This window comes from Tachysurus fulvidraco, chromosome 4, assembly GCF_022655615.1.
Source record: "Tachysurus fulvidraco isolate hzauxx_2018 chromosome 4, HZAU_PFXX_2.0, whole genome shotgun sequence".
NCBI classification, from domain to species: Eukaryota; Metazoa; Chordata; class Actinopteri; order Siluriformes; family Bagridae; genus Tachysurus; species Tachysurus fulvidraco.
Genome location: NC_062521.1, coordinates 26,382,946 through 26,455,034, shown reverse-complemented (window position 1 = coordinate 26,455,034; position 72,089 = coordinate 26,382,946). Strand labels below are relative to the sequence as shown.

The 72,089-nt window shown below is 37.6% G+C and overlaps 1 protein-coding gene, 1 long non-coding RNA gene and 1 pseudogene across 4 annotated transcripts; 1 reads left to right on the top strand and 2 right to left on the bottom strand.

The window, feature by feature from the left end:
- Positions 1-9,542: 9,542 nt before the first annotated feature.
- Positions 9,543-13,190, bottom strand: LOC125141052 (annotated as a pseudogene).
- Positions 13,191-34,925: 21,735 nt separating this feature from the next.
- Positions 34,926-35,822, top strand: LOC125141028 (the record flags this gene model as incomplete). The annotated part of the gene is made up of 1 exon (XM_047812254.1): positions 34,926-35,822. A coding segment is annotated over one exon (897 nt), but the record flags the coding sequence as incomplete, so codon positions are not given.
- Positions 35,823-49,949: 14,127 nt separating this feature from the next.
- On the bottom strand, positions 49,950-53,868 carry LOC125141079. Of its 3 annotated transcripts, none has more exons than XR_007140442.1 (4): positions 53,513-53,868; positions 51,652-52,482; positions 50,542-50,595; positions 49,950-50,194 (listed from the first exon to the last, which is right to left on the bottom strand). It is a non-coding gene; the product is annotated as an uncharacterized LOC125141079 (long non-coding RNA). The 3 variants fall into 3 exon arrangements; XR_007140443.1 differs by having other exon boundaries at positions 52,333-52,482; XR_007140441.1 differs by lacking the exon at positions 49,950-50,194 and having other exon boundaries at positions 50,353-50,595; positions 52,333-52,482.
- Positions 53,869-72,089: the final 18,221 nt, after the last annotated feature.

Genomic DNA, 72,089 nt, shown 5'->3' with positions numbered 1-72,089 from the left:
TAAACATATATTCAATCTGGAAAAACCTTTGAAAGATGGCTTTTGAAATCTATAGGATGTCTGAATCTCGGCCAGAAATGAAGTGATCTTTGAAGGTGCTATAAGTCATATAATGTGAACCTGTCATTATGGAATCGGATACAACTGAACCAGCCAAAGACATCATGTAAACATAAACCTGACTTTATATCAGTTATATCAATGTCATTCACACACAAACCTGATGTTATGATGTCATTCACACAGAAAACTGATGTTATGATGTCATTCACACAGAAAACTGATGTTATTCACACAGAAAACTGATGTTATGAAGTCATTCACACACAAACCTGATGTTATGATGTCATTCACACAGAAAACTGATGTTATGATGTCATTCACACAGAAAACTGATGTTATTCACACAGAAAACTGATGTTATGATGTCATTCACACACAAACCTGATGTTATGATGTCATTCACACACAAACCTGATGTTATGATGTCATTCACACAGAAAACTGATGTTATGATGTCATTCACACAGAAAACTGATGTTATTCACACAGAAAACTGATGTTATGAAGTCATTCACACACAAACCTGATGTTATGATGTCATTCACACACAAACCTGATGTTATGATGTCATTCACACAGAAAACTGATGTTATGATGTCATTCACACAGAAAACTGATGTTATTCACACAGAAAACTGATGTTATGATGTCATTCACACACAAACCTGATGTTATGATGTCATTCACACACAAAACTGATGTTATGATGTCATAAACACACAAACCTGACATTATGAAGTCATTCACACACAAACCTGGCATTATGATGTCATAAACACAGAAAACTGATGTTATTCACACAGAAAACTGATGTTATGATGTCATAAACACACAAACCTGGCATTATGATGTCATTCACACACAAAGCTGATGTTATGATGTCATAAACACACAAACCTGGCATTATGATGTCATTCACACACAAAGCTGATGTTATGATGTCATTCACACACAAATCTGACATCAGAGGTGGGTAGTAACGAGTTACATTTACTTCGTTACATTTACTTGAGTAAGTTTTTGAAAAAATTATACTTTTAGGAGCAGTTTTAAATCAGTATACTTTTTACTTTTACTTGAGTAGATTTGTGAAGAAGAAACTGTACTCTTACTCCGCTGCATTAGGCTACAATGAGCTCGTTACTTTTATTTTTTTCTCTTTGGTATTCTACGCATCAATTTTAATGTTTTTTTTTTTTTTTTGACAGAGAGAGAAACGTCCGCAAAGGCTCTACCACATGACTGTGTTTCACCAATCAAACGTAGCTGTGCAGTCTCGTCACTTTACCATACACACTCTCAGCGGCGGGACGGGGTAGTTAGCAACACGAACCGTCGGCAATGCAGACGGTGAAGTTTAATAGTGACGTCACTGAGTGATTTTTTTGGTGAAATAGTTTGTTTCTGCATGTTTTCACACAGGCACACACACGTTTTACGTTGACCGGTGTGCAGTTTTCTGTTCAGCATGCCTGGTATGAAATGTGTGTGTGTTTCCTTCTGTTGTTCTGTCACTGGAGACACACACACAGTTTATAAGAATTTATGGGCTGCCTTGTTCTAGTTCTGCCTGGTAAAAAAGTATAAAGGTTTGGAAATTTGTGCTACTTGTGCGTATTTATTTTTTATTTATTATTATTTTATTTATTTTATTTATTAAGTACTTGAATTTACCTGAATTATTTTAAACTATTTAAGCTATTTTGTAATTAATTTTAATTTATTTTATTGATCGGATGAGCATAATTTGCCTAAAGATTATTTTGTATTTTTGTCTGCCTGATTGTTGTCTTGTGTTAAAAAATAAATCAGACGTTATTCAACAGTTACTCAGCACTTGAGTAGTTTTTTCACCAAGTACTTTTTTTACTCTTATTCAAGTAATTATTTGGATGTTTACTTTTTTACTTTTACTTGAGTCATATTATTCTGAAGTAACAGTACTTTTACTTGAGTACAATTTTTGGCTACCCTACCCACCTCTGCCTGACATTATGATGTCATACAACATGAACCTGATATTATGAACTATTTTTTACTATATATATATATATATATATATATATATATATATATATATATATATATATATATAGTAAAAAATAGTTCATAATATCAATAGTTCAATATATTATAATATATATATATATATATAGTCTTTCTAGTATTAAAAATAAATATTGTAGCTTCATAAATTTACAATAATCATTATTTTTGTGTTTCATTGTTGTCACATGATTCACAGAATAAATGAGGAATAAATCAGAACTTGAAATTCTCTAATCTGAAAATAATATACGAGCACCCTAAACTTGATTATTTGCCTATGAGAGCAAGACTCATTCCTTTTACAGTACAACAAAGTCCCAAATCGTGTAGTTTAGAGACTCATAGTAGAACCATGTTACATAATATGTATCAAATTCTCCATTGCATAAGTACAGTATATAAACATACCATATGTATATAAACATACCAATATATGTACTTATATAGTACTTATAAAGTACTTCATTCCAAGCTAACCCAGTAACGAGTGTCAATGAATATCAGAAATCAGTTCTTTTTTTAGTTATAAGTTATAAAATATCTGAGTTTGATTTATTATCATATGCAGAATTTAAAAATATTTAAGGTTATGTGTTTTGTATCTGTAGTTAAGTACTGTTTTGTTTTGTTACTGGTGATAAAATCCTTATATATATATATATATATATATATATATATATATATATATATATATATATATATATATATATATATATATATATTTAAAAATTTTTTCTCTTTAGAAAACATTTTTTATTTTTTTTTTATTTTTTATGTTGACCTTGTACAAATCAAAAAGTATTATTTCCACGCATTATTTCATAAGTTCACCATCAAATTAAATTTAAGTGTGAATTAGCTAATTACATTAGCTTGCTGGTTAAGTGTTAAGTTCCTAAACTAACTAGCTAGTTTGGTTTGTGAATTAGCTTGTTAAATTGACTCAATAGATTTGTTTTCATTCCTAAATTATAAAGTTATCAAGCATTAGAGAAGTAGCTAACTGACTTACAGGCTTGTCTGAATTGGAGAATATTTTCAGTAAGTCTGTTTGCTTAGTGGACTAGCTAGCCGTGTAGGTCAGGTATGATGAACTTGTGGTCAGCTCTTCTTACTAATTTTCTTTTTTCCTCTTGAATCTTTGACTATGTTTAAATATATGCAAATCAAGTAGATTCTTGCCACAATGCTTCATATACTTAATTTAATATTATAAGCTTGAGTGTTTATATTGCTTCACTCTTAAAGAGTATCACTTTACGACTATATATTGACTTCATGATCTATTCAAACTGGATAATGAAACCATCCGAATGTCTATTTTATATAAGAGACTATGAAATCTTCTGTGATCATATACACAGGGCCGCTGTGTACCTGTCACTGATGTTTATATCTACAGTGTGTAAGGCAGGTTGCTAGGCAACAATAATGATAGTGACCTTTGGAAATATCACGGGGGTCGGATCGACCCGACGTGAAGCCTATGAGCCCGAGGTGCTCAGGTAAATGAATCTGTGTGGCAGCAGTTGTTGACAGCAATGGGATATTGCACAGAAAAAAAAATGTCTAAAACAAATCTCATAGAGAAGAAAACTTTATAAGGAATTATTTGATGTAAGTGCGGTATAAACATGCAATTTTATATATTTTTATATAATCAAACTGCTGCTGTGCAGTGCAAACAAGAGCTCACTGTGGAAATGTTCTAGAGAAGTTTGCAAATGAAATTCTTCAAGATGAAATAGATTTTAGATAAACAGTGATAGCATTAGCTTAGGATGAACCATGACCTGGGGATTTTACATGGTTTTCACATGTTTGCAATGGCTTCTTTGCTTTCTTGGCTTCAGGATCTTGGTTTTTGGACCCTTTTAATTAATATAATAATTTTCAAAAGCAGGTGTCTCCACAGAGCAGAATCAGACTTAAATGCAGGGATAACATGAAAAAGGGGGTTTATTAAGGAAAAACAACAAAACATTCGGGAAGACTAAGCAACTAAAATAACAAAACAGAAACCAGGAGACACAACAAGGATTATACTGTATACAGGTTCAGGTATATATATAGGGAGGACAATCACTGAGACACAAGGAACAGGTATGCTGAGGTGGAAATGAATTGAGGATCAAATGCGTGAACACAAAACAAAAACAAAGACACATGTTACATGACAAAAACAAAGTCTGTCAGAACATCCCTTTGGTGTTCAGGCAGGGTATAGTCTAAGCAATCCATGACAGTAGTCCCCCTCAAGGTGTGGCTTCAATGCAACCCATGCAAGTGACATCCACAGGGAATCATTTACATTTACATCATTTGGCAGACGCCCTTATCCAGAGCGACGTACATAAGTGCTTAAATCTCTAACATTGAATACATTAATGCTGGTTCACTAGGTTACATACTTAAGATATCATGAGTTTAAAACATTTGTTCAAAGTTACAATGAAAAAGTGTCAAAGGTTTTTTTTTAATGCAAAAGATAAGGAAAGAAGTGCTAGTTGAAGTGTTTCCTGAATAAGTAGGTCTTCAACCGGTGCTTGAAAATAGCCAGTGACTCAGCTGTCCGGACCTCTAGGGGAAGTTCATTCCACCACCTTGGTGCCAGAACAGAGAAGAGTCTTGTAGTATACTTGCCTCTTACCCTGAGAGATGGTGGAACCAGTCGAGCAGTGCTGGTAGATCGGAGGGTGCGGGGTGCAGTGCGAGGAATGATGAGGGCTTTGAGGTAAGAGGGAGCTGGTCCATTTTTGGCTTTGTAGGCCAGCATCAGTGTTTTGAATCGGATGCGTGCAGCTACCGGAAGCCAGTGGAGGGATCGCAGCAGCGGGGTGGTATGCGAGAACTTTGGCAGGTTGAAAACAAGCCGGGCAGCTGCATTTTGGATCATGTGCAGAGGACGGATTGCGTTCATAGGTAGACCTGCCAGCAGTGCATTGCAGTAATCCAGTCTAGAAATGACAAGAGACTGAACAAGTACCTGAGCAGTCTGTGTGGCCAAAAATGGCCGAATCCTTCTAATGTTGTAGAGAAGAAACCGACATGAGCGAGTCACGTTAGCAACATGAGAGGAAAAGGACAGTTGATTGTCCATGGTTACCCCAAAGTTGCGAGCTGTGGCTGAAGGGGAGATCAGATCGTTGTGCAAGGATATAGCAAGATCATGACCTGGAGATCATAAGGGCCAAGCGACATCCACAGCCAAGCAGAAGGTCTGAGCATCATCCACAGCTGAGCAGACGAGCCTAGCAACGTCCACAGCTGATCAGAAATCTGCGTGATGACCCCAGGCAAGCCATGGCCAGATCTACAACCAGAAAGGGAGGCAGGGACAGAGGGAAGGCAAAATAAGCTGGTACCAAGCCACCTCCCCCACAGAAGCATGAAAATGTCCACAAAAAAAGGAAAGGAAAGCAAAGGACAGACACATCCCTGTAACAAGAAGTGAGGCGAAATAAAAAAAAAAAGCAGATCGGGCTGGTGACATCCTCCACAAACACGAAGTGAAGAAGCGTCATTCACTGGAGATGATGCAAAGTGATGTCCACAGAGGAAAAAGAAAACCAAAAGCCCAGAAATGTCCCAAAAGTCCAGAAATATAATCCAGAAGGTGCCAGGCTTGAGGGTAACCCACTGGGTCTGTGAATGGCTGTGTCCTCCTGTCAAGGAATAGGTGACTCCATGGGAACAAAATCCATAAGCAAATCTAGAGATAACATAAGAACATTATTTATTAAGAAAAACAACAAAACAAGTATCAGGAAAAAAATGAACCTTCTCTTCAGTGGGTTCTGCTGGAAACCTTTTTGGAACGGGAAAACACAACTTATTTAATTTATACGTTATTATTGGGTATATAAAAGTGCACTCTTATTGCCACACTCTCCGAAAAAAAAAGAGAAGTTTCTGTATTAACTAAACGTTCTTCTCTTTCTGTCACGTTGTGTATCGTCACTGGCTCCGTTTCGGCATGGCCAACAAACATGGCCTCCACAGATTCCACTCCAAGTAACCACCAGCACGTTTCCAGTCACCAGTCTTTTATTTATGTTCCCATTATGTAGGTTTATTTCTTACCCTTTGTATACCCCTTGATTTCAGTTTCTCATTGCGTCAGAACTTTGCTTGTTTTCCTGACCTCTTAGACCTCATCTACAGTAGATCTGATATTCATTTGAGATTATATGCTTTGCCTGTTTAGCCTGTCCAATTACTTTTGCCTATTCTTATTTTTGTGACATGTTTTGTTATTAACACCCAGCATTTGCATCCAACCCTTCTGTCTCATGACACTTCCAGAAACACCTGGAAAATAAAAGGAAACCCATATCCAAGAAGCCGCTCAGCTTTCTTTTCTATATTCAAACAGCTGCTTATAAAGCGGGAATGTCTCTTTAGTGAGACCATGTAAAAAGATCAGGCAATAAGTAGTGCAGAATGAAAGTGTTCCCTTGGCTCAGGTGAAGGAGGAAGTTAACCTCTCCAGCGCCTTCCTGCCGATTAGGATTCCATCACAGTGACAGCTCTTATTGTTATTCACCATGAACAGGTATATCAGACGCCATATCAGCTCTGATTGTAAACACCTGCACGACTGAGCGCAAACGTCTCTAGAGGGCAAACACACGGAACTTTTGAATGAGAGAGCATTATTACACAAGGTATTACTCTGCTGCACATACCCAAGCATTAAAGAAGTCTAGGACACACTAACATCACTTACTGTATTAGTCACTAGTAACAAATCCCAATGAACAGCATTTCGTGGATAATAAAGAAAGAAATTCACACCAGGAAGTGTAGGGTGACAATAGAAAAGTCTATAGAAAAGACTTTGGAGACTCAGAACAGACAAAAGAAAACCAACACTATTATTTTTATTTATTTATTTATTTATTTATTTATTTATTTATTTATTTATTTATTTATTTATTTATTTATTTTTAAGCATTTCCATCATTCTGTACCTGTGAATTAGTTGTTACTATAGAAACAATAATGCATTAGTGCAATTATAGGTGCAATGCTGGCTAAAGTGATCAATGCTCTGGGTTGTTGATCAGAGGATCAGGGTTCAGGCTGCTACTGTTGGGCCCTTGTGCAAGGCCCCTAACCCTCTCTTCTCCAGTGACCCTGTGCTCTGAACCTAATTTCCAAAGCTTGGATATGTGAAAAAAGGAATTCCACTGTGCTGTAATGTATATGTGACAAAATTAATGTGTTATTTTAATCTATGTTCTATAATTAATACTGTATAAACCTGTGATCTGACTCACAGATGTAAGACATGTAAAGTGAATACTTAATAAAATAAGATTCAAGCATTATTGACATGCATACAGGAAACAATCGTGACACAATACTGGGAAATTCTTATTAAATATCCATAGTTAAATATCATATTAAATATCCATAGAAAAGTTTATAAAGGTTTTAAATGTTGATATCCAACCCATTTCTGGGTCCTAAAAGTTGTTGTTATTTTCAACCACTAAATTTTTAAAATGTAATATTATTCAACAGAAGGAAGAACAAAAGTTGATTTAATTAATATAATAATCTATTTGACATTAATCTATCTGTTACCACTGGACATTTCTGTATCTGTACAGTCTGTTGCACCGTAACATATACAGTGTGTGTATATATATATATATATATATATATATATATATATATATATATATATATATATATATATATATACGTATATATATATATACGTATATATATATACGTATATATATACGTATATATATATATATATATATATATATATATATATATATATATATATATATATATATATATATATAATGTGTAGTGCATTGTAAATATGTCTAATAGTCCAACACTCCAAAGAATTTCACTCACCAAGGCACATGTGATGTGGTGATGTGACAATAAAAGTGACTTGACTTGACAAGTCCCACACTGAAAGCAAACATAATCCTGACTTAGTATAAATAAGACACTCACAGACAAAAATTAATTCATTTGTTTATACTGATAAAAAAAAAAAAAAAGAGTTCCATTCAGCTGGTGGTAAAGAACACCGGTGTATTGGTAAAAAGAGTTAAACATTGTGTTGAGTTAAATGTACATAAAAGTGAACTTTAATGTAAAGTCATACCTTGTTGTTGGTGTAATAGCATATAGCATTATTATTAGCAGTTATCTCAAATCATCTTTACCGCAAATTATTCCAATTAGCAAGCAAGCAGTTTGAGGAATGCTTAATAAATTCATTGAAAGAGCACAAAAAAAAGGGAAAATAATGCTTTCCTATTGGAAAACACCGAATCCATGCAGTGACTCAGAACCCCTGGTCGGTTTCTGTATATCTCTATTCATAATTGATGGTCTGAGCTGGAACTGACACTACAGCATGCTAACACATGTACTATGGATTCTCTCCGTGTTTCAGATCCTGCTCTGTGTCTCAACCACAACAACACTCATCTGTCTGACTGGCTGCAGAAGCGTCTGACTCGCCAGCTGTCTGTTTGCCGTCATGTAAATGCCATAGTGGGAGAAGGTAGTCCATTTTGAGAGACAATCTCTTAATAGATCCTTGTAAATGCGCTTTTTTAACTTGCTCTGCTCTTAGCGGATTATTCGTCATGATGTACTTACAACGATGCTCAGAATGACCCACACTCTACCTCTATTGGTTGGGGGATTAATTAAAGCACTACACATTATGTTCAGATAGCAAGCACTCTAAAGTTATTTCTATTATTATTTTCATATAAGTGCATCCTGAAGTGTTTTATTCTTTAAAGAATATTACAATTAAAGAATAGCTTTTTATCGGTTTCTTGTAACAGCTAATGTTCATAATGTTCAGACAACATGAAATAAGTCCCTGTTATTATTTACGTTACAGCAACACTAAACAGTCGGTCCATCTTCACTTCTTTTTATTTCTTTTTTTTTCTCCAATAAATAAATAAATAAATAAATAAATAAATAAATAAATCAATCACAGCTTGTCCTGTTAGTGAGAAAGTGTAAAAATCTCAAATCCCCAAAAATGGTGTTGAATCTGGCTCTACCAAAAAGTTCTCCTTTTCCATAACATTAATTATACATATGGCAAAAGAGAGAGGAAAAAAGAAAACAAAAAAGAAATTATATATATATACAGTGGTGTAACGTGTTGGCCCCTTCCTGATTTTTTATTTTCTTGCACGTTTGTAACACTTGTTTCAGATCATCAAATAAATTTAAATATTATCAATCAATCAATCAAAATTTATTTGTATAGCACTTTCAACATCATAACAATGGACCAAAGTGCTTTACATGGTAAAAAATCATTATATAAGTCATAAAAAGTATAATCATTAAACACATCAAACTAACAATAAAATAAAAGGTACAAAAATAACCATACACAGTATCACAGGAAAACATACCATTCATAAAGCAAAAGCCTTAGAAAAAAAGAAAGTCTTTAATTGTCCTTTAAAACTAACCAAAGTGGGAGCCAATTTCAAAGACAGCGGTAGCCCATTCCATATCACAGGAGCTGCCACGGAGAATACACGATCTCCACTCCTCCTCGACCGTGTTCGCGGGACAGTCACCAACATTTGCTCATCTGCTCTCAAAGAGCGAGAAGTTTTGGATGGGCTCAACATAGCGTTGATGTAGTCAGGAGCCTGTCGATGTAAGGCCTTATACACAGTGATCAGGACCTTATATTCTATCCTATATAACACCCGAAGCCAATGTAAAGAAATTAACACAGGTGTTATGTGATCCCTCTTCTTACTGCCAGTTAAAAGCCTAGCAGCAGCATTTTGAACATACTGAAGGCGAGCTATAAGAGATGTATTCAAACCCAGGTAATAGGGCATTACAATAGTCCAACCTCGTAGAAATAAAAGCATGAACAACAGATTCCAAATCTTTTCTGGAAAGAATAGATTTCAGCTTGGACAACTTCCTTAACTGATAAAAGGATGATTTCACAACAGCATTTACTTTTCGGTCAAAACAAAGTTCTGTGTCAAAAATGACATCCAGGTTCCTAACAAATTTTTCATTTAATTGCAGAAAATTGCTCGCAAGCCATACCTTCACTTCATTTAAACATATGTTGAAACTTTCCCATTCAGCACGCTTGTCCAAAGAAAAATAGAATTGCAAATCATCTGCATAGATGTGGTAATTAATATTGTGGCATCTGAAAATAGACCCCAGAGGCAACAAATACAGAGAAAAAAGTTTGGTCCAAGAATAGATCCCTGAGGGACCCCACACAAAACATCCACAGTGTCAGAAAGACAATTTCCGATCTTAACTGAACATTTTCTGTCCCTGAGGTAGGAACCAAACCACTTCAAGGCCACATCATTAATACCAACATCATCTCTAAGACGTGCTAATAAAATGCCGTGGCCAACGGTATCAAAAGCTGTGCTCAAATCCAGCATCATCAAAGCTACACATTTCCCAGAATCTCTTCCCATTAAAATGTCCTTCACGACTCTTATCAATACTGTTTCAGTACTATGGTTTCTCCTCCATTATTCAAAGATAACACAAGTAAATGCAACATTCAGTTTTTAGGTAAAGGTTTTTATTATTAAGGGAAAACAAAATCCAAACCCACATGGTTTGGATTTTGTTTTTCCTTAATAATAATAAAAAAAGGACACTTTTTCACACCTTATTACTTCACTTGCACTACTGAAGTAGTAGGTATGTAGAGTATTATTGCACCTAGTTGGGGTAGAGGGGCTAGGAAGGGGGTTATTGCACAAATCTTGACAGGACATGCGATGCATTTAAGCATTCGACTGCCTGGGGGAAGAAGCAATTTTTCAGTCTGTCTGTTTTAGATCTTATTACTCCGTATCTCTGTATGTAGTCTACATATCCAAAGCATTGATTAGCTTTTGATTAAGCATGTTGCAGGTAGGCTGGATGTGATGCATTCCCACATACAATTGAGAAGTAGTTACTGCTGATTGGCTGTCACTGGATGTCACTCAATGATACAACCACAAATGAACCTTGCTCACATTTTTAATTCTGAACGTCTTTTATACATAAGACTGGGAATTAACTGCTAAATACTATACAAATTATATCAGTATTAATGTACTAGATGAAGCATTTTGATACAAACCTGTGATGCTATATAACATGAATCAGCAACTTCTGACCAATCGGAATCAAGAATCGAACATTATGGTAGAACAATCTATGATTGTTTTTAATTACTGTTAAATAAAAGTGCTCATTAAATGTACTTGTGAGAATTATAATATTTAGGTAAACTAGTCTGTTTGTCTAGTTTGGACTGTTTCAGGTTTAGTAATAAACTTTTAACTTTTAATAATAATTAAGTAATTAATAGTTTACTACATAAAAATAAATGTTAGGCTTTTGTTAATATATTAAATATTCAAGCAATTCAAAGCAAATCAAAAACTGCTTTATTTAATTTTTTTATTTATTTCATTAGTAATTAAATAAACATTTTAGATTTTAACCGGATATCTAAATATTTTAAAGTTATTTAAACTCATAGAAAGTCATGACATCAAAATCGTGCAATTTTGGCAATTTAAGTAGTTAAAAAAAGTATCTGTATTTATTACTGCATGCATTAGGAGTATCTGTATTTATTAATGTTATTAAGTACTTATTCTGATTCTGATTAGTTATAATGATCCTCCATTTGTTTTACTTTTCTCTGAATTAGTTTATTAGGGTTATATTTTGGTTTTATATTTTCTACTCAGTTTCAGACACAGTTTAAAGATTTTGGACTTGACTTGAGTACATTTTTGTCTATTTTATTTTTATTATACTTAGATATTTATTCTATATATTTATGATTTTTTTTTACTAATAGATATCCACTAAAGCATTTTCAATCCGCAATAAAAGAGACATCCAGGAGTTCCTCAAGCATTTCCATTTTGCTTTAAGTTATAAAATAGATTTAGCCTTCATGTTATGAACATTAAATAACGTCTAAATACATCGTACTTGCTCTTTTAACTTTATACACATCAGGTTTATAAATCCAGAGCAAGGATCATCAGCTGAAGGACCAAGGCCCATATACAGAAATCACTTCATATATTTAATCAACTCTAGTGTTTGTTTTTTTATTTCTTTTTAAACGTGAACCTTTTTTATTTTATTTTGAAAAATTTATTTTATCTATCTATCTATCTATCTATCTGTATATCAGTATATCTGTCTGTCTGTCTATCTAATGGGTTCTGTTTCAGATCCTCTTCTATGGACAAATATACAAATTTATGGAAATTATGCATTAGACCAATATTCAAATTCTCATCCTTTTATTTATTTATTTATTTATTTATTTATTTATTTATTTATTTATTTATTTTGCTATAAATGAATCACACTAATAGTTAAGTGTTAAAAGGTAACTTTTTGTTAATCCGTCATTTTTCTGGGATTTTTATGTACCTGGGTATTTTATAAAGCTGAACCTTTGGAAATTCATAAAAAAGCTAGAATGAATGAAAAGAATGAAAGCATAATGAATGAATACTAGTGAGAGAGATTGAGAGGTTGCAAGATAAGTGCTATAACAGCGGTTCTAACATTTAAAGAATTTTCCCTAAACCAAACCAAAGGTATTGTGCACACGTTTATTGTGTAGAGCGTATGAGAGAAGGCTACAATACTGTAAGTCCCCCGTGTCCTCGGTTACCGTGGCAACATGCGCTTCGTCAAGCTCAGCTGATCGAATGTCACCGTCCTCCTTTGATGCCATAATGGGTTTGACCTCTGACCTTTGCCTTTCACTGCTGTGAAGAAGTGACACTTTGCTCATGTGTGAAAACACAGGCTTAGCCTAACGCTCCGTCCTCTCCGACACTGACAGCAGTGAGGGTTAAACAGCACAGCGGTTACACAACCCACTCCAACTGACATGATCTGTAAATACAGGAACAAACAAATGCGTTACTAAAACAAATATCCATTTTATTACTTATGAGTGAGGACACAAGCATCCTGCTAACCTGTCCTGTGAGACCAGGTTTTTCAGTCTTCTTCCCACTTTCACTCATCTTACTGATTACATTCCAGATGTTATGCTGAGACTTGAGAAGATGTGAGAGACCTTACATTCATCAGTGCAGCAATGAAGAAAATACGGTTAAAAAAAAAAAAAAAAAAACATGAAAATGTCGCTTTTTTTTCTTTTTGTATATGAAACTTATTTCATTCTTGTTCTTATTCTTATTCTTATTATGCCATGGTTAACATTTAGACTGAATTAGTAATAAAAAAGCATCTTTTCAGAAACAAAAGAAAAGTGGGAGATCTAAGTTTCTGTATCTGCCACACAAATAAAAACACACACATTCAGGTGCACACACTAATACACAAATACACATGCACACACACGCACACAAACATGCTCACACACACGCACACAAACATGCACACATACACACACACAAACATGCATGCATACACAAACACACACGCACACATTCATGCTCACACACACACACACACAAACATGCACACACACAAACATGCATGCATACACAAACACACACGCACACATTCATGCTCACACACACACACACACAAACATGCACACACACAAACATGCACACACACACACACACACACACACACACAAACATGCACACACACACAAACATGCATGCATACACAAACACACGCAAACATTCATGCTCACACACACACGCACACAAACATGCACACACACACACACACACACACAAACATGCACACACACGCACACAAACATGCTCACACACACGCACACAAACATGCACACATACACACACACAAACATGCATGCATACACAAACACACACGCACACATTCATGCTCACACACACACACACACACAAACATGCACACACACAAACATGCACACACACACACACACACACACACAAACATGCACACACACACAAACATGCATGCATACACAAACACACGCAAACATTCATGCTCACACACACACGCACACAAACATGCACACACACACACACACACACAAACATGCACACACACAAACATGCATGCATACACAAACACACATGCACACATTCATGCTCACACACACACACACATAAACATTCGCACACACACACACACACACACAAACATGCATGCATACACAAACACACACATACACATTCATGCACACACACACACACAGAAACATGCACACACACACACACACACACAAACATGCATGCATACACAAACACACACATACACATTCATGCACACACACACACACAGAAACATGCACACACACACACACACACACACACACACACACACACACACACACACAGAAACATGCACACACATCCATGCACACACACACACATACATGCATGCACACACACGCACACACACACGCATGTACACACGTAAACACACACACACCTTCATGCACACATATGCACATGCTCACACACACAGACACAGACTAAATGCTACTTAAAGATAAAATTAGTTTCATTATTTTTATGTTAAATCTATAAATCAGCGTAAAATATTAATAATGGCTTTCATATTTTTTGAGAGTCCAAGCACATGCAATATAATCCATTATAATGCGTTTTCACCGAGACGTCCGTTTCCATCTTCCAGTACAGGAAGTTTGTGAGTTCAGATAGATCCGTATTTACATCAGCTTCAGAAGTGACAACAAACTCAGAAATGTGTCTGTGGTTTAAAGCCCTCGAGTGTAAAATATCCACACGTATGAAATTACATTTAAAATATATAGTGTTTTACTTCATGTGGTGTTTTTTTCACATGATCACACATTTTAGAGCGTGTTTTCATTTTTATGACAGGATTTAATCGTTCTTTTTTCTTTTTACAATATGAAGGAACTATATAGTGAAATGTAGCGTAATACTGTGTGTTTATCTCCTGATCACATTGTATTACTCACATGGAACATTTAACCTGATCGTTTTCCACGTTTTGTCTCGAACTGCCTGTTTTTATTGAGACTGTTCTGCTGTTGTAACTCACCTCCATCCTCCTGTGTATACAGTATACGGAGATGCTTTTCTGCTCAGCACGGCTGCAACGAGCGTTAACTTGAGCGACGTACAGTAGCTTTCCTTTCAGCTTGAACCAGTCTGATCTTTCACTTCTCAATGAGACGTTTCTGAAATGATGCTCGATGGATGTTTTTAGTCCCTCACACCATTTGTGTGAATCGAAAAGACTGTTGTGTGTTAAAATTTCTGAAATACTCAATTCAACTCCAACATTCAGGGTCAAAAGTCAATAAGCTCATGTTTTCTTCACCTTCTGATGGTTGTGTATATATAGGTGTGTGTGTGTGTGTGTGTGTGTGTGTGTGTGTGTGTCTGTGTGGAGATATAAGTATGTTCACACTAATAGACATAAAATAAGACTTTCCACTCTTCATGTAGTGTGTGTGTTCACCTTAGAGGCAAAGCAAGCAGATCGATCTCATATCGCTTCCTTCAAACCCAGCCGCTGTTGTTCACAATCTCTCTCTCTCTCTCTCTCTCTCTCTCTCTCTCTCTCTCTCTCTCTCTCTCTCTCTCTCTCTCGATTCCCCAGATGATCTATGTTACTACAAACCTAGTTGTTTTTAAGCGTACCAGTCAAATGTTTGTGTACTCTTACTCATAGGTATTAATTTTTCTCTACTATTTACTTATATTATTATTATTATTATTATTATTATTATTATTATTATTATTATTATTATTATTATTATTATTATGCAAATAGTTTCTATTTTAAGTGAATAAAATCACTATTCCCTCGAGAAGCTTCCCAAGCTCTCAGCATCTTCTCCAGCTTCACGAAGAGCCTTTTCTCAAATTTGACACACACACACTAAATGACCGACAGTGTGTTGATGGACATCTGACCTTTACACCTATAATGTGCTTCTTCCCTTAAATTGTTACCACAAAATTTAAAGAACACAATTGCATAGAATGTCTTTGTGCGTTTTGTTTGCTGTTGAATTATCTTTTTCTTTCACTGGAACTAAGAGGTTTAAACACCGTACCCGACGTGATAACGACCCTGTGCACAAAAGCCCAAGCTCCATGCAGACACAGTTAGAGTGAAAGGTTGAAGTGGAAGAACTCGAGTGTCCTGAACAGATCCCTGACTCTGATTCGGCCTCAACCCCACTGAACACTTCTGGGATAAACTGGAACCTTCTCACCATCCCAACATCAGTGCCTGATCTCACTAATTCTTTGTGTATAAACTGATGATCACAAATCCCCACAATCACAGTGAAGCGCATTATAACAGCAGAAGGTGGAATACATCTGGGACAGGATGTTCAACAAGAACATGTAGTTGTGATGGTCACGAGTCCACAAACTTTCAGACTTATAGCTTTTCAGTGCTTCTCATAAACTCTAAATGAAATTTAAGTGTAAATGAATTGTTTGAAAGTAAAATATATATTTTGGTAGAAAATGTTTACTTACAAGTTAACTGTTTCATTTATTGAAATGTGTGTGTGTGTGCGTGTGTGTGTGTGTGTGTGTGTGTGTGTGTGTGTGTGTGTGTGTGTGTGTGTGTGTGTGTGTGTGTGTGTGTGTGTGTGTGTGTGTGAGTTATAATAAAGTGACAGTGAATAGGTAATTTGGCAGTTGTGTAAAAAAAAAAAAATAATATTAATAATAATAATAATAATAATAATAATAATAATAATAATAATAATAATACATTGTTGCCAAACACAAACCTGGAAAAGAAGCATGAGACATTTGACTTAATACGGACTTTCACTTTTCCAGGATTCTCTCTTTCTTTAAGAAATGAAATGATGAGAAGTGATGTATGTATCATCATGGATAGGTTGAGTGGGACTTTTGAGCCCTTTTGGGGAAGGAATTGAAGGATTACAGCGCCATCTGCAGGCCATAAATTGTGTGTATCGTTATCATTGAGGACTATTTTTATATTTAAATTAACATTTTTAGAATAAAATCAGGATCCAGAAAATTTAGACAAGAACAAGCTTCCTAAAAAATAAAATAAATAGGTTAGAACCGAATCGCCAATCAAATATTTTAGCTTTTTAATATATCTTTTTTTTTTATTGCTGAAAATAATAAGTCTGTGATACTGGTCCTAATGTATCTTATCCTAACACACACACATATATATATATATATATATATATATATATATATATATATATATATATATATATCCTGATATATATCCTGATATATATCCTGATATATATATATATATATATATATATATATATATATATATATATATATATATATATATATATATATATATATATATATATATATATACACACACACATATACTCTATATATATACATAGAAAGGTAGATAGAAAGGTATATATATATACACCTTTCTTATAGAAACTCATAAAATAACTTCAAAAAACTTTCTGTTAAACATTTTGTTATATAGGTTGTACAGTTATATAATATATATATATATATATATATATATATATATATATATATATATATATATATATATATATATATATAGATTTATTATTGATTATATGGATTATTTTTGTAAAATAATTATTATTTTACATTTTTAATTGTATTATTTTAAAAGATTTATCAAAAATGTGATTAGTTAATAGATAAGTAGAAGCAAATCTTTTAGACTGAACTTTGTTTTTAATTATTTACAGTGTTATTATTACTATACGTTTTATTAAACATGTATTTATTTTGTTTATTTCACTTTTGAGTCTTTATTCTTAAATTTGTTACAAGATCTTTAAAAATAAATTATTTGATAATGATTTAAATATAAATAATATCTGATTTGGATTTTAACTTCATATTAGGATTTTTCCTTCTTTGTTAAATCCGGACAAGTGAAAAGTAAAGCGTGTGGAAAAGAGACAGGAAGGTGGTGCTTATAAATGAACCATGGACTCTCTGCACACACATCTCCTTGTCTAATCAAGGCACGTGGGAAAGGCACACGTAACGGCATGTGGCACGTGCTTTGATATGATCTGTCGTGCCACTCGTTAGAATGTTAAGTACAACTGATATGCTGGAATACATGGATATACAGGATGTCATGATGAACCACTTCTTGTCTTTTCTATAGTTTTTTTGCAGATTCTTAAACACACACACACACACACACACACACACACACACACACACACACACACACACACATGCGCGGCTTGAATTCCAGAGATCAAAGTATAATCCATCACTGTACACTTGCACTAAAGAGGATAAGTAATAATTAAATAATTAAATAATTAAACAAACAAACAAACAAACAAATAAATAAATAAATAAAGATTTGTCTGGTGAAAAATACAAATCCCTTACAGGCACTTTAAAGAATATTTCATATACAGATTGACTTAACAACACTATGAACAAATAATAACAATGAAAAACAATAAACAATAGCTTTATTATTTATTATGAGCTGTTATGGTATAAATAACGATATATATAATAATGTGTAGGAGTGAATAGATAGATAGATAGATAGATAGATAGATAGATAGATAGATAGATAGATAGATAGATAGATAGATAGATAGATAGATAGATAGATAGATATATTCGCCCAATGCTTCTCGACCCAAATCTGTGAAAAATCGGATGTAATTTTAATCAACTCAAACTTCAAAATATCACAGAATTTGCTCGAATTTAAGATTCATTTCTGTGATGTGAAAATCAGGAAATCCTGAAGGGACTGAACACTGTGATTTATATCTAAGTCAGAGTTATTAAAGAAAATGAATTCATTAAAGTATTAAACACAAAAGCAACCACATGGACATAAAGGTCTCAAGACTCAACTTCATAATTACAGAGATATGATTTATATCAATACGATTATTAAAGCTTATTATTATTATAAACAATTATTATATCATTATAGTCAAGTCATAATGATAATTGATGATCTCTCTCTCTCTCTCTCTCTCTCTCTCTCTCTCTTTTTTTCTCTCTCCATCTCTCTCTCTCTCTCTCTCTCTCGCTCTCTCTCCTTTTAATGGACTTCATAAAAACCTTTTTTTTTTAAAAATTTGACATAAGCCTTACCTCCATACTGTTTTCTAAAATATTAATAAAGTGTTAATGAAGGTGTTACGAAGGACAAGACAATGTTGTAGGCATCCCTTTCCTTTACGCGGAGCGAGTCGTTAAACTGACGAGCTGTTCCTTTCCTCATTGTCGTAAATATAGACCAGGTTTCCTCCTAGTATTGTGCACCTTTATGAAAACAATTTGATATTACACACACATACCCACACTCACACTCACACACACACACACACACACACACACACACACACACACACACACACACAAATGCAAGTTTGGATTATATAAGATTATATATAGTGTCTAAATGTCATTAAAAGCAGTTAAACAAGGTCAATTACTTTGTACTAATTATCTGATAAATAGATTTGCAGACAGCTTTAATTTCTACATCATGATTAAAACATTTACGTAGCATTTTTCTCTTTCTTGAACTTTAATGCTGTGCATCATTCTTAAGAGATTTCCTGTTCTCATTCACTGTACTGTATGTTATAATAGCTCTAAACTGTCATAACCTCACCAAGACTCTACTTGTTTCCTGTCCTGATGATTTTTTCCATCAATACTAAGATTCAGGTCTTTAATAATATAGCATGTATAAATAAATAAATTTCATGTTTCATACGTAAAAGATTTGTGTTAATGCAGACAAAATTGTGAAAATGTAAAAAAAAAAAAAAAAAAAATTCGTAAGATTTAATATATATATATAAATAACCTTTTCATTTAGATTTTTGGGAATGTTTTTTAAGGTTTGTCACAATTTATATACAGTATATGACTTGTACTATACATTTATGGAACTATGTTACAGTAAAAGGATCCTAAAGGATCAAAAAGCTGGACATGGCCTTGTTAAAAATGAACATTGTCGCAAAGCAGCTTTACAGGGACCTAAAATTCTGAATGAAGATTATAAAGTGAAACATTTCTATTTATCCATTTATATCCCTTTTATTTAGCATTATGCATGCAAATCTATAATATCTACTACAACTGCTTATAATTATCTATAGTTTGCTATAATGATTCATTAAGTATTGTTTATAATACATTATATCAACAGTATAAGAAAAAGCTCACCCTTTTATAAGGCATCACAAGACCTGCCTTTTTTTTTTCTTTAACAAATTAATCCTATACATAACGCATAATAATGGGTCGTGTAAAGCATTTTTCCCACGTATTATAACTACTGTATGTAAAGAGATATGCACTTTCTTATGAATTGTTTATGAATGCATTATACTATGTTATGAATGTATGAACTTCATCGAAAGTGTTACTATGAGAGCTTTTTGAGATTTTTTTTTTTAAATAACACAAAACTTTCATCCCATCTTCTGATAAATACATTTTCAGCTTTGCAAGTTTATTTTTACTACATCCGTGAAAGCATTTTGAAGCCAAAATGATACACGTCAGACATGTGTGAATGCATGAGTGAAGAATAGAGAGAAATAGACGGAGAGTGCAATTATGTTCGCTTAGACTCTGAGGTGCAAATGTATGAAAAAAGCCAGAGATCAGCAGTCAGAAGTCATGATTGTTGTGGCAGCTCGGGAAAGCTACGTCACCTGAATGCACCGGCAAACGTTTCTGTGATGCACAAGCGCCGTGATCCTGCTCCGTCTGCACCCTGTGACCTACATAAAAACCTCAAATGTTGCTTTGCTCCGTTTAGGACACGGGACAGAAATAAAACGACACTGAAAGGAAGTATTTCACTAAATATGTCCAAATTGAAGACATTGATAAATGAAGACATTTCCAGTTTATCTTTATCACTGTATTCTAATGTTCTATGGAAAATCTGCCTCTGTGGATGTATGTAATATACACACCAATCATCTATAAAATTTAATTCACCTGCCTGATATTGTGTAGGTCCTCCTAGTGCCACTAAAACACCTCTGACTCATTGAGGCATGGACTCCACAAGGCCTCCGAAGAAGCGTTTTGGAGCGTCTGACACCAAGACGTTAGCAGCAAGTCCTGTAAGTTGTAAGGAGGAAACTTTATGGATTAGAATTGTTTGTCCAGCACATGACACCTGAGATAGATACAGGCTCCCTGTGACCCGAGAAGTTCGGATAAGAGGTAGAAAATGAATGAATGAATGTCCAGCACATCCCACAGATACTCCATCAGATCTGGAGGCCAAGTCAACACCTTGAATTCTTCCTCAAAACATTCTGGAAACATGTTGCCGAACGCCAGGGTGTAAAGGCTGTTAAGAAACAACCGTTGGCACGAAGGACTGTATTTGGCCTTCAACAATGTTTTTGGTGTTTAGGTTTGGATAGTTCCCTGACAGAACATTAGGGGAGATTCGTCAGTGTGTCTTGTGCTACACGTGTTTGCCCTGCCTGATCCATATCCCCTCCCTGCCTCTGCACACCTGTTCCTTATGTTCCTTTAATTACCTCCCCAATTTATTCCTGTTGTCTTGCATGTCCTTGCAAGTCCTTACAGTTGTGTGCCTCTTTTGTTCCCAGTATCCTGTTTTTGTATTGCTTCATTTCTTCCTAGTGTTTTCCTGTGTATGTTTTTTGTTTCGGGTTTAAGGTTTGATTTCTTGTTTTTAAGTTATCCATGCCGCTATCCATGCATTCGAGTCTGATTTTGTTCCAGAGGAGGCTCTCCGTCACCGACAACATGTCAAAGTTACATCCTTCCGAAAGCTACGACCCAAGGTTTCCCACCAGAACATTGCTCGGATCATCACACCAGTTTGGTTTGCCTTCTTCTGAGAGTGCATCCTATTTTTTTTTTTTTTTTCAAAAGCCATCATTATTTTCAAGCACGAGACTAATCTCCAAACTCTTCTGTGTTAAATACACAGTTTAGGGCATGAGGGCCTACTATAACTCTGAAATTAAGAAGAATCAAAAGTCAAATCAGCGTTTTTATCACACAAAGGCAAAAAAACAACCCATTAAAGCAAATCATCTCCATTTCAACTCCATTTACTTTTCCTATTTCACCTTCCACTTATACCAATGCTAAAGTACAAACTCTGTATGTTTGTTCATGTGTATAAATGAATATTAAAGCAATTCTCTCAGAGCTAAATGTACTCTCTCTTTCTCTCTTTCTTTCTCTCTCTCTCTTTCTTCTTCTTTGATTTTTTTCCCCGTCTACCTTCTGCAGTCTCACCGAAGGCTAAATACAATGCTTTTACATATATTACCTTTTGATTAATGGAGCTGGATTCATTATTCTGGCCTTGTGCTAATTAGAAAAAAAACCCAGACGCTAATGATATACAGTCAGAATAATTCCTGCCCAACAGGCATGAGAGCGTATCGGCTTCCTGCTGATGCACCCGTGTTACCCACCTGAAAACCAGCCCAGAACCGAAAGAACAACAAAGGAAGAGGAAAGGATTGTTGGATATACAGTATAGCCTGTATAAAGATTTATATCAGCAATGTTGCTTTTAAAATTCACGTTATTAAAAAGTCTGAAATGTCAAAAACATATAATAAAAAGCAGTAAACAGTGAACTATTAAACCGAATCAAGCCTTCTATAATTGTACAAAGGTGCATTTTACAAGGAACTCAGCTGGAATGTTGTTCCAGTGTCTTGTTAAATCATCATCATCATCATCATCATCATGGTTCTCCTTCAGACCTGTATGTATGTTCTCTTACAGACCTTCATAAATTCATTCAAGAAATCCAATCACTTGGTTCGAAAAGGCTCCTCAGACCATTCAGATGTTGCACGTGGTCTGACTTTTCTTCAGTTCCTCACCCATAACTTTAGTTCCTACCTACAGTTTGTTCCCATGGAAGAAAATCTCCTTGGATAACCATGGTTGGTTTCATCTCACACTGACATACATAACCTCTATTAAGTGTGTTTCTGAAGATATTTTTTTAGTAAGTGGGAAAGAGTTTGTGGAAAAATTGTGGATGGTGGGAAGGAGCCAGCGGGAAGTCGGGAAAAAGTCTGTGGGAAGTGGGAAAGAGTCCTAAGTATCTGAAAAAAAAGGCCAGTGGAGTTTGAGTTTGTGGGAAGGTGGGAAGGAGCCAGTGGGAAGTGGGAAAAGAAAGTAAGAAGTGGATCGAGTTTGTGGGAGGAGAGCAGGGGCAGTTCTAGGCTTTTTTTTTAGGGTGGCTCCAGAACCCATGTCTGTGATCTCAGCCACCCTAAAACTAAAAAGGATAATTTTTACTTTTAAATAAACAGGGGCACGGTGGCTTAGTGGGTAGCACGTTCGCCTCACACCTCCAGGGTCGGGGTTCGATTCCAACCTCCGCCTTGTGTGTGCGGAGTTTGCATGTTCTCCCCGTGCCTCGGGGGTTTCCTACTGGTACTCCGGTTTCTTCCCCCAGTCCAAAGACATGCATGGTAGGTTAATTGGCATCTCTGGAAAAATTGTCCGTAGTATGTGATTGCGTGAGTGAATGAGAGTGTGTGTGTATGTGTGCGTGTGCCCTGTGATGGGTTGGCACTCCGTCCAGGGTGTATCCTGCCTTGATGCCCGATGACGCCTGAGATAGGCACAGGCTCCCTGTGACCCGAGGTAGTTCGGATAAAAGCGGTAGAAAATGAGTGAGCGTGAGTGAGTGAGAGAGTAAATAAACAATAAAAATGACGTTAAAAAGCAGGACGTGTCGTCGATGTGAAAGAAAATTATTTATCAGTTTGATCCAAGAGCGATTTTTTTTTACTTTGCTTTTACGCACGTGAGTTGTAGTCTTTCAAAATTTTAGTCTCTTTATTTGAACGAAGAAGCACAGCGTGCACATCAGTCAGAGCTGGAGGCTTTTATCTATAACGTTAATCGGTGGAAAGCCGCAAAGACGGCAACCAAAAACAGTGAAATGTCACTATTCTTATTACCAGAGTTGTAGCACAAACAAAATATTAATGCAAACAATCCATTCAATACTAAATAAAAATAACATTTATTGATTTGGTCTTTGTCTTGTGAATATTAGTTCATTAATGACTGCATTCACTGGACACACTGTTTGTAGAGAATGCACACATACATGAACTGATCTGATTCAAGACTGGCATCATTACATCATGCATAACATTTTGGTGTCCACTTTTGCCATTTAATAATACCATAACTTTTGGCTTACTATGTAGTCATATAATATATAATATAAAACTCTTCTTGTTTTAAATTCTCACTGAGGGCTAAAAAACATAAAGATGAAACCCTAGAACCGTCCCTGGAAGAGTGGAAAGTGAAAAAGAGATTCTGGGATCATTAGATTCAGAAGAGCGTGAGAAAGTGAACAAGAGTTTATGGAAGGTAGGAAGGAGACAGTGAGAAGAGACAGAAGAATGTAAGAAATGGCCTTTAAATCTGGGGAAGAGTAAAGTAAATGTGACGTGGGAATGTTTCAGAGGGAAAAAGACTGAAGGAAGTAAGAGAGGAAGATGAAGGAAGTGCCTGAGCCGAGTAGTTCATATGTTTCTGTGAAATTCGGTAACAATGGACATCCAGGAGCTAAAATTAGGCAGGTTGGGAGCACATGGCTTTCTAAAAGGTAATTTCACCAAAAGATGCAGGTCTTACCTTTAAAAAAAAAGTTCCCCAACTTTCCAGCTGTAAAAAATTAAGATTAATTTCAACCTTCTTCCTGTGAAACTCTTTAGCCTTTGAATGTGCTTGTGTTAGAATCCTGCCTTACAGCATCACAAGTTCTCGCTCCAAGTGTCTCACTCCTGTTCCCTTTGCATCCACACTCCCTCTTTTAAGAGCTGAAGCTCACTTTCAAGGTGAAAGTAAAAGAATTTGCACAAAGCCAAGGGACGGAGCACAAGCACACAATTACACAGTTATGAGCTGGGCCACATTTCTGCTCCCAAAACTGGAGAAATGCTCTCCTTTGAACAATCCTCTCACGCCTTACAAGATTACTCAGAGACTTCTGTCACAGGAAGGAGGACATGAACTTTTTTTTTTCCCCTTTTTCATGTCACTGCCTCAAGCATTGCTGTTCCTTTGGTGATGGTTTCTGCTTAACACTGGGCTTTGGCAACGTGACAGAGAGAAGAAACTGTGAGAACCACCGCTGACATATTCCCAGTCCCTTTATTCACTTGTCAAACTCTCTTTTCTGGACACCTGCTTGATTATGACAGCCGTATATTGCAAATAGTTCATATGAAAGTTGATTTGCCAATGAAATGTTAATGAATTAGACTTCCCCCTCTGCTTTTTTTTTTTTTTTTTTATTCTGGGACACCAGTTTTGAACATTTTTCAAAGTAACCCCATAATTCCACTGTTTGCGATGAATTAATAATGGCCGCCTTGTCACTGAAGTATCACTTTTGCTCTCTAATCAGCATGCCCGTATCAGAAGTTTCTTGAAAGGTATTCTGGTTTTTTTTTTTTTTTTTTTTTTTTTTTTTTGCAAGCATCAGAACAATTAGAAACTTTTAGAAGCGAGCAATAATATTCATGCAAGTTTATACTGTACAGTATGTGACCCTTAAAGCTTTATGGCCTTTTTTTTTCCTATGATCAAGTATAAGCTTTGTAAAGAACTCAAGACATAGAAATAAAGATCACAACAAGATTTTATTTCATCTCTTCCAAGCACAGAGCTGTTTAAGGGGCTGTAATACAAATATAAATCTCTACCAGAAGACCAGAAACTAAAGGGGTGAAGAAAAAAAATTGTGTAAGCAGTTGTATTGACTTAGGATATGTCAAAGATATGTCGACATTTATTTAAGGAAAGTTCGGGATGTACACACTCAAGTTAGGTGTCTGCTTGGGTTAATATTCTGGGCTTCTCATTAAGATTATTAAAATGTTGCTACTGTAGATCTTTTTTGACTGGAATCATTTAAGACTTTGTTTTTAATCTCAGCTTTTATTTATCACATTTACACAGCGGAGGGCACGGTGGCTTAGTGGTTAGCACGTTAGCCTCACACCTCCAGCTTTGGGGGTTCGATTCCCACCTCCGCCGTGTGTGTGTGTGTGTGTGTGTGTGTGTGTGTGTGTGTGTGTGTGTGTGTGTGTGTGTGTGTGTGTGTGTGTGTGTGGAGTTTGCATGTTCTCCCCGTGCCTCGGGGGTTTCCTCCGGGTACTCCGGTTTCCTCCCCCGAGCCAAAGACATGCATGGTAGGTTGATTTGCATCTCTGGAAAATTGTCCGTAGTGTGTGAGTGAATGAGAGTGTGTGTGTGCCCTGCGATGGGTTGGCACTCTGTCCAGGGTGTATCCTGTCTCAATGCCCGATGACACAGGCTAGCGTGACCCGAGAAGAATGAATGAATGAATGAATGAATGAATGAATGAATGAATGAATGAATGAACATTTACACACCTGAGCAGGCCTTCGTGGCAGTGGTAGCTTAGCCGTTACAGTGTCGACCTACTGGTGGTAAGGTTGTGAGTTTGAATCCCAAAACCAGCAAGCTGCCCCTGCTGGGCTCTTGAGCACGGCCTTTAACCCTTAACTGCTTAGTGGTATAAATGAAACAAATGTAAGGTGTTCTGGATAAAAGGTAGAAATGTGCAGCTAAATGTAGGCCTTGCACAATGGTCCGATTCAGGCAGCTTTGCAATCATAGCATTTGAGCAAATTATCCTCCAATTAATAGTATAACTTTGTCTTACTGGCTTCAAAATTTGCCACTTCCTAACAAAGCAATTTCCAGCACTGCTGCTAACATCTGCTAACTTGGTTGTGCCACTATACCGTGCCAAAGCCCGGACCATTCTCTAGACAGAATATGCTTCAGGTTGGCATCTGGGAGTTTACACAGGTAGCAAAATCCATCCTTCTCAAAGCACGTATTGACTAGCGAGAATATCTTAAAAGGCACAGATTGGATTGTCGGCATGTCAGTTGCCTGTCTACTGCTCCATGTCAGTTTAGTAAAACCCCTTGTTGTGTCTTAGAAATACTGTTTCCATCTGTTTCACTTCACCCACTTACCATCCTCACCCGTTTCAGGCATGTCTTCCCACACGTCTACAGTATGACTACCTTTCCAAATCAGGTCTTTTCTTCTGTTCTGCCCTGTCCTTGCTCTGATCCCCCTAGAGACTACACACTTGGAATTTCCTTCTCCTGGCTTAGTTGGTTGGTTTACTAGCTTTACAGAGGTCATAGACCTGCTCTAGCTTGTACACTTCTGAAAGTGTACGATATGCAGTACAAAAAATGGACGGATCCTAAGAAGGTTCCTTGGCTCGCCCAGCCGCTTCCACACCACGGCAATGACATTTCTCTCGCTACTTTAATTGATCTTCTAAAAGGAATGGTCTTAAATCTTCTGAATGTATGCAATTTTATGCAAGTTTAATTAGATAGTTTGACTTTTCCAAATTATTTGGAATTAGCATCAATAATGCGCAACATATTCATTTAAGAGAGAAGCCATCCAGCACCGTAAAGAAATCTTAGGACACAATGACAACCTTGATTAGAGTATGATATGAATGACTCTATATTATGAACTAGAAGTAAATAAATTAAGATGAAACATAAGAAATGAATGCTTGTCCTTTACATGGTCATTCATGGCATTATTTGGAATTATTATAATTAATGCCATAAATGACCATGTAATCTTGCATGTAATTTTGTTTTAAGCAACTTTTCAAGCAGCACATATTTATGTTTGAGGTAAGTCTATGCGCTGTCTATTAGCATAAGCAAACACTGATCACTTGTACTGTGGAATTGAATATAGACGCCTGCTTTTAATTTTGGCACGACGTTCTATATCGGAAGAAGTTTATCCGAAATGGTTGCTCTCTCTCCCTCGTTCTCTCTCTGGAGTAAAACCAAAAAAATTCTCCACATAAAGTTGAATACTGAATAGAACATCTCCAATAATTTAGCACAGAGCCACCTGAAGCCCCCCACAGGTAAAGGGCTGGTCTAATTAGTTCCCATCAAATATGTAATTCTTCTTCTCTTTCTGTTGGAATAACGCCGCAAGGGAGGTCAAAAAGCTAAAGCCAAAAGCTAAGCTATCTGAAAAATAATGTATGAAAATAGACACTATCACCCGAAGCCATGGTACATTTATATGCCTGACGTGGCACTGACATCAATGTTGAGTTGAATTCTAATTGAATTTTGGGGGCGAGGAGACGTATGTGTAATGTTACCATTAATATGAATGCCGTCAGCCTAAATATTTCACCAGCCCTCATGGATAGTGGACTCATCATCCTCGACCTCTCAAAAAAAAAAAAAAAAGCTAATTAATTGATTTGGGGGGTAATTGAATACTAAACATGTTCAAGTAAAAAAAAAAAAAGGATCTGGTAGACTGGGTTTTAGCTAAAGGAGATGTGGCTAGTTTTTGGTGTTGCTTTTCATGTGTTTTAAAGTAAATAAATTAATTCAGGCGCTTCATCCTTCAGACGGAGTGTCTCTTTAATTTGGAAGCTGTTGTTCATGTTTTGTCACAGCCTCCCATCTTTCCATTTCCTCCTCCTCTTTTAAAAGCTCACGAGTACCACTTGTCTCCGGCTGAACAGAAAAGCGAGGAGATATGGGCCGCCTGAATTATTTACGCACCCACAACACATACACTTTTGCTTTTCAAGCATGAGTTATAATTTCATTAGAAACTTTGGGCCGCGTCGCCGGCTAGTTAAATATTAAAATCTTCCGCTGATCACTTTCGATTAGCCATGCCTGTGAAATTCCCTGAGATGTCAGAACTGGTGTTTCCTCCCTCACTCTTACTCTCTATTGCACTCACTTTCTTTTTCTCGCTCCTTGTTTGTTCACACAAAAAAAAGAGATACTCCAGTAATTGCACGCCTCCGTTTAGAATCAACAGAGGAGCCGAGGCTCCTGGGAAGTTTAATGGGGCCACGGCTGCAGCGTCAGGATGAGTGGCCTCGTTAGGAGATGACTAAAGGGTGGAGTTGAGCATGTTAGCTCATTATAGAACACCAACAGCCAAGGATTAGACCTTCCAACCGAGATAGCTATGGAAGGTTGAAGGAAGATATTGTGGGATAAAATACTGTATTTGTGGAACAGTACTGTTGAATTCTCTACTAGAATAGTTCTCCCAGTCCTGGGTTTATAAAATAGGGTTTAAATCAAGTCCACCATTGTTGTTATTCCATCATTTATAAAGTTATTTCTCAAGGAAAAATAGATGAATTGTATGTGAGTCAATATCAGGTGTTAAATTCCTACAGCAGTTGCACAGATGGCATGAAACTAGGACATTTCAATATATTGCGTCAACTTTAAAATAATATATGATTCACTTTTCAATATTATATTTTTAGAATCAAATTCATAAATAGGGGGCACGATGGCTTAGTGGTTAGCACGTTCGCCTCACACCTCCAGGGTTGGGGGTTCGATTCCCGCCTCCGCCTTGTGTGTGTGTAGTTTGCATGTTCTCCCCGTGCCTCGGGGGTTTCCTCTGGGTACTCCGGTTTCCTCCCCCGGTCCAAAGACATGCATGGTAGGTTGATTGGCATCTCTGGAAAATTGTCCGTAGTGTGTGAGTGTGTGAGTGAATGAGAGTGTGTGTGTGCCCTGTGATGGGTTGGCACTCTGTCCAGGGTGTATCCTGCCTTGATGCCCGATGACGCCTGAGATAGGCACAGGCTCCCCGTAACCCGAGAAGTTCGGATAAGCGGTAGAAAATGAATGAATGAATGAATGAATGAATGAATGAATGAATGAATTTCATAATTAAATAATTATAACCAACTGGCATAAATTCTAAAAAATGAAACATACCCACAAGCCATGATTATTAGGGTCCAAGCATGAAATTAAGTCTGTAAAATGTTTTTAATGCATATCAGGGAATTTGCAATCTAAGGGACAACTAGATATGGGATAAAGGTTTGCTTTGTACCTCCTGGGGTGGGGAGTCTGGTTCCTTACTCTGCCTTGTTTGTGGACTCTCCCGGGGTGGGGAGTCTGGTTCCTTACTCTGCCTTGTTTGTGGACTCTCTCTCTTCCTCTGAGTACTCAGTTTTCCTCCACAGTCCAAAGACATGCTTATGGGCAAATTGGCATCTCTACCTATACTGCAATGTGTGAATTTGTGTGAGTTTGGGATTGTGCTATGTGATAGTTTGGCATCTCGTCAAGGGTGTCCCATGCCTTGTGCCTCAAGTCTCCTGGGATAGACTCCAGGCTCCTTGCTATGGATGGAAGAATGGATGAATGCATGGATGGGTGGAAAGAAAGATCAATGGCAGGATGGAAGGAAAGATGGATGGATGGATGGATGGATGGATGATGATAAGTAGCCAGGCGAAGGCAATGTCTACTACTGTAGCAGTGATGTGAAATGTCTTTAGTATGTATTACAGCTTTATTTATTATGGATCCCCATCATCCATGTTCATTATCCCTGAAGCATTAATGAAACATGGTGGTGGTAGTATCATCTCGTTAGATACCCTTTACCTCTTGGTTGTTTCTTTCATGATCCCCTGCTTTTCCTAGTCACCAATATAACAATGTTATATCTCTAGACCAAAAACCCAGGTTGATTCTTTAACATTTGTATATTTGAAATAATACATTTAATGGATGTTTCATGGGATGTTTATAATTTTTTTCTCAAGCATTTGAGATAGTTCCTCGTTTTCATGAAACCGCTTGTAATGAGCCCTACTTGAATATTATGGACTATTTTGTGTTGATTTACAATACAGTACAATAACATCCTTTTTTGCAATCACTCAGAACCAAAAAGTCTGTAGACTGGTCGGTGCTATTTAATATACAGTAATCCCTCGCCACTTCGCGGTTCAAGTTTCGCGGCCTCAATGCATCGCTGATTTTTAAAGTATATTCATCAAAAAATAAAAATAAAAACGGTTTCCCAGGATGCCAGACAAAGAGAGAAACTCTCTCAGAGGCTTTGTACATACCCACGGGCACTCAAACAAGGCACATGATTGGTTCCCGGCGTGAGATCTGAGCTGATTGGCTGCGCATCATCGCATCCTCTCCCAGATTCTTCCCTTGTTGTATCTCGTCACTCTCGTTCATGCCATGCACTGTGTCTCGCGTATTGTGTTCGAAATTAACTTTTCGTTAAGCCCTTACGATGCCTCCTAAGCGCCGTGCCCCTGCGAAAGATTCCTCTAGTGAGCCCAAGAGGAAGAGGAAGATGACCATCAGTGAAAAGGTCAAACTTAGGGCCAATCCTACTTTGCGGATTTTCACCTATCGCGAGGGGTTCCGGTCCCCATTAACCGCGATAAACGAGGGCTCACTGTATCTGTCTTTTAGTGTCTTGAATAGGTTAATTTTACTTTTTAACTCTTAGCTCTGTGTGTTTATATAGCACCAAAGTCCTGGAAGATCATTGTTTCCTTTCACTATGTACTGTACACCACCAGCAATATATTTATGTTCGAAATAACAATAAAAGACTCTTGACTTGGCTTAATTTATGACATCATGACATCAAGTCCAAATCCAGGTTGTAACACTTGTGTAATTATTCAAGTGTGTGAATACTTATGCTAGTCATGTTTTGCCTGACTAAAGCAAAAGAACAGGCATAATTCATTTCATTGCAGCAACAAACACAGTCTTATCTCAACTGATGTTTAAAAAATCCTAGAGTGTGCAGATGCTTCCCACAAGCTCAGAGAAAATAGCATCGTTACAGAAAAAAAAGCTGCTGAGTTGCTAGTCTTTCTCCCGATGTGGTGAACCACCGCAGCCTGCTTTTTCCCGCTCCATGATATCCCTCTAATTGAATTTGTGTATTATCTTTAATATTTTATCAGTGTTTTCAGGTATTGCCGTGTGACCCTGTTAGGAATGTGCCCTCTTAAACGCTGCTCCATTTCTTTTGCTCTCTGATGAGCATGGCTGGAAATTGCTAAGCAGCTGAAGCCAAAAAGAAGGCATTCTGTTAAAGATGACACTCTATACAGCACACACACCATGTTATACACACCAGGGTTCATTTTTAAATTTCTCACAGTGGTCTATGACTCGATTTTCTTCTTTAATGTGGGATAATTCTGGGTCTGGACCTGTTAAGAGTCAGCCTGCTTTTAAACATTTACACCAGAGGCTTTATGCTTTCTTCGCCGTGCCAGCCGTCGGCCCATATTAAACTCTAAAGCCCTACTGTCTCAAGTGTAGTCCATAAAATTGGACATGTCCCTCAAAGCTGCAACACAAATAGCTTGCAACTCTTGGTGGGATTTGTGTTTGATGGTCAATATGAGCTAATTTGGTGTCCTCTTTGCGAAAGCTTCACTGAAGCGTGTAGAAGGTTAAAGTAGATTATAAATATATTAAATCGTGCTTTTATGGCATACATTATGCAAAGAAGACAAGCACAAGAGAGGAAAATGAATCCTTAGCACTGCTTAGATTAGCATTTTTAAGTGTTTTTTTCTGTACAATAAAGACTATCTATATTCATCTATAAGGTAGAGCAGGAAAGTTTTTGGGTCATTATGTGTTGTTTTTTTTTTTTTTTTTCTTTTTCACTGCATTTTAAAGAAAATTTTAAATCCCGACAACAAAACATTTCACAAAGCTGGCGACATTCTAGCCATAAAATAATGAAAATACTGATCATTTCGGTGTCACGTCTACTTAATAATTAGCGGCTCAGACAGATATTACAGGTTAAAGATATTACAGTCTCACCCACTTTGTCGCTATTGGCTCACAAGTACGAGGCTTGTGAATTTAAAAGTTAAAGTTCACCTTTAGCTCTGTGTGAAGAGAAAGTAAATCTGGGAGAAAATGAACGTTTTACATCCTGCATCGTTTCCCCTTCTGTGTATTGACTTTTCTGCTATTGGTATTATATAAAATGTAGTTTTCAAAATTCATTCATTCATTTTCTACCGCTTATCCGAACTTTTCGGGTCACGGGGAGCCTGTGCCTATCTCAGACATTCGTCATCGGGGCATCAAGGCAGGATACACCCTGGACGGAGTGCCAACCCATCGCAGGGCACACACACACACACACACACACACACACACACACACACACACACACACACACACACTCTCATTCACTCACACACTACGGACATTTTTCCAGAGATGCCAATCAACCTACCATGCATGTCTTTGGACCAGGGGAGGAAACCGGAGTACCCGGAGGAAACCCCCGAGGCACGGGGAGAACATGCAAACTCCACACACACAAGGCGGAGGCGAGAATCGAACCCCCAACCCTGGAGGGGTGAGGCGAACGTGCTAACCTCTAAGCCACCGTGCCCCCCTGGTATTATATAAAATGTAGTTTTCAAAATTATTCTGATTCAATATTCCAAGTTAACAGCAGGACTAAGTGAACAATAACGTATAAAGTGAACAATAACGTGAATATAAAGTGAACAATAACGTTTTGTCCTCTTTCGTGTTTTTGTTAGTTTGTTTTCGTTTAGCTGTCCTGTGTTTGGGTCCGTTTTTATCCCGCGTAACTGACAAATCCACACAAAATTGTGTGAACCTGATGTCTGAGTACTTTTCCTTTCATTTCATGGCTCTTTCCTGTTAATTTCCTGTTTTGGCTCCACCATTTCCCTTTCTGTTGTGTGAATGAGAGATCTAGGTTTAATTTGTGCTCTTAATAATCCTATTTCATATTTAAATTACTTATATAATTATTTATTTTGCTTTCATTGAAAATTATGTATTTAATGTTATTTTAAATGCTCTGATATTTATGACATTTTACTTCTTTAGTTATGTTTTTAAGTCATTAAGGTATGTTCGTTGTGGTAATAACGTGTGAGATTGACTGGATTATAGACGCTGTTTATCTCTGTGTTTGTCAGCTATGTTTTCCTGTTTATATAACAGTAATATACACTTGTAATTAAGGTTTAATAAAGGCAGATTATTTACTCTATCATTGTTTCTCTTTTCCACCTGTCCCGAGGCATCCAGAGATTGTACCAGTTCCAGTTATGTTCCATGTAATGAAGATTATGGACGTACAGTGAGAAGAGACCAACCCTGTGAGGATCTTGAGGCATCCAGAGTACCATCCAGAGTACCAGCTCCAGATAGGTTCCGCATCATAAGGATTTCAGACATTCAGTGGAGAGATGCCAATTACACATGACAACAACCTCCTAATCAATACACAACTATCAGACTGTATCTGATGTTATTTATAATAATAACAGTTTATAATCACACCCTCCAGTGTCACCCAAATGAGGATGAGGTTCACTTTTGAGTCTGGTTCCTCTCAAGGTTTCTTCCTCCTCTTTTTAAGGGAGTTTTTCCTCATCAGTCACCTCAGGTTTGTTCATTGGGGATAAATACAAATGCATTTAAATACTTTGAACTTTTGTTTAATATGAATATTTTTATAATATTAAACTTTTTGTACTGTATTTCTTATGTTCTGTAAAGAATAGAATTAGTTTCTACAATGCCTTTGAAGGAGACGCTAAAATCTTCTAATATAAAAAGAATAAGAATACATGCCAGTTAGACAAACAGACAGATGTCACTATTAGTTCTACTTGACCTTAGTGCTGCATTCGACACTATAGACCACAACATTCTTCTAGATCGCTTACAAAATTACACAGGTATTCATGGACAGGCTTTAAGCTGGCTTTGATCCTACCTGTCAGATCGATACCATTTTGTAGAATTAAATGGTGAATCCTCCAGTTTACTACCAGTTAATTATGGGGTCCCTCAAGGATCAGTTCTCGGACCTCTGCTTTTCTCGATATACATGCTTCTATTAGGGAACATTATTAGAAGACATGGGATTAGTTTCCATTGTTATGCTGATGACACACAGTTATATATCTCATCAAAACCAGATGAAATAGCCACAGTGTCCAAATTAACTCAGTGCCTTAGAGAGATAAAAGACTGGATGAGCTGCAACTTTCTATTGTTAAACTCCGATAAGACAGAAATACTACTCATAGGTCCAAAAACCAGTGCACATAAACTCTCACAACTTAACTCCCATTTAGAGGGATGTACTATTACAAGTAGCTCGACAGTGAAAGACCTCGGTGTTATACTAGACAGTAACTTGTCTTTTAAAAATCATATCGCTCATACTACCAAAACAGCCTTCTTCCACCTTAGAAACATTGCCAAGCAGAGACACATCCTGTCTGTATCTGATGCTGAGAAGCTAGTTCATGCATTCATGACCTATAGACTAGACTATTATAATGCATTACTAGGTGGTTGTCCTGCATCTTTAATAAATAGGTTACAGTTAGTCCAAAATGCAGCTGCCAGAGTTCTCACTAGGACAAGAAAGTATGATCATATAAGCCCAATTTTATCATCTCTACACTGGCTACCTGTTAAGTTTAGAATTGACTACAAACTGCTGCTACTTACGTACAAGGCTCTTAATGGTTTAGCTCCCATGTATCTAACTAGTCTTCTAACACGTTACAATCCTTCACGCTCTCTGAGATCACAAAACTCAGGACTTCTGGTAGTTCCCAGAATATCTAAGTCTACTAAAGGTGGTAGAGCGTTTTCGTATTTAGCTCCCAAACTCTGGAATAGTCTTCCTGTTAGTGTTCGGGGCTCAGACACACTTTCCCAATTTAAATGTAGATTAAAAACTCATCTCTTTAGTCAGGCGTACACATAATACATCCCATAATATCATGCACCAGTACATCAGACCAGCACATTTTTATGAACAGCAGATATGTTAACCCCTTTCCACTGCTTCTCTCTTTGTACCCATCCCGAGGCATCCAGACATTGTACCAGTTCCCAACGTCCTCTGTGGGACGAAGCCTTTGGACGGCCACTGAGCCGAGGCCGACTCTAAGAATCCTGAGACATCTCCAGTTAGACTCTGTGGTACTAAGGAGATCTGAAGTCCATGATCCTTACACCAATACAACATTTAACTGACTGTATATTACAATCACACCCCCAGTGTCACCCATATGAGGATGAGGTCCCCCTTGAGTCCGGTTCCTCTCAAGGTTTCTTCCTTTACCAATTTAAGGGAGTTTTTCCTTGCCACTGCTGCCTGAGTCACCTCAGACTTGCTCATAGGGGGATAAATACATACAGATTGTGAACTATATACATCTAATAATAATCTAGAATTTTTATTCTGTAAATTCTTATTTCTTTTATTATTCGTTAATTCCTTTATCATTAATTATGTTTACCTTCTGCTCTATGTTTATGTTCTGTAAAGCTGCTTTGAGACAATGTCTATTGTAAAAAGCGCTATACAAATAAACTTGAATTGAAAAAACTTGAATTGAATGAGAGATGACGGTCTGACACTTTGATCCTTTCATTGTCAAGCCACTGATAGATCGGTATCACTGCATGAATGCTATTATAGTATAATTTCAGCACTGCAGCTAAACCAAGTGAGATTTCACTCAAAACAGACGGATGTAAAACAGCAAAGAAAATGAGAGTTTAGCCAATCAATTCAAAGAAATCTAACCTACCTACCATGCCTTATTACAAAGTCTTTATTCAGACCCATCAGCCATCATAGACATTCTTTACTTTACGTCTTGTTGGCTTCGGTTCTTCGTTTGCCACGTAGGCAGAGTGGACCTGAGTAAATCGCTCGCTTCAGAGAGCCATCAGAGTGCACAACGACCAGGATCCCTGATGCATGGGTGACCGCTAAATAATTCAACACACATTACATTAGAAGAATGCTTCTGAAGCATGCGATTTAAAGAAGGAGATAATGTTTCTGCGAATTTTATCAAACCACGCCATCCACCTCATGAGCCAAAATATGTACTGTATGTATGGATAGAAGAGAAGAGGGACAGAGCTTTCATTTATGGCACTTGTTCTGAAAATATCCATTCTTGTCAGCTGTAAGAAGTCAAAACCCATCACAGAGGGAGGAACGAGTCTTCCTTTCGGCTCTCCGTTGCTTTTAAGTGGCTGGTGCATTTTTCATAGGCTTATGGGAGATGAATATGTCATCTACATATTAGCTTTGGCCAAGTCGAGAAAGCATATTGATGAAATATTAATTACACATGTGCTCCATTGTTAGTGGAGTAATTAAAACTGCTCATTCAAAAAATATATTATTGACCCACAAAATGTTAAACTAGTGCTCATTAATTAGCACAGGATCTGACTTGGTTATTGTAATACAGTCTTACAAAATAAAATAGTTCTCTTCTCTTTAATGAACGTTAGTGTCCAGATAGGAGAGTTTATATACTATCTCCTGAGCAGATTAGAAATTAAGCCCAATTAATTTCAAGCTTTATGGGTGACGTGTTAGCTAACATTTTAGTAACAAATGCATTAGAACAGATGGCAAGCAGATGACATAGAAAAAAATATGCTCTATTTACATGTGAATAAATAAATAAGATTTGGTTTAATACCAGAATATTTAAGAATATTTCAGGCACAGTATCTGAGAACGGAGAAAATGCAATATAAAACTAGATTTGTAAAGTTTGTCGTGACAAACTTTGATGTTGGCGGTGTTGACTTTGACGGTGCAAGTATTCGCAAAGGCCGGTGCTTTTTGTAAGCGAGTGGGCATAAGGGTCAGTGTTACTTTTGGAGGTAAGTGGACAGAAAGATTGTGAAAGCTACTGGACCGCTAGGGTGCCAATACTTTTGGAGGCGAGTGGACATGAGCATGTGACGTGATCCGAATACCCTTGGGGCAGTTCCCCTCATTGTGCTGAGTGTTTTGATATGTCACATGTCCATGTTGTGCAAGTTTTTAATTTTCACGTGATGTCACGTGACGTCACTTGACGTGACCAGAATATCCATGGGGCAGTTCCCCTCATTGTGCTGAGTGTTTTGATATGTCACATGTCCATGTTGTGCAAATTTTTAATTTTCACGTGACCAGAATACCCGTGGGGCAGTTCCCCACATTGTGCTGAGTGTTTTGATATGTCACATGTCCATGTTGTGCAAATTTTTGATTTCGCTTGTTTTGGGGGCGGGGCTACACGTGATGTCACGTGGTGTCGAGTGACGTCACCAGAATACCCTGTGGGGTGCCAATACTTTTGGCAAAAAGTAGCTACTGAGGGTTTGGACATTTCATGTCAATACTGCAGTCATTATGAGATTCTACTTATTATACTGCGTAGAACAGTACATGCAATTCTTAATGGTCGATGTATTGTGTGTGTGAGAGCTTAGAGGACGTTTCCCATTCAGGTCTATGGGATGTTCGATTGTCGACTACGGGAAAACAAAAAATTCCGTCGGAACTCCAAAATAAAAATTTGGTCCGGAGTAAGGTCCTAAAGAACCTTTCTGAGTTCGGTGTAAATCGCTCGAAAACTTGCCGAGTTATAAACCTCAAAAGTTTATAATGGAAGTCTATAAGAAAAAAGGCCACTTTGAGCTTCCGTACAGAGAATGCCGGAATTCCGATCGCTTAGAAAAGTAATAGCAACAAACTTCAGACCAGGGTCTACGACATATAACCGAATTTGGCTCGAACGCACTAGGCCACTTTTTTTTTTAGAAAAAAGCCGACTAAGAAAAAAAATATATAATAATAATAATAATAATAATAATAATAATAATAATAATAATAATAATAATAATAAGCTTAAGTCGAAGAACAACAATAAACAAATTGTAATGTTTCAAGCTGCAATTGGGCAAAAAGGGATGTTGTGGCCTGCAGATGAACAACAATTCCTTCTAGAAAGAAATCTAAATTAACTACAATGACAAAGAGTTTGTTACAACAGAGTTCTGTTTTTATAAATCGGGTGTTACAGATCTTTCTGGAAAGGGTTTAATGTGGGTGCAAGTTTTTATTCCAGCCAAGCAGAAGTCAGACCCGAGTCTAGGGAAAGCCAAGCTCAACTGATTAAACAGGGGCATCAGAGACTGTGGGACAGGGGAAAGGGCCAGCAGGAAGTGGAATGGAGTTTGTCGTCCCAGTCTCTGGGATGTGGGAAAAAGTAAGAAGGATTTGTTGAAGAGTCAGAAGGTATTGGAAAAGGGCCAGTTGAAAGTTAAAAAAAAATCTGGGAAGTTACAAAAAGTCAGATAGAATTGGGGAAGAGCAAGTGGGATGTGGGAAAGAGTCAGTGGGAAGTTGGAAAAAGTCATAAGAGGTGTGACAGGGCCAATGGGCATGGAAAAGAGTTTGTTGGAAGTAGGAAAGAGTCAGGGGGAAGTCAAAAAGAAAGAAAAGAATTGGGGAAGGCCAAGTAGGATTGTTTAATTGTTTAATGTCTGTATGGATGTTGCACCGTTTGACCTGTGAGACACGACATCTCGTTCCACTGCATGTCTCAACATGTAGCGAAAATGACAAATAAAGAAACTTGACTTGACTTGACTTGATCTGGGAAAGAGTTAGATATTGGAAAAGGGCTAGCAGAAAGTGGAAAAGAGTTTGTCGTAACTGGGAAAGAGTCAGTGGGAAGTCGGAAATCCATCCATTCATCCATCCATTTTCTACCGCTTATCCGGGGCCGGGTCACGGGGGCAGCAGTCTAAGCAGGGATGCCCAGACTTCCCTCTCCCCAGACACTTCCTCCAGCTCTTCCGGGGGAATACCGAGGCGTTCCCAGGCCAGCCGAAATAATCAGAAAGAATTGGGGTAGGGCACTGATTCAGGGGGAAGTAGAAAAAGAGTCAGAAGGAATTGGGAAAGGGCCAGTGAGATGCAGGGCACATTTTTTTGAGGAAGTGGGAACAGGTTGCTATGGTTTAGGAGGAATAAAATATACACCAGAAATTTGAGGATAAGTTTGGACACCCCTGGTATAAGTTATATGCAACCAGCCATCACATATTAACTTTAATAAAAAAAATAAAAAAAATAGAACAAAGCAACATTAATTAAAGAATGAAAAAAAAGGGTCCTGGTGACATTTTATAGATGCTTCCAACCATCAACAACCTGTCAGTAATCAGCTAAGCAAGTAATTTGAAAATAAAGCTATAAATTAGCCAACAGAGATATCAGAATATCACATGAAGAAGCCAAACCTGGGAAAGGAGATAAAATAAATAAATTACAGGAATCTCTTTAAATATTATCCTTAATTCATGAAGCCCTTCTGAATATGCACGCTTGTTTATTAACCTTTATGTTAAATATCTGAGGTACAAGGGCAACATTAAATATTTAATTATGCACTAATCCTGTAAAAACTGAACAAAGCTGAGCTTACATGAACCTATAGTAATATATGTAGATATTTTCCTTTACCACAGGAATATTTTCTTTCTCTGTCTTTCGGCATGGTTTTTAATATACGGTAAGAGCTTTGCAAAGTCGTTGCATTGATTAACTTTGTTTTAATAGAACATTAGGGTTCCTAATGTTAAACTGGCTTTAATCTTAGAATAATGGTTTAAGTCAAGGTGTATAAAAAAAAGAAAAAAGAAAAAAAAAGAAAGCGAGAGAGAGAAATGGATAATGAAGTTTTGCCTGAAGATATTAAAATATTATTAGTGAGGATCTTCTTAATTACTTTACCTCAGCGATTTATGGCTGATAACAAATGCAAAGCTCCTGCAATACATTTGCATTTCATTTCATTTCAGTCGAACTACCGTGCAGACGTTTTTCTCGTCTTCTAAAACACGATCCGATATCCAGTTTGATGAAAAACTGAAAAACAAGACAAGTTAAAACACTTGTACTGTGTGAGGCTTCTGCTTATCGTGTTCTAATTAAACTTGTACTTATGTATTTTTTCCCCTTTGCATTCATATATACATATTTATATTTTCTCCTCATACTTTCATCCCTTTTCCACCTATATTGTTCATTTTATTTTTAGTGTAATTGTATTGAGATTCTATGCTTTGTATATTTTTATTTTTTTATATATTTTCATTTTTATTCTTTCATTTTTTATCATTTTACATTTCGGACATTCGGTATTTATCCAAACCAGCGTTGAATTTTCTGTCGATAAATACATTTACATGCCGAAAGACAGAGAAAGAAAATATTCCTGTGGTAAAGGAAAATATCTACATATATTACTATAGGTTCATGTAAGCTCAGCTTTGTTCAGTTTTTACAGGATTAGTGCATATTTAAATATTTAATGTTGCCCTTGTACCTCAGATATTTAACATAAAGGTTAATAAACAAGCGTGCATATTCAGAAGGGCTTCATGAATTAAGGATAATATTTAAAGAGATTCCTGTATTTTTTTTTTCTCCTTTCCCAGTTTTGGCTTCTTCATGTGATATTTCGATATCTCTTTTGGATAATATACAGCTTTATTTTCAAATGACTTGCTTAGTTGATTACTGACAGGTTGTTGATGGTTGGTAGATGATTTACTGATTTTTTTCTTAAAGCTAGTATGTCATCTCTGGTTGCATATAACTTATACCAGGGGTGTCCAAACGTATCCACAAAGAGCTGGTGTTTATTTTATTCCTTCTAAACCATAGCAACCTGTTCCCACTTCCTCAAAAAAATGTGCCCTGCATCTCACTGGCCCTTTCCCAATTCCTTCTGTCTCTTTTCCGACTCTTTCCCACATCCCACTTGCTCTTCCCTAATGCTTTCGGACTTTTTCTAACTTCCCATATACTTTTCACTACCTTCCACAAACTCTTTTTAACTTTCAACTGGCCCTTTTTCCAATACCTTCTGACTCTTCCCCAAATCCTTCTAACTTTTTCCCACATCCCAGAGACTGGGACCACAAACTCCATTCCACTTCCTGCTGGCCCTTTCCCCTGTCCCACAGTCTCTGATGCCCCTGTTTAATCAGTTGAGCTTGGCTTTCCCTAGACTCAGGTCTGGGATTTTTATATAGGATTTTGGAGACGTATTTAACCAGAGTGACTTACATTATATCTCATTTTAAACATTAAGGGTTAAGGGCTTTGCTCAGGGGCTCAGCAGTAGCATCTTGATGGATCTGGGATTTGAACTCCCAACCTTACAATTGGTAATCCAACACCTTAACTACACAGCTACCACATCCCGTGCTTTATGATGCTGGTTCACTAGACCAGAGACTAGGAACACAATAACTTTCAGGAGGTGATGCAAAGTTCTTAAGTTGAAGTATTTTAGGAATAGGTAAGTCTTTAGACATAGCTTGAACACTGCCAGTGCCTCAGCTGTTAGGACATCTAGATGAAGATCATTTTAATGTGTACCATTTGGGTGGGGCTTTGGGGATTAAGCCTGTCATATACTGTCAAAATCCTCTGGTCTTAGTACTAAACTTACCAATACAAGAAACCCATCTATCAGTTAGAGCTTATTTTACATGTTCATTCAGCTATATGCAGTTTTAAAACGTAGTGTCGAGCTGTTATATAGAACAGGATAGTACCTATTCCTGTCAGCAGGTGGGGCACTGTGGCTTAGTGGTTAGTACGTTTGCCTCACACCTCCAGGGTTGGGGGTTCGATTCCCGCCTCTGCCTTGTGTGTGTGGAGTTTGCATGTTCTCCCCGTGCCTCGGGGGTTTCCTCCGGGTACTCCGGTTTCCTCCGTCCAAAGACATGCATGGTAGATTTATTGGCATCTCTGGAAAATTGTCCGTAGTGTGTGAGTGAATGAGAGTGTGTGTGTGAGTGAATGAGAGTGTGTGTGTGTGTGTGTGTGTGAGTGAATGAGAGTGTGTGTGTGCCCTGAGATGGGTTGGCACTCCGTCCAGGGTGTATCCTGCCTTGATGCCCGATGATGCCTGAGATAGGCACAGGCTCCCCGTGACCCGAGAAGTTTGGATAAGAAAATGAATGAATGAATGAATGTCCAATAGGTGGAGATAAAAAAAAGGATTTTAGGCTGGAATGGGTTGCTATTTTAGTTTTTTTTTTTTTTTTTTCAAGTATTATTTAAAAAAAATACTTGGATCTGGGTCAAGTCTAGCATCATATCCTTATAAGTGAAGACACTGGAAGATCTCAATGTATTGGCTGAAATGAAAAATCTTTAAGCTTCACTCACTTCTATTGGCATAGCACTTAAAACTGTGCTCTCTTCTGACAAACTCCATCCAAGTTCAGTCTAATGATATTCTGCCTGAGCTAAACAAAACATCCAAAACATTCTTTATAAAGGGTTGTAATGAATCCAGAGCATTTTGTATTGATATTTGAGAGGGTGTTGCAACCAAGCATGTGTTTGTGAATTTATTCTTTTCATAAATAGCAGATATTTGGTTTCAAAAGACAACTAGACCAAAGTAATACAACTTATCTAACAAAACTAACAATGCATCAAATAAATGATCTTAGATTGACTCATTACTACTGTAACGGTCACTGTGTTTTTTTTTTTTTTTTAGGTTATGTTGTATAGGCTGCATCAGAATAGTATTTTAAGACCTACAAAATAGGGGCAACGTTATAGGGGCAACGTTGTTTTAGAAAAGTGATTTGCGTATTTTGTTTTATGGGCCCTTAGTGCTTGGACCCCTATGATCGCTGCTTGGAGTTTGCAACTATTGCTTTAAATACAATATGAATAAGTAAATTCCAAGCCTTTTTTTTTTTCTTTTTGCCATAGACATGATGTCTGCACTGGACTGACATACTGTTCCATACATGGTGTATTTCCATGCCACACCCAGACTTCCTGGGAAAAGTGTCGGATCCAACACGAGCCCGACCCGGATAAAGAGGATCATGAAACTTTCAGTGTCTTTCGCTAACCTCCTAAAGCAAAAATAAATGAAGAAAGAATTAAACAAGTGTAAAATAAACAAAATGGATGGATGTCCTTTGATTTCTTCCAGTTCAAACACTAAGACGAAATAATCTAATTTGTACCAAAGTCCGAAGGGCTTGCTGAATGCCAGCTGTCTGTTTGCGTGTCGTGGGAAAATACGATGGATGTGCAGCTGGCATGTGTTGAGTTTTGACAGCTATCACGTCGATGTCATGATGGACACCACATTCTGGGGACTAAAATGTTAATGACACTATGCTGTAACACCTGTGTAATCTCCTGAGCATTCTCTCTCTCTCTCTCTCTCTCTCTCTCTCTCTCTCTCTCTCTCTATCTCTCTCTCTCTCTCTCCCTCTCTCTCTCCCCCCCACACACACACATACACACACAAAAAAACACATTCACCAAATTCTTTTCTCCTATTCTTTCTCCATTACATTTTTACAGTGAAAAAAAACAGGATAGGAAAAAGACAGAAAGGGAAAGCAAAAAAAAATGTGGTCCTGGGAGAAAAACTGGGGATCTTATAAAAGACGAATGGAGGTCACAGGGTGGAGGAAGAACATGGACAAGGTGTAAGAGTGTTAATTTTGATTCCTCCTGAGTGTTGTTGGGTTCACGAGCGTGTGCCCCAGCAGACGGACGCGATGTTGCTCTATTTAGTTTGGGAATTTTGAGAAATCATAGGTATCTGTGTAAGGTTGAGATTTTTATACAGCAGACAATGCAAAGGTTATACTATTGATTACAAAAGACTGCTCTGATAAACTGATACTGTAAATGAGTACAATACGATATAGTCATGTTTAAGTTTTTAGGCTCATTGGAATTTGCAGATATTTACTTTACCACACTTTTACAAAATAAAAAATAGAGGTTTTGTTTAAAAACCTGTGTTTATGGAACGACTAAATAGAACTCTTTTGGGCTAAACTTTAGCATTTTTCAAATTTTTACAAGATTCAGCTATATATTGAAATAATCTTTCTTATTTCTTTCTTGCACTGTAAAAGAATTTGTATTTTCATTCAGGGTTTTATATAAAGGCTTCTATTCTATATAGCAAATCTTAAAATGGGGGCATGGAAGCCTTTATTATCCCCTCATTGACATTACAGCACATTGGAATGCTTTTCTTTGCATATACTGTACCAACTGAGGAGGTTGGGGTCAGAGTGCAGGGCCAGCGCTGGGGCTTGAACTCCCGATCCGCCGATCAACAACCCAGAGCCTTAAACATTTGAACCTCCGCTGCTTTTACCCACATATACTGTAAAACACACGATAGAACCCTTTAAGGTTCTCCATAGAACCTTTTCTTTTAAGAGTGCGGTTCGACAAAGTAAAAAACAAAACACCAAAATCCAAATTTGTCCACATGCTGTGTGATGCCTGTTGATGGACACATTATCTTAGATTATAGACCTGTATCCGCTACGTAAATGGCTTAATGTATACTGTACAGTAATTTGATGAAGGAGCAAGTGTAAAGTTGTTCCTATTAAAGTGGACAGTGAGTCCACAAGTGTTCATATAACATAAAATGTGCATATACTGTATAATATTAACCAGATCTAGACTACTCATGAGTACCTACTGTACAAGCACTAAAACAAATGCTGGCTTGCTGTACAAATAAATAAATAAATAAATAAATAAATAAATAAATAAATAGATAGATAGATAGATAGATAGATAGATAGATAGATAGATAGATAAAATATAAATAAATAAATAAATAAATAAATAAATAAATAAATAAATAAATAAATAAGGGCATATTATCCCAGCACTCTGTTACACTGACAGCTAATTAAGCACTGCAACCTATTTCTGGCAACCATTTTACACCTGGAATAATGACAAACTGAAGGCAAAGAGCCATGTAGAGCAGCAGTTATGGTTACAGAATGATGATTAGAGACTTGTCTCCAGTCCTGGCCTCTGTGTAGACTCGCTTAATGATGGTACAGTACAGATACAAGCTCAAGCCTTGTGTGTGATACATGATCATTAAACACTCCAGCGGTGGCTCCTCTTTATTCTAATGACAAGGGCAGCACCGTTTTACACTCACTCACACAAGTGGCTCAAAAACAGACAGACTACTGTAAATACTATGAAGTTTACTGTAACACCGAAAGCCTGCAAACAGAAAAAACTGCACAGTTATAATCGAGACGTGAACCAAACATCATCTCTCAGGCACAAGGAAACCCAGAAATCTCTCTCAGCTCACCGTGACGCTCGCAAACCGTCAAGGATTCATGAAAAAAGCTTCAAAGCTTTCAGAGAAATAACAAAGCATCGCAGAGAAAAGAAAAAAGAATGCTCTATGTAAATCGTACTTCTCCACATGCTGGAGCCCAAAGCTAGAGCCCTGATCTTCCTCTCAGCCACACCGTTTCAATACACACACACACACACACACACACACACACACACACACACACACACACACACACACACACACACACACACACCAATAAATCTCGCTTGCCTATAGGGTGCATTAGGGTTCAGAGGTGGAGAAATCAATAAACTCTGCTGGTTGGAGTGTTAATGAATTTGCTTTACACTTTTTAATGAGCTCCATTTGCATTTGAAAGTGAGATAGTATGTACAGTAGCTTGGCTTGTTTTTTTTTTCTTGTTGTTTTTTTTTGGTAACATCAAAATGAGAGAAACGCAATGTTTGTTGGTGTGTTTCACTGAATGTGCTGAGAGCAGAGGTTTTGTGTTACAGAAACATACCCTAGCAATGGTTCTACCGCTCTAACTCCTCGAGAACGATTGATGAGTTTCATTAACAATGAAAATTGAAATACGATTACTGGTACAGATTAGTTTGGCATTACCAGCACACGTAGCTGGTATATAACACACCGTGCTGATTTATTCAGCACGGTGTGTTATATAAGGTTGATGTGTAAGAAGATGCAACAACAATTTATTTCTTTTCTTTGTTTCTTTGGCTGTTTTTAATGTTGAGGAATATTCAAGAAATATGTTTTTATGTACCAGAATGGTTCAGATTCACTGACAAATGAGTCTCCTTCCATAACTGCTACTGACTGATTGATTGATTGATTGATTGATTCATTGATTGATTCATTCATTCATTCATTCATTCATTCATTCATTTGTTTGTTTGCTGGATTGTTTGTTCACCACGCAACCTAGCAATAATTATGTTACACAGATGTATACATTAAATGATACATGACATCTTACAGATACTGGGAATTAAACAAAAGTCATAGATTTCATCTCTGTATGGTTTCATTTAACATGATAAAATTTTCATGATATACTTTTTATCATAATAGAAATATGCTTATTTGTTTGTGTGTTTATTTGTTTGTGTTTGTTTATTTGTACTTTAGATGTTTGTTTGCTTGTCTGTGTGTATTAAGGATGTTGTTGGTTTGTGTTTATTTAAGGTGTTGTTTGTTTGTGTTTATTTACTCTGTAAACATTTGTTCGTTTGTTTATTTGTGTGTATTAAGGATGTTTGTGTTTATTTACATTGTAAATGTTTGTTTGCTTGTTTGTGTGTATTAAGGATGTTGTTTGTTTGTGTGTTTATTTACTTTGCAGATGTTTGTTTCTTTGCATGTCTATGTGTATTACAAATGTTGTTTGTTTGTGTGTTTAATTAGATTGCAGATGTTTGTTTCTTTGCTTGTTTATGTTTATTACAGATGTTGTTTGTTTCTGTTTTTTTTATATTGCAGATGTTTGTTTTTGCTTCTGTATTGCAGATGTTGTTTGTTTATTTGTTTGTGTGTTTTAGATATTTCAGATGTTTGTTTGTTTGCTTGTTTGTGTGTATATTGCAAATGCTTCTTGCTTGTGTGTTTTACAGATGTTGTTTTTTTTGTATTACAAACACATTTATTGCGTTATGGATGATTTTTTATGTATGAAGTAAGTAAGGTGAATTGTAAGGTGAATTTGTGAGTTTGTTTGTTTGTTTTTGATTGTATGAAGTGTGGGTTTCTTTAGTGTGGGTAACTTTATCCAGTTTACCACAACACTAGTGTCTAATTCAGCCGTTGGATACGTAAATAAGTCAGGACTCTTGACTTTCAGTGTGAGATGTGTGTTATCCCTCTGTTGAAAACCTTACAATGAATTTAAGTGATTTTAGATAATGCTGTAAAATTGTAGCTGCTTATGAACAAGCACTTGGGGCATCTCAGAGAGGCATTCACTAAATTCCATGGGTTTCGCTACCACAACGAAAAGTGGGCGTGTTTCTGGAGGTCTTGGAAAAACGCCCTGTTTCAGAAAAAGAGCGTACTACGATGAATAATGATGGACAAAACAGTCATACAGGTAGATTATATATTTTATATCTATTATGCATTATTATCTCACAGTTAAGCTGTTTTGGAAAACAAATAAACAACCAAAAACTAGGGTTAGGGTTAGGGTTAGATTATTAAATTGGCCACGCCCACCCGATGACGCAATATCTGTTACGCTGTTCTGAAATCCCTGGAAATAGGTGCATCCCACCAAAAATAGTACCATCATAGTGAGGAAGTAGAAATGCCCCATTGTGCACAAGAGAGACAGAGCAGACATTTACTCGTGCATTTTGTAAAACAAGCGTCAACAACATTCTCTACAGCAGCAGATTCTTTCATTGTTAATGCTAAGATTGTAAAAATCAGGTATTCCGTGAATCACTGCGAGTTTTCCCAGGGGTCTCCAGAATGGGAATTTCCTGCCACTGTTTCACAAATCTCCTCCAACGTGGGATAAAAACGTTCCACGGTGCCACCTGACAAAGGAAGTCAGCTTTTGCCTGCAGCAACCCTAAAGTGAGCATCTGAGAAAATGACTTGTTTACTTTGTTTGAAGCGTGGTAGCTTTTGCTCTGGGGAGCTGAGTGAATGCACTTGAAGTTTTCTTCGCACATCTTTTGCTTTCTCAGCTCACTGACAACCAGACAGATGAATAGCAATGTCATTTTCTCCCCTTTCCTTGTTCGGTATCTTTTTTCCACCTCGCGCTGTCCAAATAATTCATCGAGTCGTGTTTAGTTTTGAGTCAGCACGCCGAATCGAAGCTGACGTTCAAACCACGTTAGGCGTTCCTTTCTCATTTTTTTCCCCTTCTGAGTCCTTGTTTTTCTTTCCTCCACCTAACAAGCTGCTCATTTCTCTTTAATTGAGAAGCAGGGAAGAGATGCACGAGGAGACGTGTGACGAGACATACGGAGAGGAAAGTGAATTTTAGATTCGAGTCAAATTGAGGGAACAGTGTTATGTGAGGTGGGTCGACTGAGAAGTGTCCCGTCTCATCAGCCTCATGGTACGAGCGAGAGAGATTATGCATAGAGACGGGAGGAGGAATCCATCTGCCTGCTTCCAGTTTCATCATTCAGCACTCGGGGAAGGCACGAGCTTTTTCCTGAGCAGTGAGGCTTTGAAACAAGGGAAGAGTTCAGCTAATTAAGTGGCACACTTGGTTATTATTGATGATATCTCCAACTTAGTGCCTATAAATATAACAAACTTTGCGCAAGTTAGTCCATCATATCACAGATGCCTGAACCCAAATTGCCACGGATCACTGGCGCTTTATAAATGATTGCTATGGGGTTTCTACTGATTTGTTTTATTTACCTCAATTTTGCCGTTTTTTATGGTGCGTTCCATTGATTTGATTTTTTTTTTTTTAGCCGTGATTTTATTAGTTTTATTTTTATTTTATTTTTATTTTGCATATTATTTGATATATTTGCACTTTCTGGATCACAGACAGCAGAAATTGGTTTGAGTTCCATTTGACTTTTTATCATTGACTTGAACATTGAAGATACAAACATTTATGTGGAAAAACATATATTTATATGTATGTTTTTATATAACTAATATATAATATATTTTTTAGGAATATCTTGACCCTAGTAGGCTGGATAAAAACAGAAATACTTCTAAAAGTCTATAAATCCTTAATGTTCTGAGTGTCTACTTCAATAAAAGCTTCGTATTAACCACCGCTGTGGAGCGAGATATAACAAAGATATCTGATACTGAACATGGACACAACAAAAACAGGAGCCAACTCCATTTTTTTGGACTGTTTACTTCCTTTATGATCCACTTGTGCTAAGAGAGAAGAATAAAAAGAAAAGTAGGAAAAAGACACATTTTATCAGCGTAAGAGCGAGGACGAGTGCACGAGGTCCGACATCAAAGCGGTACAATCCATGACGAGTGTTGACTCCGGGTTCTGAGATGAATCTGATTCACCTCGCTGTTACCTCCTTGCCTTTCATCAGCCAGAGCCATTAGGGAATGGGATCCTGCTACTGGACGACCAGGAGAAAAAGTCCAACTAATTAAAATAAAAAAGTTGAAATAATAAAACCAACAAAAAAATATATAATTGACAAATATATATATATATATATATATATATATATATATATATATATATATATATATATATATATATATATATATATATTCTAAAATCCTAAAAAGACTCTTTAATTCACACCTTTATCAAACTAAGAACACTTATCTGTTAAAAGCCTTGAGGACCTGCTTTTAAGACTTGAATCCAGGTGCACATGTGTTCATTTTGCAAACACACATACAGTAGAGAAGACAACACAACACAACACAACACAACACTAAGCATACTGTATGACAACATCATTTTTGATGATTCTGATTCACCTCGCTGTTACCTCCTTGCCTTTCATCAGCCAGAGCCTCTAGGGAAGGGAAGACCTAGAATGATAAACAATATCATTATCATTAACATTAACATTAACAATATAATTTAAAGCTTTGGGTTTTGAGAGGTGCGATTGGTATTTTATTCATTTTATATGTGGATCTTACAGTTTGAGAGAGTCATGTCTCTGCAGAGTACGACCCAGACAGACAGACAGACAGACAGACAGACAGACAGACAGACAGACCGACAGACAGACAGACAGACAGACAGACAGACAGACAGACAGAGCCAAAGCCAAAGCCAAAGCCAGACAGACAGAGCCACAGACAGACAGACAGACAGACAGACAGACAGACAGACAGACAGAGCCAAAGCCAAAGCCAGACAGACAGAGCCACAGACAGACAGACAGACAGACAGACAGAGCCAAAGCCAGGCAGACAGATGACTTCTCAAAGATGGGAGCATGTGAATCAGGATTTGATCAGGATTTGATTTTTCGAATAAGAATCAGACAGACAGACAGACAGACAGACAGACAGACAGAGCCAGAGCCAAAGCCAAAGCCAGACAGACAGAGCCACAGACAGACAGACAGACAGACAGACAGACAGACAGACAGACAGACAGAGCCAAAGCCAGACAGACAGATGACTTCTCAAAGATGGGAGCATGTGAATCAGGATTTGATCAGGATTTGATTTTTCGAATAAGAATCAGGATTTGATTTTTAGATGAAAAAATGTTTGTTTTTTTTTTAATAAAATGGATAAACTGAACACAAAATGTATTTCTATTTCCTTATGTCGAAACAGATATAGATTGAAAACAGCTGATAGATGGACCGTTGTGGTCACTCGACAGATCCAACAACGTCCCATCTTAGAACAGTTAACTGCAGCCAACGAACACGGTGTTTTGTTTAGCGTTCGTTTAAATGCACTTCTGTGTTAGTACTTTTTTGCAAAGTGATCGTTCAGGCCCCTTTCAGTCTGTGACGTTATTCGGGCCTGTTGTTTTTTTTGTTTTTTTCTGACCACAGTTGTCGCCTAGTCCTGTTAGATAATTGACTGACCCAGTTTTTGCCCAGTTCCTAATAAACTGACCTGCATTTGCATGTGCCACACACACAAACTTGGATAGAAACTTGGATGTGAAGGTAATGTTCATTTTCTCCAGCGTTTGCTTTAGCTTTTTTTTTTTTTTTTTTTTTTCCATTTCGCAGCAGCAGCCAGTGATGTGTAAATAAAAGCCTTGGAGCTTTCCTCCTGGACTCTGTGAAGCTCTGTCACTTTAAGAGGAGACTTTATTTGACGTGTGCTCCACACGACGGTGGCCTGACGTGAACTTGCACATGGCCATCTGTGCATAAAAAAACTCCTTTCATCTCTCTGTGGATGTGAAGTAATGCAGCCCATAAAGTGCTCCTCCTCATCTCCTCACACCATGTACTTTTCCCCCAAGCCACCCTCGCCGTCATCCTCTCCATCCGCCACTCTTACCCAGAGACAAACTGAAGTCTGGGGGAAGAATCCATTTACAGTGTGTGCTTTTGGAGCAGCTCCCTGACAATGCATGGCAGATTAGAGCGACATCTGTGATGAATCTTTCATAAACGCTTTCCCCGGCACCGCCGCTTCTCCCGGCTCCTCGCCACCGAGCACTGCGCTTGTTCCCATGTCATCTCGACGGGTTCTCCGACAGGAGGGAGAATGACACGCAGCCCGCAGAGTGGGGCATTAAAATTAATCCAGGACTCACACACTTATACACACACACATACTCACACACTCCCATCCGAGGCAGCCGTGACACGCGACACACACGTCCATCCGCCCATCCTGCCATCACTCTATTATGTGTCCTCATCAATTCTTCACTCGGAGTCAACACATTCAGCGTAAGTCGTCTGTTTTCCCTTGACTTCCCTTTTCCCTCTGAGCTCGAAATGTAATATAAAAGCAAATTATAGATGTACGTCCATAAATATATGATAAAAAAAGGAGCTGACATGCTGTTTAACATTTAAAAAAAATAGATTAAAATAAAATAGCATGTTCAAACAACACGTAAATGCCACATGTCATCTATTCTCACTGCTACTCGCTACACACCAGCTGTTTATCCACGTCAGACCCGAGGATATTAAAGTGAAACTCTAAGATAACATGATGATGTTATGAACACAGAGATCGATTCCTACAGCTGCTTGAACACCAAACGGCGAAAAAGGATGTTGCGTTAGATTAAACGGTTAAAAAGCAGCTCATTACATTTTAGTGATGGACTCACTGACAGATTTCTGTGCTAGAGTTAGAGGAATAACATAATACAGGTCATGCAGTTTGGGGAAAATAATCAATGTCCGTCTTGTTCAGAATATTAAGCAAAACATAGGTTTGTAGTGAGAAAAAAATTAATATTTTCCCAAGCATTAGGAATATTAAAATATGGTTAGAATAACACAAATAGAGAAATAAGAAATTGTTTCATTTCTAATTCCAATTTTTCTTGTATATATTTTCCCTAAGCATTAGAAATAATAATAATAATAATAATAATAATAATAATAATAATAATAATAATAATAATAATAATAATAATAATAATATAATGGGATCCTGCTACTGGACCACCAGGAGAAAAGGTCCAACTAATTAAAATAAAAAAGTTTATAAAAAATAATAAAACCAACAAAAAAATATATTATTGACAAAATCCACAGAGAAAAAAATATATATATTTTTTTTTCTAAAATCCTAAAAAGACTCTTTAATTCACACCTCTAACAAACTAAGAACACTTATCTGTTAAAAGACTTGAATCCAGGAGTACATGTGTTCATTTTGCAAACACACATACAGTAGACAAGACAAGACAACACAACACAACGCATTTGACTTATCATTTTAGTCGATTGAATTATTTTGGTGCTATTATACACAGTAAGACGTCTCACGGTCTCACCTCTCCTGTCTCCCATAACGTTCTCCTGTCACTCTCACAAGTATGTTATGAACACTTTGTGACCTTCAGATAAAACAAAAGATAATGTACATTCCTGAACAAGTTGGAACTCCAGTAAAAATTGCGGTCACGGATACGTTCACGGGAATCACAGCACAATTCTAGATCAAATGAATTCACATTACTTTTTACAGGAAGTCCTGGGTTCGGTATAATGCTGCACTTCCTTCCAGTTGTCCCTTAAGCTATCAGACTTTTCAACAACCAGAACTGAACTGTTACCGAACAGACACACACACACACACACACACACACACACACACACACACACACACACACACACACACACACACACACACTCAACTGTGTGAACTGCATTTGCATGGTCAATAAATTGCAGTTTTTCACACCACACTTCATTACATCATCCAACTGCCACTATTACACAAGTTTATAAATGTTCACAAGAGCTCTCTTTGTTCAGAATCCTCTATTTTCACATTTGGCAGATGCCCTAATGCAGACCATCATACAACTGAGCATTAAGGGACTTGCAGCAGTGACAGCTTGGTGGATGTGGAATTTGAACTCACAACCTTAACACCTTAACCACTAGGCTACCACATTTACCACAATGTACCATCATCATTTACCACAATGTATTGTATACTTTACTTTATGCCCAGCGGTCAGTGGTATTTTGTGTATTTGTCCTGTAGTGTTCTGTTTTGTTTGTTTGCACCGTCTTTTTTGTCTCACCAGGTTGCACATGACACACTTTATGTGGCTACGACAACTTAATTTATATCCTTAGCTCTGTTTTGTTCTGTGTAACACCCTGGTCCTGGAAAAAAATGTTGTCTCATTTCACTATGCACTGCGTCAGCTACTGTATATATGGGTACAATGACAATAAAAGCTTCTTGATTTCAGACTCCAAAAAATAAATAAATAAACAAACAAACAAACAAACAAACAAATAAATAAATACATCCACTTCTCCATCTGGGGGACATGGTGGCTTAGTGGTTAGCACGTTCGCTTCACACCTCCAGGGTTGGGGGTTCGATTCCCGCCTCCGCCTTGTGTGTGTGGAGTTTGCATGTTCTCCCCGTGCCTCGGGGGTTTCCTCCGGGTACTCCGGTTTCCTCCCCCGGTCCAAAGACATGCATGGTAGGTTGATTGGCATCTCTGGAAAATTGTCCGTAGTGTGTGAGTGCGTGAGTGAATGAGAGTGTGTGTGCCCTGTGATGGGTTGGCACTCCGTCCAGGGTGTATCCTGCCTCGATGCCCGATGACGCCCGAGATAGGCACAGGCTCCCCGTGACCAGAGAAGTTCGGATAAGCGGTAGAAAATGAATGAATGGATGACTTCTCCATCTTTTGGTGATTAAAATTTGTCTTCTATTTGTGGATATGTGTGTATAAGTATAAACACAAAGGGATTCCCCAGGCTGTCTGACATTTTAAGAATATAAGCATTAAATCTCTTTCAATTCCTCATTATAACTTTTCCTATTTGCACACAGATGCAGATCAGATAGTAAAGAAACCTTTATGAATTTTTGACCAGTGTCTGACTATAAAAAGCTCAACCAGGACAAGATTTTGGGCATTAACTTACCTTTCTGACTCGGTTGTCCATTTTCACGATAAAAAAAAAATAAGAAGAAGAATAATCAGACGGGACTCGATGCAAATCGTGACAACTATTCATTATTCATTGCGTTCCATTTCCACTCAAGGTAGACCTCAAACTCCACAAATCCACGCGTCTCTTTAAATCAGTAAAACTGTCACTTTTGTGGATGTGTGTTTACTAAATAAGAGACTGAAAATGAGACCTGGTCCCTAAAGGCGACTCTCTTGTTTAAATATGAATAATAAATACGTATTAGATAAATAATTCCGTCTGCTGAAGCTGAATTATTAACGAGAAGAAATATTTACTGGTTTGTGAAACTGAGTTCTGAAATGGTGGTAATGTCCTGAGGTGTCGTGTCGTGTCAGAGACGACGTGCTTCCGGACATCTTGAATTTCCATCCATTGAAAAAAAAGGCTAATGTGTTATTGGTGATTTGCTGTGTGGATAAATTCGTTAACATTTGCCATTCCAGAAGATATGAAAGAGGAGAAGAGAAAATAAAATCAACATGAACTTCACCAGTCAGTGGAATTAGAACTTGTACATGTTTTATGTCCTTGCATCAGATCCGATCCAGTCTCAATCTAGCAACGACTGGATTGTTCATTTCAATAAACCTCAATTTTTTTTTTTTCCCAATTAGCTGTTTTTTCCATGATAACTGTCAGAATCCCGATCAGATGTTGTACTGTACCTTTAATCCTTGTTTAAAAAATAGAGTATGCTTATAACGTTGCTATAGATCGATCATCTATGACTAGATTATCATTTTTCCGTGACTAAGGAAAACCATTCACATTATATACACGTTTTATATACAATATTTATATGACAAAATAAAGGACCTCGAATCCTAGAAAAGGGTGAATATAATCGCCCAGGACCAAATAAAAAAAAAATTCCAAACATATTTCAGTGTTTATGCTTTTGTTGTGTCCATGTTCAGTATCGAATGTCTTTGTCACGTCACACTCCACAGTGGTGGTTAATCTGAAGCTCTGATGAAAGTAGATACTCAGGACTGTAAGAATTTGTGATGTTTCAGAAGTATTTCCCTGATAGATTTTCCTATTTTAAAAACTAATAATGATAAATAAAATTTCCCACATAATTGTTTGTATCTTTAAAGTTAATGGTGTTTGGATGTTCTCCCTGAGCTTCTGGGGTTTTCTCTAAGTTCTCCAGTTTACTTCTTTACGTGTTGTTGGATGATTAGCATCTCTAAACTGTCTGGATGTCAGCGATGTGGGGATAAAACAGACCCAAATGTGGGATAGCTTAAAAAAAATACAGGATTTATTAAATAAAAACACAAAACAAGGACAAAGACAAAACCAGACACGACTAGAACAACAACAGAGGATTCCGCGCTACTTAAGGCAATGCGGCTCGACTAAATACTAATCACAATTAGACACATGAGGAACAGGTGTGCAGAGGCGGGCAGTTAGAGACAAGGGTGGGGCAGACACGTGACACAAAACATAAACAAAACCACGTGGCCAAAGTCCGGGCTGAGTCCTGACACCGGCGTGTTTACAAGGGTGTCCCACTCCTTGTTCCCAGTGGCCCCTGGGATAGACTCCAGGTTCCCCGGTGACCCTGTGTATAATAAGCGCTAAAGAAAATGGATGGATAAATAGAAGCCTTTACTTCTCCAGTTATACATTACAGCACAGTGACATTCGTTCTTTGCATATCCCAACTTTGGAGGTTCAGTCCAGAATGAAGGGTCAGCCATGATACAGCACCCCTGGAGCAGGATGGGTTAAGGGCCTTGCTCAAGGGCCCAACAGAGGCAACTTGAACCCCGATCCTACGATCAACAAACCTGAGCCTTAACAGTTTGAGCCACTTCTGCATGATATAATGTATTTCTCAGCTATAATAATTTCATATCTAAGTTATTGCAAGATATTAGATTTCAGACTAGATGTTTTTTGTTGTTTCTTCACTTTACCGCAACGAGAAAGCAGCTTTCTACATAGCACCTTCAAAACTAATGGTTCTTACAGTAATGGCACTGTAAGCTACACCTTTCCACCTTTCCTGCTACAATTTTCAACAATACCTGTTGTACTGACCTTGTTATAACCAGAAGCTCTTTTTCTACAAAAGAAGAAAAGCCTTATAAGCCATCAAGCAAAAAGGCACTGATTCGTACGCTTGAGCAGGAGAGCTAAAGGTGGCTGGACTCATCCTTAATAACATCATTTAGAATTCACCATTTCAAAAAGAGGGGCTAATGCCTTTTTGCCTTAGGGGCTTTATATACCTGAGCAGAAAACTCTCTATAGCTCAGGTTCCATTAAGCAAGAACAGACCGAGTCTTTCTCAAGCAACGTGTGCATGCATGTGTGTGTGTGTGTGTGTGTGTGTGTGTGTGTGTGTGTGTGTGTGTGTGTGTGTGTGTGTGTGTGAGAGAGAGAGAGAGAGAGAGAGAGAGAGAGAGAGAGAGAGAGAGAGAGAGAGAGAGAAAACCAGCATGCATACAAGCAAGTGATGGTGTGTGTGTGTGTGTGTGTGTGTGTGAGAGAGAGAGAGAGAGAGAGAGAGAGAGAGAGCTTGACGTCTTCCCGGGGTGACAATGATGTCTTGCTGTCTTTGACAGCTTGTTAAGGGCATTAAATTGTTGCTGAAAATCCCAGGTTCGGTTCTATTACAGCTATTTTCACCTAATGCCTTCAAGCTGCTTCATACACACACACACACACACACACACACACACACACACACACACACACACACAAGCTAAATATCAAGTGATGAATCACTGGATTGTATAGATTGTAAAAAGAGTAAAAGAAACAGGTATATATTTAGGCCTGTATCTCTAAAAAAAAACAAATAAAATACTTCTATTACAACCAAAGCAAATTAAATATTAGATTCATCATCCTGTTTTATTTATTTATTTATTTATTTATTTATTTATTTATTTATTTATTTATTTATGGGATTGAAGAATGTGGTGATGAAATGGGGTGATTTGTTCCTGGAACCAGGTTTTAAACTATATCTAAAATATTCATCTATTATTATTATTTATTACACACAGGGGTTCGAGACCATTCATGAAAATGCCTCTATTTCTGCATTAGAATTAAAAATAAATTAAATTCATTATATTATAAGCAATAACCTGAATGAATGATAGTGTTTAGAAGTGTTTATGTGAACGTTAGAATTTCTCAGTCTTTAGCTTCAATGACATTCTGCACTCCACACACACACACACACACACACACACACACACACACACACACACACACACACACACACACACACACACACACACACACACACACACACACACACACACACACACACACACACACACACACAGAGTTATATACATTCACCATTAACAACATCATAAATAATATAATATATATTATATATAATAACAGTAATAGTACAGAAGACAGTGTGTAGAGATTGTTGTACAATTGTGGAAGATCTGAACTTTTGGTACAAACACAATATCACAAAATTGCTGAAATTCAAATAGAGACACAAAAACAACTTCATTCTTAATTTTATTTGTACAACGCTGTTAACAACTGACACTATTAAAAAGAGGCTTTACATAAATATATTATTTATAAAAACGATCCCTTACGAGCAATCCAAAGCCAGATTGTTCAGATTCTCAGATATTGAATATTCAAGATATTGAACCTTTTTTTTTATTTTGCTCAGAAAATCATAAAATACAATCTAAAGCACTGTTTACTACAAAAACATGTTTTTTAGTCACCAAACAAGAAAGACCGTCCACATCATTCAGTAAATCTAATAAGTCGATTTTTTTTATGCTTACATTTCTTTAGATTATTATTATTATTATTATTAGTAGTAGTAGTAGTAGTAGTAGTAGTAGTAGTAGTAGTAGTAGTAGTATTAACACTTTAATATGTTCTTAAAGTTCTATCTATTTTTGATATGTAATAAAACATTAAAAATAAACAGAAATATATTTCTGTTCAGCTTTCATTTTGCTTGAATTATGTAAAATGATTTTATTCTTTTATATCATAGACCTTTTAGATATTTATTGTTGCTTAGTGGTTAGTATGTTAGCCTTCAGGGTCAGAGGTTCAAATCCCTTCTCCACTCTGTGTGTGTGGACTATGTTCTCCTCGTGTCTCAGGGGTTCCCTCCGGGTTCTCCGGTTTCCTTTCCCAGTCCAAATACTTGAAGAATTGGTGTCTGTAAATTGTCTATAGTGTATAAATAAGTGTGTGATTGCATCCTGTGATGGATTGGTGCAGAAATCGGATGAACAGATTTTCTTCTTTCTGCCACTGCTATTATGTAAATCATTATTACTGTATTATGATTGTGCATGTTATTATTTCTTTTTCGGGACAAATACAATTTATTTTGTGTAGTTTTGATTTGTTATTCAAACTGAATACACGAAAAGAGCTTTGACGATATTAAACAACGTTTACATCCACAGCACCGGAGGTTACTCTTATTTGGGAGCTAGAAATGAGCTGTCATCTTATTCAGAACAAAAAAAAAGTCTCAGACTAATGATAAATATCGGCTTGCTGTCACAGCCTCGGGGCTGTTTAGTGCTGAAACACGTGTACAGAATGTCGAGTCTCTGTACTGCATCAAACTATTCCCTTATTTAAAATAGAAAAAAAAAATAGAAAAAAAGTTTGACTTCCTCATTAGCAACAAAACAATCTGATATAATACTACATTCATCATAGGTTTGAAAAAAATAAATATAAGTAATGAGCTATATTTTATGTTTTGTGTTAAATCCTTCCCAAAAACAAAAAAAAAAAAAAAAAATTCTATATTTTTTTAATCCATCTTCTTTTTCATCTTTTTCAACTTTGTTTAAATCATTTTATATCTATTTTATATTACCGTTATATTACAAGACTTTATATTACATGAATAACTCTATATTACATGTCTGATATGTTGTCTTTTTTATATAAATATTTTTCTTTTTTTTTTTTTAAACATTTTTACAGGCCAATCATTAAATTGAATACAGAACTGATGCAGGTGATCAGAGATCAGATAAATAATGGGGAATACGTCAGTTCTTCATTTGCAAGTTTTTAGATTTTTTTATTTTTTTTTATTTATTTTTTTTTATTTATTTTATTGTTGTTGTGGTTTCATTATACAACCCTGACCTCTAGTGGTGTGTAGAAAAGTGTGTCTTTGCAAAGGCTTATACAGTATATACCCAGGACCACACGCAGCTTAAAGACGTGTCATAAAATAGAATTAAATAGAATAAAAATAGACTAAGACTAGAATTACAAAAATGAAAAGAGAGAATTTAGGTGTACAGGTATACACTTAAATAATAATTAGAAATTATATATTGTAATAACTTAAATGATATAAATGATAGATTAAAATTAATAAGAGATATAGTACAAAACATTTATTATACAAAGAATATTACACAAAAGCACAAGATAATAAACCACTTTTGAGGGGTTCATTTAAAACAACTCAGTACGGTTCTTAGAATCCAGGTTAAGTGGTTATTTATAGAATCATTTAGAAGTTAGTATTATTCTTATTATTTTATTATTTTATCATTCTTTTTTTTTATTTTAACACAAATTCAAACACAATTTATTTCTATTAGTCACATTTTTTATTTCTATTAGTCACATTTAATTTATTAATTTATTTATTATTTATATGGTGTATTTAACTTTCTAAGTTGTGTTTAACTCTTTGTTTGTTCATTTCTTTCTTTCTTTCTTTCTTTCTTTCTTTCTTTCTATTTTGTTTTTAAAATAATAAACCGCTGTGTGCTAACAGCAATAATATTACATCACACCACACTTTTATATTGAAACACCATAGAATAGAATAGAAAAGAATAGAAAAGAATAGAATAGAATAGAATAGAATTAAGTTTAAAAGTTGAAGTTTAGTTTAAATTCCATTAATTGACTGATTTAGAGGCAGAAAAGCATGTAATATGTTCTGTAGGTGAGTTTAACTGTTCCACACGTGGAAGGGTTAAGAGCCGCTGGTCTAAATATCCATAATGTGATGAGTAATAATGTCTCAAACACAAAGCTGACCAGTCCTGAGACGTACAGCTTTACTAATGAACGTGGTTGAAGGAGTCCAGTGTAAAATCAATCACAGAAGAGACAGAACAGATAATTAAGGAGCGGAAAGATGTATAGGAGTTGATGTACATATATTATACAAGTGAAGTGAAATTAATTTTAGCCTGCCAGCCATTGCCTCACAGGGTAGGGGTGGGGTGCATATCTATAGAAGCGTACATGTTGTCTGTGTGTGTGTGTGTGTGTGTGTGTGTGTGTGTGTGTGTGTGTGTGTGTGTGTGTGTGTGTGTGTGTGTGTGTGTGAGAGAGAGAGAGAGAGAGAGAGAGAGAGAGAGAGAGAGAGAGAGAGATCTGGTATAAGAGAAGCATAGTTTTTGACTGTGTAGACATAAGTAAGAACAAAAAGTCCTCTCAGCTTTGTTCTTCCATCAAAACACACAGTGGGAGGCCACACACACACACACACACACACACACACACACACACACACACACACACACACACACACACAGTCCCCACATGTCCCTTCAGACCCCCGTGTCCTGTAGCAATGCCTGAGGCAGACTGGCTGGATGCCCACTGGTTTGGGCATCGAGGAGGAGTACGACCCCTCAGCCTCTCCTCCCACCTTCACAGACCCCTGGTCCCCTTAGCATATTTTCATCCAAACCTCATTCAATGCACCTCTCTTAGGCCCCGGGGCCTCCCTTTCCGCCAGGCTGCAGGCGATGCAGGGATCAAGTTCGGGTCACGAGGTTCTGGGTCTCCTAGAGACGCTCCATCATGGCCCATTGCTTCACGTCTTTCAGGGCGAGCATGGCCTGTTTGGATAAGAGGCCTCGGCTGTACGGAGTAGATTTACAGTGGAGGTTTTTGGAGGAACGCCAACAACAAATGGTGGGGAGTTGGCAAGATAGTACGGTATGTGTTTCAGTACATTCACCTTTCTTCGCTTAGCGGGTAAAAGTATCAGATTTTACAGATCTAGGAGGAATTCCATGAAAAGGCTTTTCTGTTTTACTTTGCATGCAAGTATGTTGAGCTTTGAGTATTGCCACAAAAATGCAACAGGTGCAACCAAGCACAAGACGCCAAAAAACTCCGTACTGCTATTAGTACCTCTTGCAGCTGTATTGTTTTTGTGTGATCGTGGTTTTAGTGTGATTTTGCCCATGCAAGGATTTTATCATACATCCAGCAATATCAATTTGACATTGTCTCAAAGCAGAACATAAGAAATACAGTAAAAGGTTATTATAAAAAGATTAATATCATACAAAAGTTCAAGATTAATATTAGACTTATATTTAAATGAGTTTGTATTTATCCCCAATGAACAAACCTAAGGTGACTGAGGTGACTGTGGTGCCGGTGGTGAGGAAAAACTCCCTTAGAAACCTTATGAGGAACCAGACTCAAAAGTGAACCTCATTGTCAGTGGACGTGAGGTAAAAAAAAAATGGACCCAACTGCAGGATAGCTTAAATAAACGTGAATTTATTAACAAAAAAACACGAAACAGAACGAAGACAAAACCAGACATGAAGACAATAGGATTCTGCGCTGCACAAGGCAACGCGGCTTAACTAAATACTAATAATAATCATGACACATGAGGGGCAGGTGTGCAGAGGCGGGGGGAGGAAAAGACAAGGGCGGGGCAGACACGTGAACACCAAACATAAACAAAAAGGCACATGGCCAAAGTCCGGGCAGAGTCCTGACACTCATCCTCATTTGGGTGACACTGGAGGGTGTTATTATAAACTGTTATAAACACCGGAGAGTGTTATTATGAATAATGTCCTTACTACAGACAGATACGGTCTGATTAGGAGGCTTTTCCTCAAAGACCACAGTAGTTGACCACAGCAGTTGGCATCGTCTCTTTAAATGTCTGAAATCTTCATGAAGTGAAATCGGACTGGAGCTGGTACAATCTCTGGATGCCTCAGGATGGGTAGAAAATGAAAAGATAGTTGAGAGGAATTAGCATAGCAGCTGTTCTAGATAATGATGTGTATCTATGTGTAGTAAGATGTAGTGTGTGTATGGCTGGCTAAAGAGATATGTCTTTAATTGTCATTTAAGCTGGGAAAGTGTATCTGATCCCCGAACACTCTTCTCAGGAAGACTGTACCAAAGTTTAGGAGCTAAATACATAAACAACCTACCGCCTTTAGTATATTATGATATTCTCTGAACTTTCAGTAGGGGGCACAGTGGCTTAGTGGTTAGCACGTTCGACTCACACCTCCAGGGTTGGGGGTCCGATTCCCACCTCCGCCTTGTGTGTGTGGAGTTTGCATGTTCTCCCCGTGCCTCGGGGGTTTCCTCCGGGTACTCCGGTTTCCTCCCCCGGTCCAAAGACATGCATGGTAGGTTGATTGGCATCTCTGGAAAATTGTCCGTAGTGTGTGTGTGCCCTGCGATGGGTTGGCACTCTGTTCAGGGTGTATCCTGCCTCGATGCCCAAAGACGCCCGAGATAGAGTGTCGAGGTGTAGTGTAGCATGTAGAGTTTTTTGTCACATGGACTGGAAACTGTCAGTTACACCATACAGTGAAATTCTAGCTACTATCTGTACTATTTATATACAAATATACTGATATATCAGAGTCAGGTGTAGGATTAAGCAATTAAACCAAGAATGAAACACAGTCTGTTTAACTCTGAGATACTTTTCTGCTCAGTATGGTTGAACAGAGTGGTTTTTATTTACCCAGTTAGTATAAACATTTAAACCAGTGTGGACATTTTCCTCTAATTCTCTCCTGTCCGTTCATCAGCAAGGTCTTTCTTTAATAATGATCGTGACATGAACATCAAAAATGCACCTTGACTTGTCACTTGAGCAATGCAATTGTTAAAGATTTGTCTGGAAATTCATTTAACCTTGGAACATTTCATTCCCCAAGTGAAGAAGTCTTTTCTACAGTGTACAATGAGATCGTGAGCATACATTTGCACCCTTTAGAAAATGATGTAAAAATGAAAAAGTCTGGAGACGATAATGATGGATAATATACAGTATAAATCGTTTGCTTTACAGTCATAAGATTTTTCTAACGCTGCATCTGCTTAATTATGAAGTAAGACACTTGTCATGACTTTCCAAACATGATCGAAATATTTATACACAACATGCGGTAATTAAAGCCAAGGCAGGGCAGCCATGACAGGATTAATGTTCGTAATCGTCCGTCTACCTAAAGCGACTGTGGTAGGAGTGTGTTTTGTAATCATATCACACCAGCAGTGTTCATCTGAATAAGAGCAGAGCTGCTCGATAAAATTCTCAGAGTGACACTGAATGGCCTGTGTGGTGTAACTGCTCAGCCTACCATGTCACTTTCAGTTTAACAGCCTCTCTGTGTCTGTACTCTACTTTATTAGAATCGCAGCTCAGGCTGAAAGGCAAAGAGGGTCCATGTGAGAGAGAAAGAGAGAGGGAGTCGGGACTAATCACACTGATTACACTAGGTGTGTGTGTGTGTGTGTGTGTGTGTGTGTGTGTGTGTGTGTGTGTGTGTGTGTGTGTGTGTGTGTGTCCTGATGTGCCATACACAGCCCAAAGTCATATCTCTACTGTCTGGGTTTTACCCTTGACCAATATTACACTGCAAAGCTAAAAGCCGGAGTACTATATTGACTTAAACGTGTAAAGTGAGGACTTAATACTGAAATTACAAACATCAGTATTCATAAGTTACAGTTACACCAAATTATCTGAGATCCAGGTATTATAGGTCATCGTTTCACATCACCAAACACATCAGACACCTTGGGACATTTATCCAATGGGTCTATACGTATGTCTTAACCAACCAAATAAAGAGAGAAAATGCAGTAGGTTCTCAAACAAACACTACAAAAGAGTCAGGTGCAAAAAAAAACCCCCATAAGAATCTATTTGCTTATATCCAGTTATTTCCAGTTAGGTAGGAAATGAACACAAAGGAGATATTTATTTCTGTGTAAAAATGTTTACAAAATAGCACCCTCTAGAGGTCTGATATAAGACCATTTTATAAGTCTTTATTTTGTCACATATACAGTACAGTATCTCACCGAAATGAGTACTGTACACCCCTCACATTTTGTAAATATTTTATTATATCTTTTTGTGTGACAACACTGAAGAAATAACACTGTGCTACAATATAAAGTAGTGAGTGTACAGTTTGTATAACAGAGTAAATTTGCTGTCCCCTCAAAATAACTCAACACACAGTTATTAATGTCTAAACCGCTGGCCACAAAAGTGAGTTCACCCCTAAATGAAAATGTCCAAATTGGCCCCAATTAGCCATTTTCTCTCCCCGGTGTCATGTGACTCGTTAGTGTAACAAGGTCTCAGGTGTGAATGGGGGGCAGGTGTGTTAAATTTGGTGTTATCGCTGTCACTCTGTCATACTGGGCACTGGAAGTTCAACATGGCACCTCATGGCAAAGATCTCTCTGAGGATCTGAAAAAAGGAATTGCTGCTCCACATAAAGATGGCATAAGCTATAAGAAGATTGCCAAGACCTTGAAACTGAGCTGCAGCACGGTGGCCAAGACCATACAGCAGTTTAACAGGACAGGTTCCACTCAGAACAGGCCTCGCCATGGTCCACCAAAGAAGTTGGATGCATGTGGTCAGTGGCATATCCAGAGGTTGTGTTTGGGAAATAATCGTATGAATGCTGCCAGCATTGCTGCAAAGGTTTAAGGGGTGCGGGGTCAGCCTGGCTCAGACCGTATGCCGCAAACTTCATCAAATTGGTCTGCACGGCTGTCGTCCCAGAAGGAAGCGTCTTCTAAAGATGATGCACAATAAAACCGTTTGCTGAAGACAAGCAGACTAAGGACATGGATTACTGGAACCATGTCCTACGTTCTGATGAGACCAAGATAAAAAATATTTGGTTCAGATGAGATCAATCGTGTGTGGTGACAACCAGAAGGAGTAAAAAGACAAGTGGGTCTTGCCTACAGTCAAGCATGGTGGTGGGAGTGTCATGGTCTGGGGCTGCATGAGTGCTGCCGGCACTGGGGAGCTACAGTTCATTGAGGAAACCATATATGTCAACATTTACTGTGACTGAAGCAGAGCATGATCCCCTCCCTTCGGAGACTGGGCCGCAGGGCAGCATGATAACGACCCCAAACACACCCCCAAGTCGACCACTGCCTTGCTAAAGAAGCTGAGGGGGAAGGTGATGGACTGGCCAAGCATGTCTCCAAACCTAAACCCTATTGAGCATCTGTGGGACATCCTCAAACAAAAGGTGGAGGAGCGCAGGGTCTCGAACATCCACCAGCACCTTGATGTCGCCATAGGACTCCAATGGCAACCTGTGATGCTCTGGTTAACTCCCTACTCACTACTTTACACTGTAGCAAACTATTTACAAGATGTGATGTGTGTACATAACAGCACAGATAAATTCATTCTTCGTATATCCAAATTTTAGAAGTTGGGGTCAGACATGATACAGCACCCCTGGAACAGAGAGTTTTAAGGGCCTTGTTCAAGGGCCCGACAGTGGCGGCTTGGCAGAGCTGGGGCTTGAGCCTGATAATCTGATCAACAACCCGGTGTCTTAACCGCTCAAGCCACCACTGCACATAAATTTGTGTTACATGTTACATCTGAAAGAAATAAAACACTTTGCCGGACACATTATTGGGCAAATTTGCTAACTCAGAGAATCTCCTGAAAACATTGCCACTACCTCTGAGACTGGAGACTCTATAATGCTTCCACCAGATATGTCCCTGTGCAGGCTGTCACTACATTCCCAACCAGAACTATTGCCTTAGCTGCTGTTACAGAAAATGAATCTACTCCAAAGCAAACAACCAATCAGAATCAAGAATACTGTGGTGTTTTGGTATAATCAGCGCTCAACACAACTCTATCTACAATTGGAAGCTGGGAGCAGATGCCGCGATGTCTTAAACCCTGTGATATTTAGTTGAACTGTGCATTTAGGATACGGTTTCATCCTTCGCTCGCATGCTGATCCTCTCACTGCTGTTTTTTTATTTTTTCTCTGCTGTGAGGATGCCAGAGGTGCCAGTTATTCATCGCTGCACTAGCAACAAAATACACTCAATTACCGGGGCCTAACAGGGTTTTTGCCGGCGCACACCGTCCACGGTTACTCGAAGGGAAACAAAATGCTCTGGCAATTCCATTAGCATTTTGGGCGCGTGCCAGCGGCGCTGTGCGTCATGTTCTATGGCGGACAAATTGGCAGTCAGAGTGATGCGGTGAAGGGGGCTAATTGCTTGAGTGCAGGGTTAGTCTGGTTTTCACGCAAGGCTCAATCACAGAGAGAGAGAGAGAGAGAGAGAGAGAGAGAGAGAGAGAGAGAGAGAGAGAGAGAGAGAGAGTGAGAGAGAGGGATGAGTCAGTTTTACAGATTTATCTACTAAAACCGAGCTCCATCTGAGAGGCTTGGATTCAGTTTTTTTTTTTTCCACAAGCCAATGTTTTTAAAATTCACAAACATCTATACAGTACATCTACTACAGATCTTTTATTCTTTTCTCCACCACCGATTCTGCGTAAATTATTGCACAGCACAGCATCCGTTCAAACAAACAACATCACATGGAAAACAAATGGAAATATCAGATGTCAGAGAAAATGTGTGCATGTGTATCGGATACACAATAAAACTCACTGTTGATTTTTAATTGTTGCCATATCTGCAAAAATCCCACCTGGTCATTATCAGAGTGAATCATTGGATCACTAGGCTTAAGGTGGGGAAATACCTTAGATGGGATGCTAGATGGGATGTTACAAGTCATCATTCAGACACTTACTTACTCCAAAACATTCAGTGTATTGACAGGAGTTACTGTAACAGTTTGGGTCTGGATGACTCGGTCACGTTACCAAATTATGAGCATGTTTGAAGCTGTGTATAATGAAAGAATGAACATTTACATTTCTGGAATTTAGCAGACGCCCTTATCCAAAGCGACTAACTTTCACCTCATTTCATACAGCTGAACAATTGAGGGATAAGGGCTTTACATAGGATACCACCAGTGGTAAATTTGAGATTCAAGCTCACAACCTACAGTACCAAACTGGACCAACACCTTAACCACTGAGCTACCAATGCCTCTTTTCCACCGGAAAGAACCAGGTCCTGGTTCAAAGTTGGTTCCACTGGTGAACCTTCTAAGAACCGGTTTACCTTTCCACCGGCTAGAGAGCATCACAGCGCAGAGTGTGACGTCACTGTATACGTGTCACGTGTCCCAGCAACGTTAGCGCAGCAGCGGCAAACACAAACACAAACACAACAACAACAATGGCGGATGTTGCTTTACTGTTAATGCTCATAAAACGTGTACGTGCGAATAAAACGTGTACGTGCGGCTCCGTGTAATCTGTATAAACGGAGGTTGTAATTGATAAAGTTTATTGATAAATATTATTTTATCGTTAACACAAGAAAAAAAAATTAGCCTTAGCATGTAGCTACCTACTATCATGTGTGCTGATAATATATATTGCGGTAAAGCAAAAGTGTATTAAACATTAGTATATTTAAGGTACATTATCTAATGCGCTAACAGTAGCCCCGCCCACAGCTCCTGATGCAAGCGGTTCTTAAGTCTAGACCAGCAACGTTTCGGTGCTACTTAAGAACCACTTTTCCTGGTTCGGAGCCGGTGCTTTTTTGGTCGAAACAGAAAGAACTGGTTCTAAATTAGGCTCTGGCTCCGAACCAGCACTCAAACTGCATCGGTGGAAAAGGGGCACAAGTCGATATTTTATTTGCTGTCAATCACAGAGCAATCGTTCAACAGCCAATCGATGGAGTATGTAAAATCGTGTGTGTGGAAGGGGGCAGATAGCACTGTCCTCCGAGTCTATTAAATTGAGCAAGAGCAGCAGTTTATGGACTATCTATGCTGGCTTTACCTGAAGAAGAAGATGAGAGAGAATTTTAGCTGTAACCCTACCAGATGTTGTGTGATAGTAGAGGATTACTTGGGGCGGGGTTTGGCCACAATCCTACGAAATAATTGGAAGCTATTTTGGAAAGTTCCCTTATTTCAAAAAATGTTTTGAGTACATTTCTCCCAACAGAGGGAAAAGATATCCTTTCTGGTTATTATATATATATTTTTTTCATTCCCCTTTCAACGAGACAACTCAAATTAAATGTAAACAAAGCTTGGATAAGACTTTCAACAGTAAAACATTTCCACACTTTATAACAAAACCCCTTTTAGGACTTGCACTCGACCCTGTCCATAAATGATTATATTTAATTACTCTACAAAACGCACAGATCTCTCTGCTAAACACAACCCCACAAGCTAAAAGAAATCCCTCACCACCAAAGAGGTGTAATTTACAACCACCACGAGAGGTTGATGTAGTCAGGTAAAGGGTTTCCATCGAGGTAAAATATCCCCCTGTGGCTTCTTTATCCTCAAAACTAATGGCATTCCTTCGAGCCAAGCTGTTTCGCCAGCCCATTTGTACTTCCGATAAATCATGCGAAGCCCCTCGTTCTGCGTCCGGAATAGCTCCTTTCAGATAGGAAGGTCAGAGGGGACATTCCAGGCCATGGGGGACAGCAGTGCGGTCTAAATTAAGAGCCCAGCGGTGGTACAATCTCCGGTCTGAGCGCACAGCTTTTCTCGTTTAGCTGAAGCAAGAAAACAGAGAGAAATGCAGCACAACACTGCAGGACGTGACTTACTGCCATGTCCTCATCTGTTTATACAGCTAATGGAAAGGGAAAGAGCTCCGAAAGCCCCGGCCCTGGTACGGAGAAAGAGTCAGCAAAGGGAAAGGTGATCTTTTTCATTCATCATCACCAGGTCACCTCAGTTCAAGTTCACAAGAAGGAGCACAGGCTTTACCCTGTATGGAAACACACACACATACTCACTCACTCACACACACACAGACACACACACACACACACACACACACACAAAACCCTTTTTATGACTCGGCTATGTAAATAGAGCCGAAGTCTAAGAGAAGCATTTCATTCCTTTTGAGCTAGGATTCAATCGAGGCCTGGAACGTTTGTTAGCTCAATTTCAAAAAGAGCATTTTTATTTTTTTACCGGTCAAAGAATAAGACGGTTTTCACACGAATAAGGAAGAAATATCGATTTAAATCTATTTGTTCTTTAAAAGTTCTTTATATATGCAACAGATTGAACAGAACCATATGAAGTTGTTTAGTTAGATTACAACCTCATAGAGTTTGTCTCTAACCTCATTAGATTTTTTGTCTTATTGTTAATTTTGTCTTGGCAAATTAACACCCACTAGCAAATTCTAGTCCCCTTCTACCCCCTTCTCAACTAGGATCTCTACATGTGTTCATACAGCCTCACTGGGCAGCCTAACACACTCAGGGTAAAGATCTATCTGCCCTCTTCTACATACCCGAGCTTACAGACATCTCTGATTAAAAAAATGTCAGAAAAAAAAAAAGACGTAGTTCCACCCACCCAGTGATGTGTAGTTTTATGTAAACATTAAATCATTTGAATGATAAAAAATGGAAAGAGAGGGGGTACGGTGGCTTAGGGGTTAGCACATTCGCCTCACACCTCCAGGGTTGGGGGTTCGATTTCCTCCTCCACCTTGTGTGTGTGGAGTTTGCATGTTCTCCCCGTGCCTCGGGGGTTTCCTCCGGGTCCTTCGGTTTCCTCCCCCAGTCCAAAGACATACATGGTAGGGTGATTGGCATCTCTGGAAAATTGTCCGTAGTGTGTGTGTGAGTGAATGAGAGTGTGTGTGTGCCCTACAATGGGTTGGCACTCCGTCCAGGGTGTATCCTGCCTTGATGCCCAATGACGCCTGAGAGGCACAGGCTCCCCGTGACCCGAGGTAGTTCGGATAAGTGGTAGAAAATGAATGAATGAATATGGAAAGAAAGCGAAAAGCACCCTTCTAACTGACAATCCCTAATTGGTGGAATGGCCTTTCAATCCGTCACCGTAAAGACCAACCTCTTATCTAACCCCTAACATGCTCCTAGTCCAGTTCAGCTATTTCACTATGCTTATAACGCCTCATTAAAAGTGTCTGCTATATAAATATAAATAAAGGAATAATTGTGGAATATAAATGAAATTCGGACACTCTACATATAGAGCATATAGAACAAATCGAGAATTGTTTTTATTTCATCAAATAACTATATCAGTTTTTGATGATTATTCTTTAGTCAATTAAAAATTGTAATCTTTGGCAAGTTGTTGTGGCATAAGAGGAATAAAAGGATTTGTTACAGTATTATTTGGACATAACAGTACACTAAGGGTGTGCCTTAAAATAATAATTAAATAAATTCTTAAAAAAAAAATCATATCACAAGACATCAGAGATGTCTGTAAGCTCGGGTATGTGGAAGAGGGCAGATAGATCTTTACCCTGAGTGTGTTAGGCTGCCCAGTGAGGCTGTATGAACAGATGTGGAGATCCTGGTTGAGAAGTGGGGTAGAAGGGGACTAGAATTTGCTATTGGGTGTTAATTTGCAAAGACAAACTAAAAAAAAATTAAGAAAAAATGTGTAAAAAAAAAATAAACAAAAAAAAAACTTTAAAAAAAAAACACATTTAAATAAATCTAATATTAATCTGGAATTTTGTATAACCTTTTGTTTATTTTCTGTAAAGCTGCTTTAAGACAATGTGAATTGTAAAATATGAATTAATAGAAGTAAAATAAATATGTACAATAAATTTTAAGTGAACAATAGACATCATTATTTATAGGCTTTCTAAAATTAGCAAGAACATAGTAGTGCTGGAAATAATGTAAACAATTGGTTTGGTGCTGTTTCTATTTAATGTGTATAAAAAT